This window comes from Blennius ocellaris (genome assembly GCF_963422515.1).
Source record: "Blennius ocellaris genome assembly, chromosome: 13".
In the NCBI taxonomy this organism is placed as follows: domain Eukaryota; kingdom Metazoa; phylum Chordata; class Actinopteri; order Blenniiformes; family Blenniidae; genus Blennius; species Blennius ocellaris.
In genome coordinates, this window is record NC_137662.1 from 25491047 (window position 1) to 25562026 (window position 70980).

General features: G+C 45.0%; 5 protein-coding genes across 6 annotated transcripts in view; 1 reads left to right on the forward strand and 4 right to left on the reverse strand.

Annotated features, from left to right (window-relative positions):
- Positions 1 to 7774, reverse strand: part of LOC308138672 (high-affinity choline transporter 1-like) — a 13373-nt gene extending 5599 nt beyond the window's left edge. The window contains exons 1-2 of the mRNA XM_080507886.1: positions 7588 to 7774; positions 1828 to 1944 (exon numbers count right to left, since the gene is read on the reverse strand). Of these exons, the coding sequence (XP_080364012.1) occupies positions 1828 to 1944; positions 7588 to 7771 (301 nt within the window). The 5' untranslated portion in view covers positions 7772 to 7774. The remainder of the gene's footprint in view (positions 1 to 1827; positions 1945 to 7587) is intronic.
- An 8166-nt stretch (positions 7775 to 15940) lies between these two features.
- LOC308138196 (high-affinity choline transporter 1-like) lies at positions 15941 to 22577 on the reverse strand. 2 transcript variants are annotated; one of them, XM_080507215.1, is made up of 8 exons: positions 22375 to 22577; positions 20330 to 20446; positions 19886 to 20041; positions 19419 to 19567; positions 18527 to 18670; positions 18219 to 18372; positions 16888 to 17105; positions 15941 to 16729 (listed from the first exon to the last, which is right to left on the reverse strand). In XM_080507215.1, the coding sequence occupies exons 1-8, from the start codon at positions 22556 to 22558 to the stop codon at positions 16178 to 16180; spliced, it is 1674 nt and encodes a 557-aa protein (XP_080363341.1). In that variant the 5' UTR covers positions 22559 to 22577; the 3' UTR covers positions 15941 to 16177. The 2 variants fall into 2 exon arrangements, with proteins under 2 accessions (XP_080363341.1, XP_080363342.1); XM_080507216.1 differs by lacking the exon at positions 19886 to 20041.
- Positions 22578 to 25971: 3394 nt separating this feature from the next.
- LOC308138199 (high-affinity choline transporter 1-like) lies at positions 25972 to 42013 on the reverse strand. Its single transcript, XM_080507218.1, has 8 exons — positions 41814 to 42013; positions 34117 to 34233; positions 33226 to 33381; positions 29491 to 29639; positions 28646 to 28789; positions 28340 to 28493; positions 27009 to 27226; positions 25972 to 26850 (listed from the first exon to the last, which is right to left on the reverse strand). The coding sequence occupies exons 1-8, from the start codon at positions 41995 to 41997 to the stop codon at positions 26299 to 26301; spliced, it is 1674 nt and encodes a 557-aa protein (XP_080363344.1). The 5' UTR covers positions 41998 to 42013; the 3' UTR covers positions 25972 to 26298.
- Positions 42014 to 49683: 7670 nt separating this feature from the next.
- Positions 49684 to 58260, reverse strand: LOC308138197 (high-affinity choline transporter 1-like). The gene is made up of 8 exons (XM_080507217.1): positions 58061 to 58260; positions 55677 to 55793; positions 53784 to 53939; positions 53153 to 53301; positions 52409 to 52552; positions 52101 to 52254; positions 50770 to 50987; positions 49684 to 50611 (listed from the first exon to the last, which is right to left on the reverse strand). Exons 1-8 carry the CDS (start codon positions 58242 to 58244, stop codon positions 50060 to 50062), a joined length of 1674 nt encoding a protein of 557 aa, XP_080363343.1. The 5' UTR covers positions 58245 to 58260; the 3' UTR covers positions 49684 to 50059.
- A 2982-nt stretch (positions 58261 to 61242) lies between these two features.
- The window catches only part of LOC308138673 (high-affinity choline transporter 1-like), a gene marked incomplete at its 5' end in the record, with an annotated part of 11664 nt that continues 1926 nt past the window's right edge, over positions 61243 to 70980 (forward strand). The window contains 6 exons of the mRNA XM_080507887.1: positions 61243 to 61426; positions 63514 to 63630; positions 65376 to 65531; positions 65832 to 65980; positions 70018 to 70161; positions 70315 to 70468. Of these exons, the coding sequence (XP_080364013.1) occupies positions 61243 to 61426; positions 63514 to 63630; positions 65376 to 65531; positions 65832 to 65980; positions 70018 to 70161; positions 70315 to 70468 (904 nt within the window). The remainder of the gene's footprint in view (positions 61427 to 63513; positions 63631 to 65375; positions 65532 to 65831; positions 65981 to 70017; positions 70162 to 70314; positions 70469 to 70980) is intronic.

Below are 70980 nucleotides of genomic sequence, written 5' to 3' on the forward strand. Positions count from 1 at the left end.
AGAGTGACTGAGCTCCTCCCCCTATCTCTAAGGGTGACTGAGCTCCTCCCCCTATCTCTAAGGGTGACTGAGCTCCTCACCCTATCTCTAAGGGTGACTGAGCTCCTCCCCCTATCTCTAAGGGTGACTGAGCTCCTCACCCTATCTCTAAGGGTGACTGAGCTCTTCCCCCTATCTCTAAGGGTGACTGAGCTCCTCCCCCTATCTCTAAGGGTACGCCCAGCCACCCTACGGAGGAAGCTCATTTCAGCCGTTTGTATCCAGGATCTGGTTCTTTCAGTCATGACCCATAGTTCATGACCATAGGTGAGGGGAGGAACGAAGATCGACCGGTAAATCCAGAGCTTTGCTTTTTGGCTCAGCTCCTTCTTCACCACGACGGACCAATACAACGTCCGCATAACTGCAGACGCTGCACCGATCCGCCTGACGGTCTCACGCTCCATCTTCCCCCCATTCCTCAACAATGGAACATTGTTCACGGCACATGGAACAAAAAAACATGCATCAGTGAATATAAGAATTAAAGTGTTCAAGATATAATTTTGATGTTAATAGATCATCTTCAGTAAACCTGTGATGTAGGGACGCCCCACAATTCAAAGGCAAGTGTCCCCTGAAGACAGGTGTCCTCTCTTTGGAGAGACGAGTCACGAGGACAAATTGTAGGACCAGTTATTGAACGAACCAAACATCAAATATGTTAGGATTATTTAATAGTACATGACTGAACCAATACAAGATGTATATAATATTAATACATATATACACATGTATATAAGATGTATTCAATATTAATAAATATATAAACATGTATATAAGATATATACAAGATAATGATTAAATAAGATTTAATGTACTTGAGGGACGACATACAGTCCAGTTTCATCCTGAGTGACCAGACTGGTAAAATACTAGTATAATAACCTTTAAATGTATACTTCAAAGGTTTTCTTTGTTGTGGTCACAGTGTATGGAATGAAACTGTTTATATTTTTACAAGATCAAACAATTAGTACTGAAAATGATGACTATCTCAACATAAAGTCAGTTTTAATGCAACATTCTGGTGCAGAAAACAATGAAATGTCAACATGAAACGAGTATAAATTCTCTATAAGCTCCTTGCTTGTGGGACCAGATGGAGCCTCTTGATGCTCTTTACTGGAAAGGGAAAGTCAAACTTAAGTATGCATGACGTCAAAATCGTCATCCAGGCTGTGCGCTAGGCTCCGCCCCTCTGCGGGGATTTTCTGGATCGTTACGTTACGTTATGGAACATTAAAGAAGAGAAGCAGGAGCACAGAATGGAGGCAAGCCTGTATCACCCATGACCTGAATATTCTAATAATCTGGTCCAGCCCAAGTACTTTGGTCATTTAAGTGTCGTTCAGCTTGAAATTTTCCAGGGAAACCAGGCCTTTGTCTGCGTTCGGCAGGTTGTCCTCATTAAGGTGTGTTAACAGTTAAATGTGTTGATGCTCAGTGAGGTGTGACCCAGTAAAGGGTGTTGCTCTTACCAGGTCGCTCCTCAGAGGTTCTACTCTATTGCCATATTGTGAAGATGCTGGTTTCTGGTGGATTTTTAACTGGTCTGATGCTCTTGAGATGCTAGCTCATGTCTGTCTGTGATGCTAACAGATAGTTTGATCATATTGACCGTTTCCATGAAGTTGCTTTCTTTGCAGAAACACAAACCAACATCTGAGCAGAAAATGTTCCTTGTTTTTCATGGTGTGTTTGGAAGAACTCTTCAATTCTCTTGTGTTTTGATTGTTTCTCAAATCCAGATTAGCAGTAGTCTGGCAGATATGACTAAACTCTTACCAACAATGAACCCCGTACTGAATGCAGTGAACATGATGAGTGTCCAGATCAGTCCCATTGACGGCGTGTACATCATCTCCACAGTGCCAACAATCAGAGCTCCTCCGACCCACGTGGCTGAGAGATGGATCACAAAACACAGAATCACTGGTAAATAACAGCCGAACTACTAAATTCTCACCAGCTTCCAATGTTCCTCTATCCAGGGTTGAGGATAAAAAGTATCAGGATTACAATTATTGGCAGGACAGTGGCCTATTCACAGTAACTGCTAACAAACAAACTGCTTTCATTATATTGGCGAAGTTCAAAAGGTACTGAAAACAATAGATAATGTCCTGTTACTTCAAAGGACCCATATTTGTCTATATTTCATGTTTCACAGTTGATCCTATGTTCATATGGGATAATAATGTAGGTGATCCAGTAGAAACACTCAAAACTTTTGAAATTGTAGTATTTCTTGGACTGAGCTGACGTCACCTCTCATGATGGTGGTTCTCAGCTCCTCCACCTCCTCCACCCTCACGGAGACTGCAGCCCAGCCCACAGCCGCCTCCTCCACCCCCTGGGTGACGTAGCCAGCAGCTCAGCTGGTCGTTGTAGTAATGTACTGACACATCTCGGCGCCTCGTTAGTCTTTTATTGTGGGAATAGCAGCAGGTTTCAAGAGGAGCTTCTGAGGAAGTCCAGTTTCAAAGTACCGTAGTTCTGGAAGCTTCTTTGGTGAAGAGTCGCTCACAAACAAACACATTCTTTGCAGAAAAGAAAAGAAAAAGTCCAACCACATTCGTCGCTGTGCTTCTTCCTTCAACAAGCCAAATAGTGTAGAACTACTTGTACCCAAAAACACATTTTCTCCAGTGGACATGAAGGTGAAAACACATTTTCTCCAGTGGACATGACGGTGAAAACACATTTTCTCCAGTGGACATGAAGGTGAAAACACATTTTCTCCAGTGGACATGACGGTGAAAACACATTTTCTCCAGTGGACATGACGGTGAAAACACATTTTCTCCAGTGGACATGAAGGTGAAAACACATTTTCTCCAGTGGACATGACGGTGAAAACACATTTTCTCCAGTGGACATGAAGGTGAAAACACATTTTCTCCAGTGGACATGACGGTGAAAACACATTTTCTCCAGTGGACATGACGGTGAAAACACATTTTCTCCAGTGGACATGAAGGTGAAAACACATTTTCTCCAGTGGACATGATGGTGAAAACACATTTTCTCCAGTGGACATGAAGGTGAAAACACATTTTCTCCAGTGGACATGAAGGTGAAAACACATTTTCTCCAGTGGACATGAAGGTGAAAACACATTTTCTCCAGTGGACGTGATGGTGAAAACACATTTTCTCCAGTGGACATGAAGGTGAAAACACATTTTCTCCAGTGGACATGAAGGTGAAAACACATTTTCTCCAGTGGACGTGATGGTGAAAACACATTTTCTCCAGTGGACATGACGGTGAAAACCGTTATCAGCAGCAACAAAAACAGCAGTTTAATGTGAAGCAGCATAGACGGAGATATGGGCGTGTTTTGTTTTGGTTTCTCCGCATGTCAATCTTCCTGGAGGCGGGGCTTCTCCAGCTCTGTGACATCATCAAATTGAATCAAGGTGTTGAGCTCCCCCACCAGTTAGAACAGCGAAAGATCACTATGAACTCAAACTGGAGGGAATCAATGAAAAAAACACTTTGGGGATGTTTATGAACCCCAAATAGCACTTTTATCATGTTTAAAGCACAGAAAAGTCGATTTAGTATAGTATGGGTCCTTTAATGTACTCTGACTTCAGCAAAAGCAGATTATAGAGCATCTTCCTCCTCAAACATCAGATTATAGAGCATCTTCCTCCTCGAACATCAGATTATGGAGCATCTTCCTCCTCTAACATCAGATTATAGAGCATCCTGTACAGAACACTTAATATTGTGGCGCCACTAGGACCCAGGCCTCTCACCCAGCAGGACTGTGGGAAGGGGGTGTGGTTTAAGTCTCCCACGGTTCGGATGTTCTGTGCTGTTCTGTCTTTAGTTTTTGGCAGTTGTGAAATAAAAGACTGATTCACCATCAGCTCCAGGGTATCCTTTATCCTGCCACCTTGGTGACCCCGTTTTGAACATGTTTGAGACTGTGGCGTTGATTCATCCGCGTCTCCTCAGCCTCAGCACCACGGCTTTGAGGCTTCCTGACTTTTGGCTTTGTGGTTCGAGCATGTCGAAGCGCTGTTCCAACTGTGCGGAATCACCGAGGATGAGACCAGGTATCACCTGATCGTCGCCGCCTTAGACCAGCAATCCACTCGTCGGGCCATGCAGCCGTTGCGTGCTCCCTCGCGTCTTGGGAAGTACGCCGCTCTCAAGCAGCTCCTGCTCCCTCCAGTTGGCCTGGACATGTCGGCCAGCTGGAGGGAGCAGGACCTCCGTTGAGCGCGGCCAAAGGTTCCCCCACCCCACCTTTTGGCCGTAGGTCATTAACTGTATGTTTCCACGGACGCCAGTTTGAGTGGGACTTTGTGATCACCTCCATTACTGTTCCCATTATCGGTGCTGACTTTCTGTTCACTCATGCCGCTGGTTTTTGCGTGCGCATGATGCTTAGACGCGGAGAAGCTAGCTAAAGCTAAAGGGGAATTTGCCAATATGGAGCATTTGGGCATCGTGAGGCGTTCTAACAGCCCGGGGGCCTCGCCGCTTCATATGGTGCCGAAGGCAGACGGGTCATGGCGGCCATGTGGAGATTTTCACCGCCTTAACAATGTCACTGTGTACGATCGCTATCCCGTTCACCATATTCAAGACTTTTCTGTGCGTTTGGCACGTCTGTGTTTTCTAAAGTGGACCTGGTGGCGGTTCTCACCAGGTTCCTGTGTGCAGATGATGTGCCTCAGACTGCAGTGATTACCCCGTTCGGGCTTTTTGAGTTCCTGCGCATGCCTTTTGGCCTTAAAGGGGCAGCACAGACTTTTCAGAGGTTGATGGACTCGGTGCTGTGCGACCTCGTTTTCCTGTTTGTTTACCTGGACGACATCTTGGTGGCGAGTTCTTCAGTTGAGGAGCATTTGTTGCATCTGAAGCAAGTTTTTCAGCGCCTTGAGGAACACGGCCTTATTGTCAACCCTGCCAAGTGCCAGTTTGGTCTGCCTGTGATTGACTGTTTGGGTCATGGTATTTCAGCTCAGGGTGCCATTCCGTTGCCTTCTAAGGTGCAGGCGGTGACAGATTTCCCTCGTCCAGCCTCGGTTAAGGCCCTGCAGGAGTTTTTGGGCATGATTGAGTTCTACAACCGTTTTCTTCCGCGTGCCGCCCACCTTCTGCAGCCGCTTTATGGGGCTTTGCGTGTGAAGAAAGGCTCTGATCCAGTTGACTGGACACCAGATCGTGTCCAGGCCTTTGAGAATACCAAGACTGCTCTTGCTGATGCAGCTCTTTTAGCCCATCCAGCACCTTCAGCACCCATCTCTTTAACGACTGACATGTCTGATATAGCGGTGGGGGCTGTGGTGGAACAGCAGGGGGCTGGAGTTTGGCAGCCTCTTGCATTTTTCAGCCGCAAGTTACGAGATAGCGAACGCAAGTCTAATGTTTTCGACCGTGAGTTGTTGGCGTTGTATCTGGCAACTCGTCATTTCTGTTTCCTTTTGGAGGGTCGCTCATTCACAGCTTATGTGGATCACAAACCGTTGACCTTTGCGATGTCTAAGGTGACGGAGCCGTGGTCTGCTCGCCAGCAGCGCCATTTCATATCCATCTCTGAGTTCACGACTGACATCCAGTATGTGGCTGGTAAAGCAAACCGTGTCGCTGATTGTCTGTCTCGCGTGCTTGTGTGTCTGGTGCATCTGGGGGTGGCTTTTTGTGCTATGGCTGCTGACCAACCCAATCACTCGGATATCCTGGCTCTCAGGTCTACAGGTACCGGCCTTAGGTTGGAAACGCAGTTTTGGATGAGGGTAGTCTTCCTCTCCTCTGTGATGTCTCCATGGGTCGACACATCCCGTAGTTCCAGTTTCATGGTGCCAGTGCATGTTTGACTCTATTCATTCCCTCTCTCACCCGTGTGTGTGGGCATTGGTGAAGTTGGTTGGGGCAAAGTTTGTCTGGCCTGGCCTTCGCCATGATGTCAAAGAGTGGGCAGCTTCAGACAGGGGCACCCAGTTTGTGTCAGAGCTGTGGTCTGTGGTGGCAGGGTCTCTGGGTGTGCTGGTGCACCGTACGACTGCATTCCACCCTCAGGCTAATGGCTTGTGTGAACGTTTTCACCGGTCCCTTGAGGCAGCGCTGCGTGCTGCACTGTCTGACAGTAACTGGGTGGACCGTTCGCCTTGGGTATTGCTGGGTTTGCGTTCGTCTCCTAAGGAGGACATAAATGCGTCGCCTGCCGAGCTTGTGCTTTGTCAGCCGCTCCGTGTTCCTGGGGAACTTTTATCCTGAAAGTTCTGCTCTGTAACCCCGGTCAGAATTCTGTCCTCTGGCGGTGTTTTGGCTCCGGGCCAAAACGAATCATATTCACGAATCATATTCACATCAACTCATTTTATAATGGGCTTTTTAACAGAGACACACAGGAAGCAGTCGTTTGTCTCACTGCTATGACTCTTTGGGTGTGTCCAAAATGCTCCACCTTTCCCTGTGGACTCCATAGGGTGAAGCAAAGGTATTACAAGCTGTATGCCATTGCATAAACTGAACTGAATTCGAAAGTGTGTTATAAATAGACACAAGCAGGTTCAGCTTGCTACATTCCAAAAAACACCATGACTCACATCATACATCAAGAAAATTTATGAGTGGGTTCACAAATTCTCAAGTATGTAGCAACAAGCCTGATCACAAACAGTGGAAAACTTTCAGAAGTAATAGATTACACCCTGGACATGAGCCAGTTAGCATTAACTCCACCCAGTAAGGCCACAGGCTCTTATGTAGATGTAGGAGGCAGTTTAAAGTCATGAAAGTAGATATTTGTTCTCACAATCATAGTGGAAGGAAAGATTAAAGTACAGATATCTAAAATACTTTCATATTATTGGCTCTAGAAATACTTCATTAATGGTCACTTCTGTTTAAAACTGAAAAATACACAGACATTCTACTGAAGCTTGTAATATAGTTTTATACTGAAGAACTGAAGCACCAATTCTTTATTCCTTATTGGACACTTGATGTACTTGTTTACTATTTCAGATGATCTTTACCGTTTCAATACTTTAGTGTACGTTGTACATTTCAGGCACTTTACAAGGAGGATAGAAAGTTCTCTTGCTTGTTAACATCACTTCACTGAGCAGTTTCTATTTGACCTGCAGAGTTTACATCTATTATTTAGACTGGAGAAGCTCCAACCCTTAAAACCAACCAAAACTCTGAGAATTGTTAAAGTGTGTAAAGGAGTCGTGCAACACGTCCCTTGTCTCATTGTTATGTATTTGATCAACTTGGTGGAAAACTGCATGTTGTATCTGTAATCTAATGTATATTTAACTCATACAATGTGTCTCACCTTTAATTCAGGGCATCTTTTGAAATCTGAATTTTTTGAATTTGAATTTTTTGAATTAATTTTGGCAGTCTTCAGAAAACTAAACAGAACAAATAACACTCAATTGTCCAACTGATCAGCCGGAAGGGTGGAGGTCCAAATGTTCTTGTCATTACCTTGAGTGATGTCTGACTACACTGTAGTCTTCTCAATCTCATCCAGATACTCTGATTACTCAGTGGGTAATGAAATCCTCACCTGTCATGGTGAAGATCCCCACCAGCCAGCCGATGCCTCGGTTCCCCAGCAGGGCCATCTCCATCCCAGTGGCTGCACTCTTCTTCTGCTCCCGTCTGGACTTGAAGGAGGCCCAGACGCCGGTCCCGAGGACCAGCAGGTAGAAGACCGCCATCACCACGGCACCGGGGACGTTGACGGCCATGATGGACCACCGCAGACTGTCTGAGGTGTGACTGACTGAACGGGTGACTGCTGATGGTAAATGTTTAAGTTATCAGGGAACAAATCCTCCCTCGTCGGATCTAATCAGTCTGGTCAAACCGGTTTTGTGTCGTGTAGAGATAAAAACCACATTTCTCAATGCAGTAGTGCTTAGAGATATGTGGAGAGAAAATCATACTTGCTTATATAATGGTGACTAAATGCTTTATAGGGGGAAGCTGTACAATATAAACAAAGTAATAAATCTGTCATATTTGTCGGGACCTGTGTCAGAGTGATGATGTCGCTGCCTATGTCTGTGCTGTATTCATCTTTCTTTCTTTATTAGTATATTTCCAGGGGATCGTACACATTAATGGACACTCAGTAGTCACTTTGTGTAAATGCACCAGATATAGCCATGAGCTACTTTATATCCATAGTCCTCGTACATTCAAGACAACAATTATTATTTAAAAACAAACATGGACATAGAGTATATACCCTATTTACAACCACCCCTGTGATATAAACACATTTCCTAGTCTATAACATTTAATCAGGTTTTACAATTGATCCCAAGATTGATTAGCCTTTAACCAGAGTTTCAGCTCTCAGTACATCCTGGACCTTTTGAAGCCGTACTCCTCCGGCCGTACTCTTCGGTCGTCTGGCCAGAACCTGCTTGTGGTCCCTAAGACCCATTATAAGACCGGAGGGGAACCGTCTTTTCAGTCCGTTGCCCCTCGACTGTGGAACGCTCGGCCCCCGTCTCTGCGCCTGGCGGACTCTGTTGTCTCTTTTAAGAAGAATCTGAAAACATGTTTATTCAGGAGAGCTTTTGATTGATGGGATTTTTTTTTTCCCTAGTGTCACTTAAATTTTACACATGTATATACATTTTATATTGTTGTTTTTACCTTTTCTCCTGTACAGCACTTTGTGATTTTTATCTGTGAAAAGCGCTTTATAAATACATTTTACTTACTTACTTACTTACTCTTTTTTCAAATGCAGTAAAAGTAGAAGATTCTCTAATGGTAGTTGGAAGACTATTCCTGCTATTGTTAATGAAGTTTATTGTGATCCGCCATTTTGCTTGTAGTTCCATCATTCATCTCATACACTCCCTCCACCTATCTCTCTCTAGCCATTGCCAGGGTTGGGTAGTAACAGACTACTTGTAACGGTGTTATGTAATTAGGACACAAAAAAATAGTTGACTCAGTCGTGGGTCCAGTGTTGGAATTCGTAGCTGTGTTCCCCTGAATTCCTGCGTGTTTGTTTGATCCGGGAGAGGCAGAAACAGCGTTAACTTCTTCAATAGTGAATTTAATAATCACACAAACAACAGATTACAAAAATGCATGTCAGATTACATAATGCTACAAAATTCCATATATCAGAGATTGCATAATACGAGCTCGGACCGTTCTTCCTTGCAGACCCAAATGTGCAGCCTGGGTTTACAGTGAAGAAGGGCCCACCTGCAACACGGGGTTCATATTTATACATTTCAATTATTATCAATCAGTGATTCATGCTGCGAGATACAACCTCTCAAACCTATCAAACATTTAGATTTAGTCCGGAAAAGAAACAACATTTTTGTAACGTTACATAATTGTAATGGATTACAATATTCAAGTAACCTTCCCAACCCTGTCCATTGCACACACACGCACACGCACGCACACACACGCACGCACGCACGCACACACGCACACACGCACACACACACACACACCAGTCTTTATATGGGTAGTTAGAATCTGTGTTATATTTGTTGCTTACTTGCTGTTTTATTAATGAGCACAAAAGTGAAGGAAATGTCGACGTCTTCTGTGTGACGAACTCCTGAAGAAATATAAGAAATCCTTCAAGCTTCACTGTTAATTGTGGCAATTGTCCTTAATTTAACTATTCATTACAAATTCCTAATTAATTGTTCAGTGTATCTTATGAGACTGATATCAGTGAACGTACTATCACGTCCTGTTAAACAGGTTGTGCTCCGAGGTATCTGATACAGATCAGATTACATTTTCAATACAATTATATTGACTATCTTTGATCATCATAAATCATTATCGATAGCCAAAAGGCCAAAACTCTACATAAATGGTCCCTAGTGATCCTTGTGAGGGAAGAGATCTCTACATAAATGGTCCCTAGTGATCCTTGTGAGGGAAGAGATCTCTACATAAATGGTGCCCCTGTGAGGATCCACACCTCGCTCCAGCACCGGACCCGTCCTGATTGACGCTCCTGCAGGCAATCAAGTAATTGATTGCTCCAAGCTCTTAAACCCTGCAGTGAGGAGGGTCCGGGGCCAGAGGCTTGTTGGTCTGTTCTCGACTGCTGTCTGTTGCGAGTCTGTGTTTGTCCTCCCCGGGGCGGGTGCCCGTTCCAAGAAGCCCGAGAGGAGAGCCCCCGGGCTCACGTTCCAAGAAGCCCGAGAGGAGAGTCCCCGGGCCCCCGTTCCAAGAAGCCCGAGAGGAGAGCCCCCGGGCCCCCGTTCCAAGAAGCCCGAGAGGAGAGTCCCCGGGCCCCCGTTCCAAGAAGCCCAAGAGGAGAGTCCCCGGGCCCCCGTTCCAAGAAGCCCGAGAGGAGAGTCCCCGGGCCCCCGTTCCAAGAAGCCTGAGAGTCCCCGGGTCCCCGTTCCAAGAAGTGTGTTGTGTGTCTTCCCTGTGGTGTGGTGAGTCCTTCACGGGTGTGTAGTGTTTTCCCTGGGGTGTGGTGCCCGTTGTGTGTCTCTTGTCTGTGCAGGACTCCCGGCGGCGTTCCCCGTGCGCCGTCCGCACCCCCCCACGGGGTGCAGCGCACCTCCCTGCTGCGGGGGTCCTGCCGGCGCAGCGCTTCTGTTTGGGTGCAGGGCACCTTCCCGCTCCCCTTGTTTATGGCTGCGAAATAAAGAACTGTGACAATTGCACCTATTCTGCTTGAAGTCTGCTTCTGGGTTCAGAACACTCCACGCACCGGCCCGCCAGCCGTGACAGCCCCGTGTGAGGCTGAGCAACGCCGACCTTCATTCATGTTTGTGCATCATTCATATCAGCATCATTTTGGTACAAACCAATAAATCTCTGATTCTGGTGGGAAACTTCCTAAAGTTTCACATTTACCATTGTCTTCCTATTACAGTAGACATTCAGCTGTACTTACAAAAGTACACTGTGGAAAAAAAAATATTTATTCACAACTAAAACAAAATCAAGGCACTGCAGGTAATCAAACTTTACGTCCCACAGTTGTAAGCTTTAGTTGTTGCTGCAGCTTCTTTTCAAGTTTAACTAACTGAAACAAACTGTGTCACCATGAATATTCGAATGACACCATTCAATTGGCCTAGAAGCAGAGTTGTTGATTCTATTGTCTTGATGAACGTGTCACATTTGGGGAGTGTTTGAGCATTTTAGGGTGTCAAATTTGAGCTGGTTGACTCCCTCTCTCTTTCTTTCTTTCTTTCTTTCTTTACTTGCATGTCAACCAACTCAGGAGGAGTGTATGGCTAATATTTGAAATAGGTGATAAGGTAACTAATTTTAGTTCTTTAGGATCGATGTAGTAATGTTTTTTTAAATGTTGTACTGTCTGGTAATGTGGTATATTTCAGCGTACGTCATGTCATATATGTATTGTTATGTGGTGTGTTTTCATGTGTGCATTAATTTCCAGACGTTGTATAGTACCTATGTATATTTGTGTTTGGTGGTATGGATCTACCTCGTGGGACTGAAGATGGAAATGAGCTCTGAGCTAAATCTGGTATATTTACAGCACTGTCTGTTCATCAATATGCACTGTCCCTTTAAATTAAGTAATAAATGAAAATACAATGTGAATTGTTTGTTTAAAAGTCTAAAGTGTAAATAGACAGAAACAGGTTGTTTGCTGCGTTCCAAATATCACCATGACTAACATCTGCTGTAAGCAGAATTACTAATTAATGAGTGGGTTCACAAATTCTCAAGTATGTTGCAACAAGTCTGATCACAAACAGTGGAAAACTTTCAGAAGTAATAGATTACACCCTGGACATGAGCCAGTTAGCATTAACTCCACCCAGTAAGGCCCCAGGCTCTTATGTAGATGTAGGAGGCTGTTTAAAGTCATGAAAGTAGATATTTGTTCTCACAATCCTAGTGGAAGGAAAGATTAAAGTACAGATATCAGAATCAGAAGAATCAGAATTGTCTTTATTGTCATTGTAACAAGTACCACAAAATTACATAGAAAATATGGGGGAAAGAAAGACAAGAGGTGAGGAGAGGAGGGAAAAAAAGACGGATTACAGACTGTACTCTATGGAGCACAGTCTGTAATTGAGAAGCAAAATCCACCTCAGGCACATCTAAGCATCAACAGACAGATTACAACATATTCGGGGGGGGGGGGGGAGTAAAAGGTACTGTTTGCTTGTTCTGGAGCTAGTCCAGTTCTGATGTTGTGAGAAGGCCTTCAGTCCTGAACAGAGCAGCTTCCAGAAGGCCAGGTGTGAGTTGTTTATTAGGGACGAAGGGGAGGAAGGGCGGGCAGAGCCTTAGTTCCACACTCACATCCAGGAGAGTTGAAGACCAAACACCAGCCTTGACGACTGGGTGTCTGGAATCTGAAATGCAGATTAGATTTGTTTTCGTTCAGGTGATTCAGCTTCATCTGTCGACCTCGAACGTCTCTGGTCTCCATGCTGCTCCAAAATTGTGGCCCCTAAAATTTGTTTTGCATTTCCAGCCGAGTTTTTAAACTTCTACCTTTAAAGATGGTTCCAATTTTGTGTAAACGCTCAAGAGTCGTGACTTGCGTACTCTTGAGTTGGTTTATCACATGAGTCTGAGCGTTCAAAGCTCGGTACAGTCCCTCAGTGACGACAGGCAGCCTTCCCAATGCAGCTGCTAGCGTCTTCTCAACTTTGCGATAGATCAGAAATCCGCCAGCCCCAATCAGCAGCAGCATACCTGCTATCATGAATCCCAATATGTAGAGGTCCTCCACATCCTCCATGGAAAGAATGGCCAAACACAGGAACCTCAGGAACCCCAGGAATCCAGCATGTATCGGGCTGCAAACGTCCCATCGGGACATGCAGGCTCTCCTTTGCCCGATCGTCGTGTGGAAAAAATGTGGTTGATCGCATTGAGAGCAGTTGGTCAATTCCACGGTCACAGTTAAATTCGGATGGGGTGTGAAGAGAGGCTCTTGCTAGATCTCACATGAGACGGTACAGGACGGGAGCAGCAAGCAGGGAAGACGAGGGGGAGGAGAGAAGAGAGAAGCGCCTGCCTTCGCCGAGTCGGATGAAAAAAAAAAGTCTAAAGCACTTTAACATTGCTGAGGATTGAAGAGCAACCTGCTCTCCCACGTAAAGCCATCATCACCCCGACACACGTTAGCATGCAGTTCTGAAGGCATCACTCATCTCCTGCAGTTAAAACCAAACCAACATGGCGCCTCAGACACAAATCTTCTCTTTTATTAGTGAAACAGTTCAGAAAAATGTGTTTCTGAAAACATTTGAAGTGAGAACTGTTCAGTTGAAAAGTTAAATTGCAGGTGAGGGGGCGTGGCCTTAGAGTTTGACAGCTTCTTCTCAGGTCATGAACTCTCCTGCCTACAAGAATTATTGATGGCAGCTGGCCAACTGTCCTTCTTATGGGAGTATGTATGCAGGGGCCTTTAGCTTGCTTTGTTTACTACCCAAAATGCACTGCGCTCTCCATGGCGTCCTCCGGCTCCATCTGCTGGAAAGTCCACTGATAGTGTGTGTGTGTGTGTGTGTGTGTGTGTGTGTGTGTGTGTGTGTGTGTCTTTTTATCACTGATATCCTATTTGAAGAGGAGCTGCCATACACAAACATGGAGGGACAAAGAGCAACAACAGACAAAACAAATGAGTGTAAAAATGTAAGCAAAGATGAGCTCATGACCTTCATTAGATGGAGCATTCTTGTAGGAAGTGAGAATAACTTGGATGTTCCAATCTGTGGGCTCTTTAAGAGCCTTTAGCTGCATGTGGGACTGTCCCTGGTCACCTGCCGGCAGAAATTCCTGCCCAGTGATTGTGTCACAGTGGATAAACAACTTGTGCCCTTCACAGGCTGGACCCAGTTTCTGCAGTGTACGCCGAGCAAGTCCGCCAATTATGGCATAATGATCTACACAATGTTAGAAAAAGTGATAAATGAGCATGTCAACAATCATATCGATTCTTTGTTCACTAAAGCATCATTAAAAATCTTTACGCAAGATTAAAGAAATATCATGTTTTGCAAAAACACATCTTTTCTAATTGGGGTCATTTTCACCCCACTCGTAGACGAGTGTAGGTATTGGTAGGTCATGCATCCCAGGGTTGAACTCAAGGCCAAACATCACATGGTGTCAGAAGTAAAACGGTGAGAATGGCTCCCTTCAAACCACCACCCAGTCTCAGCCTTCAAGGAAATCTGTCAGAGAACTGAATGAAGCCAAAGATTGAGTTTGGGGACCAGAGAGACTCGCTGATGTGGGACAGGATCCTCTGTGGTTCAAGCAGTGATGAACTGACATCAATCACATTGTTTGTTTGAATTATAGTAGAACAATGCTTCATTATTCAATTCCCAGTACTTTACGGTACCTATCACTTTGAAAGTATCAGCATTTTGAGCTTTTCATAGCCCAAAACGACTCATCACAGACGGTTCTACAGGAGTGGTTTCAGCACCACAGACGGTTCTACAGGAGTGGTTTCAGCACCACAGACGGTTCTACAGGAGTGGTTTCAGCACCACAGACGGTTCTACAGGAGTGGTTTCAGCACCACAGACGGTTCTACAGGAGTGGTTTCAGCACCACAGACCGTTCTACAGGAGTGGTTTCAGGAGTGGTTTCAGCACCACAGACGGTTCTACAGGAGTGGTTTCAGGAGTGGTTTCAGCACCACAGACGGTTCTACAGGAGTGGTTTCAGGAGTGGTTTCAGCACCACAGACGGTTCTGCTGTGAGAGTTTTAATTTTCTACATTTTTCAGTGTTTCCAAGATAAACAGCTGGGCTGCCAGGTCATGAGATTTATCTTGTTGGGAGAGTCTGGGGACTGTTATTGGATCATTGCTTAAGTTTCTTTAATTGTTTTTTCCCAACTTGAATTTTTTAGATTAAGACTGAAACATATTGCAGCTTCATGGAGCTGATCGATACAAAACATTGTGGGAGTTGAGTTGGCAGTGTTTCAAATGTCTTTATTATTGGTTCTGTAAGGTTTGTAGAGTTGGTAATGATTGTGTTGTGTTGATATTTTGTTGCTCAGTTCGTGTATTTCGTTAGTTGATCTGGTTTAGTTTAATTTAGTTTAATATTTGGAAGTAGGCAACCAGGAGATAAGATGATTTTGTGTCACATCATTCTGCCTTGCTATTACAGTTTAATGTTTCAAAATAAAAGCTTCCCTTGTGTGCAGGTGATGTCAATGAAATAATGCACTCTTAATTGTTAATATCCACGTGTACTAAGCACATCATGTAACTGTCCTTGGTGTCACCATGAATGGCCTTGTCATACAATGCCCTCCCTACCAAGCCTGATGCTCACTGCACATTACTGGGTGTAAGGCAGGACCAAGGAAGAGCTGCTTTGCTCAGGGAGGCAGAGCTTATGTTGCTGTGCCACAACCCGGATGAGGACATGAGGACGTTTGACTGATCGACCTGATCTGGGATGGTACGGGTGTTGGAACTGACTGGGTCAGCAGAAGGAGTTCTGCTCCAGTCCACTTCTCTATCCACATTCCTCTCAGCAGAACAAGTTTTGTTGCAGCTCACGTCCACATCCAGATTGCAGTCAGGTGTGGAAAGTGGAAACACTGGCTCAGCACGTGTTTAGATGCCTTCTGCTACGTCTGAGCATGCTTCCTTCAGCACTTCAGACCAACGTGGTTGATTATTCCTTTTCAGAACCACTGCTGGTTTCCATTTGTGAAAAGTTCCCAGAAAGTCCCTGAAATGATCTCTGGCCCAGATAAATTCACACAGGCTTTCTACGTCTCGTTACTCACAATATGTTTCAGTCACACACAAGAGGTGACGAGGTACAACCTTTGAAGTGAACCACTCAGTGTGCTGCTTTTTGAAAGGCCCCTCAGGAATAGAAAAACAAAACAAAAAAAAAACACAAGAATGTTGGTGCTGTTTGTTTCCATTTGACTGGAAATTTCTCAGATTTAATTAAATGAAACATTGAAAAAAAGATACCATGTTTAAAAAGGGCTTCTTCTAATTGTATCGCATTGCACCTCACGACCCTGAATTGGATAAGCAGAATACAAGATGGAAGGATGGACGAGGAGCATGAAGCAATGGATCTTATGAGCCTAGATTGTAGTTACCCCCTTCATTCATTACATGAGTAAATAAACACCAGACAGGAATGTTAACATGTGCTCATCATTGGTTCTGTTATGTCAGAAGGAGGGAGGTTTCCATTCCGCTTCTCATTCTCCTTCAGCTCTGTGGCGCCACCTGCTGGTGTTTGTGGCAGCTGCCGGTGTTTCACTTTGAACACGTCCCACCTCTCAGACAGCAGGTTTCTATTGAAGAGCTCAGACGTCAGGTAGGAGAAGAGCAAGATGGAGACCAGACCAGACACCATGGAGATGGTCTTAACCGGAGAGTACTGGACGTAGACGCCGTCCTCCAGAGTGCATCCTGGGAAATGGAGGATGACGGGCAGTCCCAGAGATGTGTGTCCACTGAGGAGTCGTACCCCCAGTCCCACCAGAAAGCCTATAAGAGCCCCGTAAGCATTGGACACTTTAGAAAAGAGGACACAGACGAGTTGAGGGAAGATGAGGACGTATGCCACTTCGGCTCCAAGAAACCAGAAGAGCACGATGCTGTTTTTCAGGCTGGTCAGAGATGTTCCAGCCACACCCACCACAACCACAGCAGCACGGATCACCCACAGGGTCTCCCTGTCTGATGCCTGGGGAGAAAACAATGAATTATAAACCAGATGTTCATTCATTCATTCTGTCAAATCATCCTTATTGGCTCCTCTCCATACAGTACAACCATTGAATGGGGAGTTGGGTACTGTAGTCGTAAGAAGAAGCAGTTTAGTGGGATTCTAGATCAGCTCACCTTTGGTCTCAGGAGGTTCTTGTAGATGTTGTTGGTGAAAACTGAAGCAGCAGAAAGCAAAGCAGAGTCAACTGACGACATGACGGCTGCAGCCACACATCCGATACCGATGATGGAGACGAAGGTCGGGGTGAGGTGCTGCAGGGCGATGGGCAGGACCAGAGCTGCTTCCCCACGGTCGTATGGAGACGGAGAACCATAGGAGGTCATGTTCCAGTCTGAAGGACAGAAACAGGAGAATGAAAGAGTTGGACTGATAGACCTAAAATGCTTAATTCATTCATCTTCTATCCAACTTGGCCTGCATACGGTCCCAGTGGCAGTATGGAGAGACAATCAGCCCGGACACCCCTGTCTTCCCCCAACACTTCTGAAGGACATCAAGCTTCTGGAAGACCATCCAAGAGATGTCATTTCTCCTGGTAGTTTGGACCGGGCTGAGGGGCTGAGTCGGATGTCCTTGGTTCACTTAGAGGACACCAGTGGATCTCTTAGCCGTTGTCCTGAACCACTTTAGCTGTCTCCTTTCACTGTGGAGGACCAATGGCTCCACCACGAGTCCTGACACTTGTATCCACAATCTCATTGTTTCAGTCTTGGTGGAACACGGCGGCACTGAGTAGGTGGAGCAGGATCAGTAGGCTGGGGGAGCCAGAGTCTTCTGCTCTCAGGAGCTTATTCAAAACTCTGTCAGAGCAGTCTTTGTGCTGTCGGAGGGTCTCAAACCTGATTGAAACGTCTGAGGACGTTGTTGGGATCGGAGATGTCCTTGAAGCTGCAGGGTGACGACCTTTTCCAGAATCTTTGTCAGAAAGGGAGAGTTTGAGAGAGGGTGGTGGTTTGAGAGGAGCTCTGGATCCAGGTTGTACTTCTTTAATATGGATCTGATAGCTGCAGTTTGAGGGAGGGCGGTACTTCACCAGTTGACATTCAGCACTAATACAATAGAAAAGGAATATTGTGACTCAGATCAGGGATCCACTACCAGATGTGTGCTGTTTGATATGAGGGGCCGTCACATGGGAGACTTTATTCACTTGCACAGAGAAGGATTTGTAAACGAGTCTCTATGCAGACATCATCATTATATAAGTGTATGAATTCATTACTGATGAGTTGTAGATGGCTGCTTGATGGAAACTGCTGATCCAGTTGAAAACCTTCTCATTCATCTTCTACACCCCTATGATAAAACCAGGAAACACTTTGATCCTCTTCCTCAGCAGGAGCCTCCAGAGGGACAATTTTTCACAATGACATTAGATTTTACTTGACCATAACACAGACACCATTTTTCACAATTGACTGCAGGAAGCAAAGCTGTTGATTACCTGTAGACGACACGGCCGCCCCGAGCAGTACGAGAGGAATCATAAATAGAAGCAGGATGAAAGCAGCAACAAAGCATGTGAGCTTGGCCGTCACAGCAGAAGAAGACGACAAGATTCTCTGGTGGATGATCTGATGTCCCAGACTGCCCAGTGCCTTCAAAACAAAATGCAGTAAATAAAATAATTAAATCTGCTGATTTTCGTCCACAAATGTAGTTTTGAAGTGTCAGAAACACAGATGACATGAGCTGTCCTAGTGCAGTGTGATTGTAGGAGATATATTACTTGATGTTGTTGCCTCATCTTACCAAGAAGCAGAACTCATCAATCAGTAACCATGTCTTTCTAACATCTGGTGTGCCAATCCATGGAGAGTGTAAAGAGTTGTTCAGCAGAGTCTGGCTGATGTTCACGGTGTGAGGGTTCATCATGACGAAGGGAACACAGACAACCTGTAGGAAAAAGACAAGGAACAATAAATACACAGAGCCTGGGAGGTTTTCTTTCTGACCCTCCTTGAACCGTATCAGATTATATAGAAATATACTTTAGGTGTCAGGGTTAAGGTTTGGGTAACCCTAACCCTAACCCTGACCCTGACCCTGACCCTTCCACCAGCCTTGCCAGGGGGCAAGGATCCTGAATGATTTGTCGTTTCTCTCTTTCCTCCTCTCCTTCCTAAATAAAGCCACATTTGACCTCTTCACCATGTTCCCTCCATCTCGATGATGTCACGGTAACTGCACCTTGGGAGAACATTGTTCTGCAATTCACAGTATTGAGACACGAGATTTCAATTCAACTTTGGCCAGTTAACCTGCATGTCCTTGCTTTCAAAATAAAAGCTCCAAAGTCCTTCAAATGAATAGCCCTCATTTAGTAAAACCTTCCAAATGGATATTACGTGGTTAGCTAGGCTAGGACCTTTCATAATAAAATTCTAAACTCCTTCAAAAAAAACTTTTTGAAAGGACATCATTTAGAAAACGATGGATCTTCCTACAAAAATAACAGAAACACTGAACAAGATGTAGTTTGTATATTTAGCCAGTAGTAGGTGCTGTAATGACACCACACACACACACACACACACACACACACACACACACACACACACACACACACACACACACACACACACACACACACACACACACACACACACACACACACACACACACACACTCCAGCAGCCTTTACCAAGCTGATGAAGATGAGGACGAGCTGTATGACATCAGTGTAGGCCACGGAGTAGAGGCCTCCCAGCAGGGTGTAGACCACGGCCACGGCAGCAGAGATCCAGATGCAGACGGAGAAGGACACATCCAGGACCACACTCATGGTTCCTCCTGTCAGACACCGTCAGGATTGGTCCACAGCACAGCAACACAACGCCACAATAAAGCCTCGTTTACACCACGACGTTTCAAGTGAAAACTCAGTGTTTTGGTTTCACAAAGGTTTCACGTTTACACAGCAACATTCTAAAAACACTGTTTGTTTCCATGGAAACGGCAGAAACGTGATGCAGAAATTATGTCGTTTTCATGGTGGGCTCTAAACATGAACACTGGGAGAACATTCTAGTGGACAGACCACCAAGTTTGATTGTTATCAAGGCGACTGTCAAAATAAAACTACCAAGTCCCAGGAGAATGTATTTTTACCGAGTGCAATCAGTGTTGATGGTACCCAGGTCACATCCACCATAACTGAAAGCAGACTCAGTCCAGCTGCAGTGATTTTTCCATATTTCAAGTGAAACGGATCCATCATGGTGACACATTTCATGTCTCTCATCGGCTTCGCAAAGAACAAACCACCTGAGGAGAAAAGTGCAACAGAAGGAGACAAAAAGTATATAGTGTTTCTGAAGACTAGAGATCAAGCACTGATCTCTATATCTCTATTCTCTCTATTCATAATAACTTGTCAGTCATTGATCCATTCCATCAATCTGCATTCTTTGCAGAAACACAAACCAACATCTGAGCAGAAAATGTTCCTTGTTTTTCATGGTGTGTTTGGAAGAACTCTTCAGTTCTCTTGTGTTTTGATTGTTTCTCAAATCCAGATTAGCAGTAGTCTGGCAGATATGACTAAACTCTTACCAACAATGAACCCCGTACTGAATGCAGGGAACATGATGAGTGTCCAGATCAGTCCCATTGACGGCGTGTACATCATCTCCACAGTGCCAACAATCACAGCTCCTCCGATCCACGTGGCTGAGAGATGGATCACAAAACACAGAATCACTGAATAAATAACAGTCAAACTAGTAAATACTCACCAGCTTCCAATGTTCCTATATCCTAGTCCGAGTCCCCCCATAAAACGTGCACTGAGGTTAAACATTAAGTTCCACAGGGTTCTGTCTTTGGTCCTATACACTTTACTTTTTACATTCTTCCTGTCGGGAATATTATTAAAAAAACACCCCATTAACTTCCATAGTTATGCAGATAAACCACAAATCTATTTATCTACCAACTTTCTAAACGAGAAGCATGTCTGGAAGACAAAGAGGCTTGGTTGATCCATAATTTCCTGCTCATGAACTCAGATAAAAATGAAATTATAATATTTGGGCAACAACATCTGAGAAAAAAAATATCTAAAGATGTAGTCACACTGGATTGTATTACTTTGACCTCCAGTACCACTGTGAGGAACCTGGAAGTTATTTTTGACCAGGACTTATCCTTTAACTCTCATTAAACAAATCTGCAGGACTGCCTTTTTTCACCAAAGTAATATTTCCAAAACTAGAAGCATGCTGACTCAGCGAGATGCTGAAAAACTAATCCATCATTTGTTACTTGGAGAGTAGACTATTGTAAATCTGAATTATCAGGGTGTCCAAATACCTGCTTAAAAGGTCTTCAGTTGATTCAAAATGCTGCAGTGAGAGTCCTGACAAGGACCAGCATAAGAGATCACATCACTTCAATACTCAATTCAATGGCTCCCAATTCAATCTAGAATAGAATTTAAAATCCTTTTTCTAACTTATAAAGAACTTAAAAACCAGGCCCCATCATATCTTAAAGAACTCTTAGTCCTGTATCTTCCCAGAACACGTGTTAAACTCCGGTCCTGGAGGGCTGCAGCCCTGCACGTTTTCCACGTCTCCCTGCTTCCACACAGCTGAGTGCAATGAGCAGCTGGTTCTCTGGCTTTGTGCTGAACGTGGTGATGAACCATCAGGACATTCAGTGGAGAGACACGTGGAAAACATGCAGAACTTCGGCCCTCGAGGAACTGAGTTTGACACCCCTGCGCTTGGTGCTCCTCCAAAGGAGGAGGTTTGGTGAGAGGTAACACACGGACTGGATCTGAGCGGAGCAGAGTCGAGTTGAGCAGCTGCACCCAATCCAGGGAATTACCCAGCCGGCTCTCTCCTCTCTGACACAGCCGCCTGACACGCCCATCTGGAACATGCGGAGGAGAGGGAAACACATCCTGCAGCACTAGAACCCTGCAGAGGCTGCAGAGGAGCAGGCCATGACAAGTTGGCTGAGTTCCAAACAACACCATGACGAACATCAGGGGAACACGATTGTGCAAAGTAAGATTTTGCAAGTTCATTCACACTTTCTCTAGCATGTAGCAACAAGTCTGATCACAAACAGTGGAAAACTTTCAGAAGTAATAGATTACACCCTGCACATGAGCCAGTTAGCATTAACTCCACCCAGTAAGGCCACAGGCTCTTATGTAGATGTAGGAGGCAGTTTAAAGTCGTGAAAGTAGATATTTGTTCTCACAATCATAGTGGAAGGAAAGATTAAAGTACAGATATCTAAAATACTTTCATATTATTGGCTGTAAAAATACTTCATTAATTGCCACCTCTGTTCAAAAAGGAAAAATACACAGGAATTCTACTGAAAATGTTCTTGTCATTACCCTGAGTGATATCTGACTACGCTGCAGGAGAGTCACAGAGACAAGAGTTCGATTCCACTGCGTGTCTCAAGTTGTTTAACTTTGAATTTGTCTTTTTGAACTTCCTTTCATGTTGAATATGAGGAAGGACCTGGAGGTGAAATGTGTGTCACCTTGCAGTCCTTCTGTTTCTCTGCAGCAGTTTGATTTTCTTCTCAATCTCATCCAGATACTCTGATTACTCAGTGGGTAATGAAATCCTCACCTGTCATGGTGAAGATCCCCACCAGCCAGCCGATGCCTCGGTTCCCCAGCAGGGCCATCTCCATCCCAGTGGCTGCACTCTTCTTCTGCTCCCGTCTGGACTTGAAGGAGGCCCAGACGCCGGTCCCGAGGACCAGCAGGTAGAAGACCACCATCACCACGGCACCGGGGACGTTGACGGCCATGATGGACCACCGCAGACTGTCTGAGGTGTGACTGACTGAACGGGTGACTGCTGGTGGTGAATATTTAAATGATCAAAGAACAAATCCTCCCTCGTCTGATATAATCCCTCTGGTCAAACCGGTTTTGTGTCGTGTAGAGATAAAAGCTATATTGCTCAATGCAGTAGTGCTTCGAGGTATGGAGAGAGAAAATCATACTTGCTTATATAATGGTGCCTAAATGCTTTAGTACCCAGAATCTATACAATATAAACAAAGAAATAAAATTATCTAATCATTTGGGCACTTGTGACGGCATAGCTGCTTATGTATGTGCTGAATTAATGGTTATATTTTGTAATAGCTGCTTTTGTTTTGTATTGTAACCATGGTAAATTTTTCTTTGAAGCGATGACGTTTTCAACAGAACAATGATTGGGAAAGTTAATCATGAGGATGTAACACATGGAATCGAATCGTGAGACCTCGTCAGCAGCATCTGTTCTAAAATGAAGTGAAAGAAAAAAAACCTTCCAATTTGAAATGAATTAAAGATTAAAAATTAATAGGAATAAACAGAATTGTATTTTCTCTCTCTCGCTCTCTCTCTCTCTCTCTCTCTCTCTCTCTCTCTCTCTCTCTCTCTCTCTCTCTCTCTCGCTCTCTCTCTCTCTTCTTCTCAGGTTATGAACTCTCCTGCCAAGAAGAATTATTGATGGCAGCTGGCCAACTGCCCTTCTTCTTATGGGAGTGTGTATGCAGGGGCCTTTATCTTTGTTTGTTTACTACCCAAAATGCACTGCGCTCTCCATGGCGTCCTCCGGCTCCATCTGCTGGAAAGTCCCCTGATAGTCCCTGACATTGGCCGTGAAGCAAACCTCAGTTCGGTTGCATTTGAGTTCAGGGGAGCATTCATGCCTGGACCAGAGAAGTGGCCTGTAGTGTATTGCTGCTTTGTTCATGTCATCATTTTATTGTGAAAGTCCACAGGTGGTGTGGGATTTAACTCCCTGTGTCACAGCATGTGCACCAGAAGTGATGGAAATAAAGTTTGGTGTACTGCTGCTCTGATGCTGGGTCGTCCTGTCAACTTCTTGAACCTTTAGATGTATCGGTGGGGTGGAACGTGACCCCAATGCTTGTGTTTCTTCAAAATCTTTGAACTTCAAAGTTTTTATATTTTTATATTCCAGGTATTCCGTAAGAAACATGTTCATGACATGACTCCATTTGAATTATTTCAAACATTCCTCATACATTTTAAGAAACTGCAGTTTTCAAACAAAAATGACCCCAAGCATTATTTATGGAATATCAAGGGTTTACCTTGATATTCTTATCAGCTGCAACTGCAAATGTTTCAAAATAAAAGCTTCTCTTGTGTGCAGGTGATGTCAATGAAATAATGCACTCTTAATTGTTAGTATCCACGTGTACTAAGCACATCATGTAACTGTCCTTGGTGTCAACATGAATGGCCTTGTCATACAATGCCCTCCCTACCAAGCCTGATGCTCACTGCACATTACTGGGTGTAAGGCAGGACCAAGGAAGAGCTGCTTTGCTCAGGGAGGCAGAGCTTATGTTGCTGTGCCACAACCCGGATGAGGACATGAGGACGTTTGACTGATCGACCTGATCTGGGATGGTAAGGGTGTTGGAACTGACTGGGTCAGCAGAAGGAGTTCTGCTCCAGTCCACTTCTCTATCCACATTCCTCTCAGCAGAACAAGTTTTGTTGCAGCTCACGTCCACATCCACTCAGCACGTGTTTAGATGCCTTCTGCTGCGTCTGAGCATGCTTCCTTCAGCACTTCATACCAACGTGGCTGATGAATCCTCTGCTGTTAGCATGGTCATCCTTGCACTGGTTGTTTTCTTTTTTTTAATAATTTTTTCTGCTCAACTTTCTTGCTGGTCATCAAAGTGTGGATGTGAGGCGGGGGAGACCGGGGCTTGGGACGTTGCATTGAGTTGGAGCTTTCTGTTTGCAGCATTGCATCCGTGCGCCGCACCGGTGTGCCGTGCTTGGTCTGTCTTTGCATCGCGTCTGAAGCTTCTGTTCAAACGCGATGCAGCGGTGGTCAGCATTCAGTTCAACCGCGGTCAGTGCCGCCGCATCACGTTTGAACTGAAAGCATCATGTCGACGCTGCAATTCGGGATGCATTGTGTCCGCGCTGCCGATATTCAGGCAGAAGGTGCAGTGTGGGGACGTACCACAGGTGCAATGCAAAGAGACGCTCAGCGCTTCCAGCGTGGAGCTGCTGGAGTTGCTGGTCCAGCGTTTGAGCAGAAAGCTAGCCAGATGCTGGCGCAGCGGACTGGCACTGCTCCGTCCTGTGATCAGCCGGGCAAGTAACCCGACCGTTCGCTCTTCAGGACCAACACAGAAGTTGCAGAAGCAGCTCTGTCTGTGGCTGCAAAGAATAAAAGTTAACAAAACAACTAGTGCAAAGTGGAGGATGTAAACAACAACAACAGAAGATTCATAAGGTCCACATCTTCCGTCTGGCTGAGACAACTGTTGTAACGTCACATATCTGGGAAGCTCAAAGAGCCGCCTACTTTGAACCTACTTTCTGCAGTGGAGACCAGCAGAGGATTTGGCTCCGGTCATGCTTTGCCATACCGCTCTGTAGTGCTCCGTTCGGTCCCCGCTCTTTTTGTGTGGTGGAAACACAGCTTAAATCTTGTTACTCACAATATGTTTCAGTCACACACAAGAGGTGATGAGGTACAACCTTTGAAATGAACCACTCAGTGTGCTGCTTTTTGAAAGGCCCCTCAGGAGTAAATCATTTGACTTGACTTGACTTGTCCGGCGCCCCACTTGAACTAGTCTGACTTCATGCCAAAGTACAGAGACACAGAGCCTGCAGCAGTGGTTCTGGAACTCTCTCAGCACTTCCCACAATGCATCTCTGGACACGGTTGTCGACCATCCGCAACGCTTTGAAACACATCTGTACACTGGATTGGTGAATCCCCATGCCCCCTTGATAATCTGTGAGAGGGTGAATCTGGTCTGTGGTTCCACGGCCAGGACTGAATCGGAGGTTTGACCAAATTTCTGCTTCTGCCACCAGTCAGGGTGTTTTAAGTACACAAAAGACAGACTTGTTTTCTTTTAGACCGAACAGCAAACATGATCCAGCACAGAAATTGATTGTGTCTGATTTACAGTTACAAAAGGCACAACAAAAACTACTCTTCTCAAAAGTAAGCACTCCTCCAGTAGATATCCTATGCCTCCACATGCCAGAACCCTAACCCTGTATCATTATTTGTGAAAAGCCAACACTGTGACACAATCTGATTCATCCAAATATGATGAGACAATTGTATGATTATATTCAAAATGTATTTTGTCGTGAGGAACAACAGGATTGTACATAAAACAAAACACAAGGATGTTGGTTCTGTTTCTTCCATTTCAATGGAAACTTCTTAGATTTAATTAAATGAAACATTTTTTTTAAAGGTACCATGTTTAAAAAGAGCTTCTTCTAATTGCATCACATTTCATGTATATTGGACTGACGAGCGTGACACTGTGACAGACCAGCAACCTGTCCAGGGTGGATCCTGGCCTCGCCCACAGTAGCTGGGATCGGCTCCAGAACCCCCGACCCTGAATTGGATAAGCAGAATACAAGATGGAAGGATGGACGAGGAGCATGAAGCAATGGATCTTATGAGCCTAGATTGTAGTTACCCCCTTCATTCATTACATGAGTAAATAAACACCAGACAGGAATGCTAACATGTGCTCATCATTGGTTCTGTTATGTCAGAAGGAGGGAGGCTTCCATTCCGCTTCTCATTCTCCTTCAGCTCTGTGGCGCCACCTGCTGGTGTTTGTGGCAGCTGCCGGTGTTTCACTTTGAACACGTCCCACCTCTCAGACAGCAGGTTTCTATTGAAGAGCTCAGACGTCAGGTAGGAGAAGAGCAAGATGGAGACCAGACCAGACACCATGGAGATGGTCTTAACCGGAGAGTACTGGACGTAGACGCCATCCTCCAGAGTGCATCCTGGGAAATGGAGGATGACGGGCAGTCCCAGAGATGTGTGTCCACTGAGGAGTCGTACCCCCAGTCCCACCAGAAGGCCTATAAGAGCCCCGTAAGCATTGGACACTTTAGAAAAGAGGACACAGACGAGTTGAGGGAAGATGAGGACGTATGCCACTTCAGCTCCAAGAAACCAGAAGAGCACGATGCTGTTTTTCAGGCTGGTCAGAGATGTTCCAGCCACACCCACCACAACCACAGCAGCACGGATCACCCACAGGGTCTCCCTGTCTGATGCCTGGGGAGAAAACAATGAATTATAAACCAGATGTTCATTCATTCATTCTGTCAAATCATCCTTATTGGCTCCTCCCCATACAGTAAAACCATTGAATGGGGAGTTGGGTACTGTAGTCGTAAGAAGAAGCAGTTTAGTTGGATTCTAGATCAGCTCACCTTTGGTCTCAGGAGGTTCTTGTAGATGTTGTTGGTGAAAACTGAAGCAGCAGAAAGCAAAGCAGAGTCAACTGACGACATGACGGCTGCAGCCACACATCCGATACCGATGATGGAGACGAAGGTCGGGGTGAGGTGCTGCAGGGCGATGGGCAGGACCAGAGCTGCTTCCCCACGGTCGTATGGAGACGGAGAACCATAGGAGGTCATGTTCCAGTCTGAAGGACAGAAACAGGAGAATGAAAGAGTTGGACTGATAGACCTAAAATGCTTAATTCATTCATCTTCTATCCAACTTGGCCTGCATACGGTCCCAGTGGCCGTATGGAGAGACAATCAGCCCGGACACCCCTGTCTTCCCCCAACACTTCTGAAGGACATCAAGCTTCTGGAAGACCATCCAAGAGATGTCATTTCTCCTGGTAGTTTGGACCGGGCTGAGGGGCTGAGTCGGATGTCCTTGGTTCACTTAGAGGACACCAGTGGATCTCTTAGCCGTTGTCCTGAACCACTTTAGCTGTCTCCTTTCACTGTGGAGGACCAATGGCTCCACCACGAGTCCTGACACTTGTATCCACAATCTCATTGTTTCAGTCTTGGTGGAACCCGGCGGCACTGAGTAGGTGGAGCAGGATCAGTAGGCTGGGGGAGCCAGAGTCTTCTGCTCTCAGGAGCTTATTTAAAACTCTGTCAGAGCAGTCTTTGTGCTGTCGGAGGGTCTCAAACCTGATTGAAACGTCTGAGGACGTTGTTGGGATCGGAGATGTCCTTGAAGCTGCAGGGTGACGACCTTTTCCAGAATCTTTGTCAGAAAGGGAGAGTTTGAGAGAGGGTGGTGGTTTGAGAGGAGCTCTGGATCCAGGTTGTGCTTCTTTAATATGGATCTGATAGCTGCAGTTTGAGGGAGGGCGGTACTTCACCAGTTGACATTCAGCACTAATACAATAGAAAAGGAATATTGTGACTCAGATCAGGGATCCACTACCAGATGTGTGCTGTTTGATATTAGGGACCGTAACATGGGAGACTTTATTCACTTGCACAGAGAAGGATTTGTAAACGAGTCTCTATGCAGACATCATCATTATATAAGTGTATGAATTCATTACTGATGAGTTGTAGATGGCTGCTTGATGGAAACTGCTGATCCAGTTGAAAACCTTCTCATTCATCTTCTACACCCCTATGAAGAAACCAGGAAACACTTTGATCCTCTTCCTCAGCAGGAGCCTCCAGAGGGACAATTTTTCACAATGACATTAGATTTTCCTTGACCATAACACAGACACCATTTTTCACAATTGACTGCAGGAAGCAAAGCTGTTGATTACCTGTAGACGACACGGCCGCCCCGAGCAGTACGAGAGGAATCATAAATACAAGCAGGATGAAAGCAGCAACAAAGCATGTGAGCTTGGCCGTCGCAGTAGAAGAAGACGACAAGATTCTCTGCTGGATGGACTGACATGCCAGACTGCCCAGTGCCTTCAAAACAAAATGCAGTAAATAAAAACTAAATCTGCTGATTTTCTTCCTCAAATTTAGTTTTGAAGTGTCAGAAACACAAATGACATGAGCTGTCCTAGTGCAGTGTGATTGTAGGAGATATATTACTTGATGTTGTTGCCTCATCTTACCAAGTAGCAGAACTCATCAATCATTAACCATGTCTTTCTAACATCTGGTGTGCCAATCCATGGAGAGTGTAAAGAGTTGTTCAGCAGAGTCTGGCTGATGTTCACGGTGTGAGGGTTCATCATGACGAAGGGAACACAGACAACCTGTAGGAAAAAGACAAGGAACAATAAATACACAGAGCCTGGGAGGTTTTCTTTCTGACCCTCCTTGAACCGTATCAGATTATATAGAAATATACTTTAGGTGTCAGGGTTAGTGTTTGGATAACCCTAACCCTAACCCTAGCCCTAACCCTTCCACCAGCCTTGCCAGAGGGCAAGGATCCTGAATGATTTGTAGTTTCTCTCTTTCCTCCTCCTCTTCTTCCTAAATAAAGCCCCATTTGACCTCTTCACCATGTTCCCTCCATCTCGATGATGTCACGGTAACTGCACCTTGGGAGAACATTGTTCTGCAATTCACAGTATTGAGACACGAGATTTCAATTCAACTTTGGCCAGTTAACCTGCATGTGCTTGCTTTCAAAATAAAAGCTCCAAAGTCCTTCAAATGAATAGCCCTCATTTAGTAAAACCTTCCAAATGAATATTACGTGGTTAGCTAGGCTAGGGCCTTTCATAATAAAATTCTAAACTCCTTCAAAAAAACCTTTTTGAAAGGCCATCATTTAGAAAACGATGGATCTTCCTATAAAAATAACAGAAACACTGAACAAGATGTAGTTTGTATATTTAGCCAGTAGTAGGTGCTGTAATGACACCACACACACACACACACACACACACACACACACACACACACACACACACACACACACACACACACACACTCCAGCAGCCTTTACCAAGCTGATGAAGATGAGGGTGAGCTGTATGACATCAGTGTAGGCCACGGAGTAGAGGCCTCCCAGCAGGGTGTAGACCACGGCCACGGCAGCAGAGATCCAGATGCAGACGGAGAAGGACACATCCAGGACCACACTCATGGTTCCTCCTGTCAGACACCGTCAGGATTGGTCCACAGCACAGCAGCCAATGAGCATCACAGTAACGCCACAATAAAGCCTCGTTTACACCACCACGTTTCAAGTGAAAACTCAGTGTTTTGGTTTCACAAAGGTTTCACGTTTACACAGCAACATTCTAAAAACACTGTTTGTTTCAATGGAAACGGCAGAAACGTGATGCAGAAATTATGTCGTTTTCATGGTGGGCTCTAAACATGAAGACTGGGAGAACATTCTAGTGGACAGACCACCAAGTTTGATTGTTATCAAGGTGTCTCCACCCATCCATTGTCTGTCGCTTATCCAGGCCGGGTCGTGGAGGCAGCAGTCTGAGCACAGTTGCCCAGACTTCCCTCGCCCCAGACTCTTCCTCCAGCTCTTCTGGTGGCACCCCAAGGTGTTCCCAGGCCATAGAGAGACATAGTCCCTCCAGCGTGTCCTGGGTCTGCCCCGAGGCCTCCTGCCGGAGGGACATGATGGAACACCTCCCTGGGGAGGCTCCAGCATCTGAAACAGGTGCCTGAACCACCTCAGCTGCTCCTCTGGATGTGGAGGAGCAGCGGCTCTACTCCGAGCTCCTCCCTGGTGACTGAGCTCCTCCCCCTATCTCTAAGGGTGACTGAGCTCCTCCCCCTATCTCTAAGGGTGACTGAGCTCCTCCCCTATCTCTAAGGGTGACTGAGCTCCTCACTCTATCTCTGAGGGTGACTGAGCTCCTCCCCCTATCTCTAAGGGTGACTGAGCTCCTCACTCTATCTCTAAGGGTGACTGAGCTCCTCCCCCTATCTCTAAGGGTGACTGAGCTCCTCACCCTATCTCTAAGGGTGACTGAGCTCCTCACCCTATCTCTAAGGGTGACTGAGCTCCTCCCCCTATCTCTAAGGGTGACTGAGCTCCTCACCCTATCTCTAAGGGTGACTGAGCTCCTCCCCCTATCTCTAAGGGGGACTGAGCTCCTCCCCCTATCTCTAAGGGTGACGCCCAGCCACCCTACGGAGGAAGCTCATTTCAGCCGCTTGTATCCGGGATCTCGTTCTTTCGGTCATGACCCATAGTTCATGACCATAGGTGAGGGGAGGAACGAAGATCGACCGGTAAATCGAGAGCTTCGTCTTTTGGCTCAGCTCCATCTTCACCACGACGGACCGATACAACGTCTACATAACTGCAGACGCTGCACCGATCCGCCTGTCGATTTCACGCTCCATCTTCCCCCACTCGTGAACAAGACCCCAAGATACTTGAACTCCTCCACCTGTGACAAGGGCACTCCACTGACCTGGAGGGGGCAAGACACCTTTTTCCAGTCGAGAACCATGGCCTCAGATTTAGAGGTGCTGATCTTCATCCCAGCTGCTTCACACTCGGCTGTGAACCGCGTCAGTGCTGAAGGTCCAGGCTTGATGGAGCCAACAGAACCACATCATCTGCAAATAGCAGAGATGAGATCCTGTGGTCCCCAAACTGGACCCACTCCGGCCCCCAGCTGTGCCTAGAAATTCTGTCCATATCTATGAGGAACAGAATTGGTGATAAAGGACACCCCTGCCTCCAGCCAACGTGCACTGGGAACAGGTCCGACCTACTGCCGGCAATGTGAACCAAACTCCTGCTCCGGGAATACAAGGACCGACCAGCCCTTAGCCCCGGACTCCATACTCCCGGAGCACCCCCCACAGGACATCTCGAGGGACACGATCGAACACCTTCTCCAGATCCACAAAACACATGTGGACTGGTTGGCCGAACTCCCATGAACCCTCAAGCACCTGGTGGAGGGTCTAGAGCTGGTCCAGTGTTCCACCATCAGGACGAAAACCGCATTGTTCCCCTTGGATCCGAGGTTCGACTAACGGCCGGACCCTCCTCTCCAGTACCCTGGAATAGACTTTCCCGGGGAGGCTGAGGAGTGTGATCCCTCTGTAGTTGGAACACACCCTCCGATCCCCCTTCTTGAGGCTCGCTTGGCCTGCCGGTACCTGTCGATGGCCTTGGGAGTCCTATGAGCAAACAGTGCCCGATAGGACTCCTTCTTCAGCTTGACGACATCCCTTACTTCTGGTTTCCACCACCGGGTTCGGGGATTGCCGCCATGACAGGCGCCTGTAGTTGCTTCAACAATGGAAGTGGAGAACATGGTCCACTCAGACTCAATGTCTCCAGCCTCCCTGGGGACCCGTGAGAAGCTCTCCTGGAAGTAGGAGTTGAAAACTGCGCGGACGGAGGGCTCGGCCAGATGTTCCCAACAGACCCTCACAACACGTTTGGGCCTGCCGAGTCTATCCGGCCTCCTCCCGGTCCAGCACATCCAACTCACCACCAGGTGGTGATCAGTTGACAGCTCTGCCCTTCTCTTTATCCGAGTGTCCAAGACACGCGGCCGGAGATCAGATGACACGACCACAAAGTCTATCATTGACCTCCGGCCTAGGGTGTCCTGGTGCCACGTGCACTTATGGACACCCCTGTGCTCCAACATGGTGTTCGTTATGGACAAGCTGTGACTGGCACAGAAGTCCAATAACAGAAAACCACTCGGGTTCAGATCGGGGAGGCCGTTCCTCCCAATCACCCCCTTCCAAGTCTCACTGTCATTGCCCATGTGGGCGTTGAAGTCCCCCAGGAGAACAATGGAGTCCCCAGTTGGGGCACTATCCAGCACCCCTCCCAGGGACTCCAAGTGGGTTGGGTACTCTGAACTGCTGTTCGGTGCATAGGCCGAGACAACAGTCAGAGACCTGTCCCCTACTTGAAGGTGTAGGGACGCAACCCTCTCGTTCACCGGGGTGAACTCCAACACATGGCGGCTGAGCTGTGGGGCAATAAGCAAGCCCACTCCAGCCCGCCGCCTTACACCGCGGGCAACTCCAGAGAAGTGGAGTATCCAGCCCCTGTCGAGGAGCTGGGTTCCAGAGTCCAAGCTGTGAGTGGAGGTTGGCCCGACTATATCTAGACGGTATCTCTCAGCCTCCCCCACAAGCTCGGGCTCCTTCCCCCCCAGCGAGGTCACATTCCATGTCCTGAACACCAGATTCTGTGTCCGGGGATCGGGTCGTCGAGGCCCCTGCCGTCGACTGCCACCCAATCCACATTGCACCCGACCCCTACGGCAGCCTCTGTAGGTGGTGGGCCCACAGGAGGATGAGGAGGAGGGGCCCGCGTCGTCCCTTCGGGCTGAGCCCGGGCGAGTCCCACGGGCAAGAGCCCTCCACCAGGCGCTCGCATGCGAGCCTCCACCCCGGGCCTGGCTCCAGGGTGAGGCCCCGGCTGCGCCAAACCGGGTGACGGCACTTCTCTCCTCTGGTGTATGTTCAGAGGGGGTCTTCTGAACTGCTTTTGGTCTGACCCGTCGCCTAGGACCTGTTTGCCTTGGGAGACCCTACTGGGGGGCCATAAAGCCCCCCGACAACGTAGCTCCGAGGGTCATTCGGGTGCTCAAACTCTCCCACCACGGTAAGGTAGCAGTTCAAGGGGGAGATCAAGGTGACTGTCAAGATAAAATTACCAAGTTTGATTGTGATCAAGATGACTCTGAAAATAAAACTACCAAGTCCCAGGAGAATGTATTTTTACCGAGTCCAGTCAGTGTTGATGGTACCCAGAACAAATCCACCACAAGTGAAAGCAGACTCAGTCCAGCTGCAGCGATTTTTCCATATTTCAAGTGAAACGGATCCATCATGGTGACACATTTCATGTCTCTCATCGGCTTCGCAAAGAACAAACCAGCTGAGGAGAAAAGTGCAACAGAAGGAGACAAAAGGTTAAAATTGTGTGAACAATTACAGAATAACTTGTCAGCCATTTTTTTGAATGTGTTTTTAATAAACTGAAGGTTTGGTTTCCAATGTTTACTCTGATCAAATAACATTTCAACATTGAGTACTCTGATTCCAATACACATCATAGACATCCACAACACTCTATTCATTTATGTTTCTGAGTTTTATGCATTAGACAGATTATGGTAGGGCTGTAGTACTCGAGTCCGTACTCGAGACGTTTTATTGTCGTCTTGGACTCCTTGGTATTTGACGGGACTTGTCTCAGACTCGGCCACTGGATTTGCAAAATATTTTAATCATCTCCACCGAGTCCAACTGTTTGTAAACCTGAGTTAAAGCTATAATCTTTGTAAAATAGTTTTTTTGCAAATCCACAACCACTGCAATTCTCCACCGTCACAACGATCCTCTGATGCCAGGGGGTTTCTGGTGGATTTTTAACTGGTCTGATGCTCTTGAGATGCTAGCTCATGTCTGTCTGTGATGCTAACAGATAGTTTGATCATATTGACCGTTTCCATGAAGTTGCTTTCTTTGCAGAAACACAAACCAACATCTGAGCAGAAAATGTTCCTTGTTTTTCATGGTGTGTTTGGAAGAACTCTTCAGTTCTCTTGTGTTTTGACTGTTTCTCAAATCCAGATTAGCAGTAGTCTGGCAGATATGACTAAACTCTTACCAACAATGAACCCCGTACTGAATGCAGTGAACATGATGAGTGTCCAGATCAGTCCCATTGACGGCGTGTACATCATCTCCACAGTGCCAACAATCACAGCTCCTCCGATCCACGTGGCTGAGAGATGGATCACAAAACACAGAATCACTGGTAAATAACAGCCGAACTACTAAATTCTCACCAGCTTCCAATGTTCCTCTATCCAGCATCTTCCTCCTCTAACATCAGATTATAGAGCATCTTCCTCCTCTGACATCAGATTATAGAGCATCTTCCTCCTCTGACATCAGATTATAGAGCATCTTCCTCCTCTGACATCAGATTATAGAGCATCTTCCTCCTCTGACATCAGATTATAGAGCATCTTCCTCCTCTGACATCAGATTATAGAGCATCTTCCTCCTCTGACATCAGATTATAGAGCATCCTGTACAGAACACTTAATATTTTTAATTAAAAGAAAGACACAAGTCCTCAAATGTTGCACAACTTTGTCTAGATTTGACAACATGTATCATTTCTTGAGAGGAAGATGTATTGCCTTTCAGTCTCTGTGGGTTTCAAAGCAGTCAGTCTTCAGACACTCGTTGTCACGCCCCACTCCTCAGAGGCCTCTTAGGGGCGTGGTTGGGTTTTTTCCGTCTTCTGTCTCTCCTCCCCTTTTGCTTCAGGCTGTGTGTGAGGAAGTGGAGTTGCTGGGGGAATCATTACCTGATTCAGTTCAGCTGCGACGACCGGGTGGAGCTCGTCTCCTCCTGATCATCTGCACCTCTTAAACGGTGCTCGACTCTGCGCTGGATCAGAACACTTCCTGCGTTAGTAGACTTGTGTGTGTTGTCTCCCAGATTTTGTGTTGGACTAACGCCGCTTCCTTCGGTTTCCCTTTGAAGACTCGCCTGCCTCAGCTTCCCCTGTTTCCTGACCCACCGTGACCAGACCCGACTCAAACCCCAGTAGCTCCCGCTTCCGCAACTCAGCCTCGAACTCCTTCCTCTGGAGCCCGCAGAACCTTGTATTCACGCTCTTGTTGAAAATAAACTCAAGTGTACTCGTCTGTCTCCCGCTGGTGTATCTGCCTCCGAAGTCACACTGTAACACTCGTGGCCTCAGAGGAACGATTTTCCTCTGGTAGGACCCCATTATAGTTCACACTAAACATTTCTGGAAGAGAGCAGATGGCAGCTTTGGTCTCTTGCTGAAAAGGCCATGTTTTATTGAATTATAGTGTTTAATGGTCTGGTTTGGCTCACATCTCTCCGAAGGATGATTTTGTTGTTTGATGTTTTGCAGAGCTTATTGGGACAGGATAGCTCGGAGCCACTCTTATGTTGCCATCCTTGACATTTCCTTTCCCATCTTGGTCGACTCCAACCACTCTTCCCAGTTTGTACTGGTTTCTCAGTGCATTTTGGTCAGCCACCCAAACTATGTCTGCGACGTTGCCACTCGTTGGGCCAAATGTATTCATAAGGAATATCCTCATGAATAAATGCGGGGGTGCCCGCTGCGGCGCCGGGGGTGGGTCCTCCCTCCACCTCCCTCCCCCCGCTGGGGCAGGGATGGCCCCGGCTGCCGTGCTCCGGTTCCGGCTCACCCCTGGATCGGGGGGAGACGGGGAGCAGTGGGGCTCCCGGCTTGGATGGACAGCTGACTTTTTTTTTTTTTTTTTGTCTGTTTGTTTTCTTCCTTTCTTTTTTTTTTGTTGTGTCCTTTGTTTTGTGTCCTTTTGTTTTTGTCTTTGCTATCATTGTTGTGATTATTTAGTTTTTTGCTCTGTTGTTGCTCAGGCTGGTTTAATCTCATGGCAGTTGGAACATATTTGGATCACTGTGATTATTGTATTATAATGGCAAAAAATGTATGTCGCACTAACAAGGGTATTGTATGTATTCCCCCACCAAGTCTTTCTCTGTCTTTCCTCTCCTCTCCTCCATCCTTTCACCCCAACCAGTCCGCAGAATTCCTCCACCTCTGACTCTGGTTTCTACAAAGTTTCTCCTGTTGGGGGAGTTTTTCCTTTCCACAGTCGCAAACACCTGCTTGCTCATGTGGATATGTTGGGCTTTTCTATTTTCTCTATAAAAGAACATTGGAATGACTGTCATGTATTTAAACATTTCTTTTTTTTTAATTAAGAAAAAAAGAAGATAAGGAACATCCTGTGAATACATTTAGCCCCGCGAGCTGGCACCAATGATTCCAGAACGTATTGACTTCTGTTTGTTTGGCTGGCAGTCTTTTGCGGGGGTAGCCTTTGAAGTCAAAGTTTGCAAAGTCACCCTTGGGGTTGGCTCGTACAAGCAGGAGACTGTTTGGGCTGAGGTTGCAAATACAATCTTCTCTGCTTTGCACTTTAGCGTCTATTGGTCTTTCATTCACGAGGTTGGACGCTGTGAACAAAATCGTTTGGAATTCACTCCAGGTAGAAACCCCATCAACTGCCAGATTTTTAAGCACCAGGATTTGAGAAAGAAACCACCAGCCTTTAGGGTCTCCTCCACTCCTTGAGTGATCTTGACAAGAGTTCCCAGACTGTTGTGGGAAGTAAGTATGTCGTCGACATAACTGTCTTCATCAAAGACTGTGCGCTCCTCTACCAGGTGACTAAAAGCTGCTAGCTTGGCTGTCTCTCTCATTGCCACCTGTGTGATGCACCCTGCTGGTCTGTCACCAATATTTACTCTGGTTATGGCATACTCCTCAATGTCATCGACAGGATTGTGCCTCCAGAGAAATCAGTGCAGGTGCATGTCACGGTCCGCCAACCATACCGAGTTGTACATCTTCTGGATGTCTCCTAAGGCAGCATGCACACCCTGCCTGAATCACAGCAGAACAGCTCTGATAGGGTTGAGCACATTTGGTCCCTTTATCAGTATGTCATTCATGCTTATCCCTTTGAACTTTTGGCTGCTATTCCATACTAGTCGGACTGGAGTAGTGACAGAGTGGGGATTCGGGGCCACTAGGTGACTCACATACCAGACAGGGCCTTTCCAGTCGTTCTTCATCTCTTCAATAAGCTTTATCACTGCACGTCGGTCTACCATCTCATCTACTTGTACAGAACATGCTGCTTTCCACTCTGGCTCTCTCTCCAGCTGCTTTTCTGTTCTTAGGAAAGTAGCTCAAACAGCGCCAATGTTGTTCGGAACAGAGCAGGGATCTTGTGTCCACGGATGCTTTGCGTCCCAATGTGGATTGTCTGCGTGAGCATCTGCCTTGACGTATGTTAGTCCCTCTTATTTCCAGCTCCTTTTCCTCTGCCAGTGTAATTTCTTTGCCCCCTGGCTGGCAATTACCACATCGACAACCCCCACATTTTGGCTCACAGGCTGCGCCAAGGCTCTCCCATCTCCACCAATCAATAAAGTCTCTGGTAGAGCCACCTGTCACATCAACTTGTAGCGGGTCACCGTTGCTTCTTACCTCCTTATATTCAACAGCAGCTGTGTGCATTGATCGAGCGAAGTGTGTTTCTGACTGATGTGCAGCAATCTCAATGTCTTCAAATAAAGCAGGGTGAACACCACATACCGTCTTGCCCAGGGGGCCTGTCCCACAAGACGAGGTCCCTAACAACTTTACTCTTTGGGAGGCATGTCTTCCTTCACGGTGACTGATCAAAAGTTCAACCTCCCTCGGGCATTTCAGGTCTTCCAGATTGACTTCGGGGAAGAATCTCTGAAGTTTTATGGGTTCGATTTCTTTTTGGGTACTTTTGCAATTTCGTCCAGTCCATAGCAAACAAGTTCATGTGACCTTTGCTCACCTGAGGCAGTGTGAACGCGTACTCTGAGTAGATAGCGTTTTGTTTTTACCGTCAAAGTCATTCCACCAACACCGCCCAGGACTAAAGTCACTCCCTCACTTTGAGGCCTGAGATGGCCAGCAGCCTTGTGCGTGATATAGTTCGTGTCTGAAGCGAGGTCAATGAGCATTCCAACCTTCTCCCCTGCATTCGCAATTACTTCCATGAGCAGTAATATGACAGGAGGTTCAGACAGTCCATTTGTCTGCAGAAGTTGTGACGATGGAGTTCCCACCCGAGTGTTTTCATTGGTGAATGCCTTCTGGCATCTTTGGGCCAGTTCTGGTGACAATCCACCCAGGAACATTTCCTGTTCCAAAGTAAAGTTGTTTCGAGCAGCATTGCTTTTCCTCCTGATATCGCAATATTTCTGTGATAGCACTTCACTTTCTTTTAGACAAAGGAAGTAATGGTGATCTAGAGGACACCCCTTTCTGTATTCTTGATCCCTGCAAAGGCAAGTGTCCTTGCAGTCCTCATTCTTTGTATGCCAACCAAGACACATCTCGCATGCCCCGAGTCATTTTAGTGTGACTCTCTTCTCTGGGACACTGAGATTTGTAAATTTTCTGCAATCGAAGAGTTTGTTGTAGTGCCTTTCATCGCCACACACTCCACATGTATTTGCAAGTTCTTTCTTTGTGCTCTTGGTTGAGGCAAACTTTTTCTCTGGTCTTTTATGTGGAAAGTGGTCAGATCTGTCTGTCACTTTTAACTGCTCCAACCTTTCGAGTACGCCCTCCTGCTTTTTAAGGAATTTCACAAGCATATTGAAATGGTTGTTGTTCATCACTCCATTGCTTGGCTCCATCATGTGAACAGGCCAGTCTCGTTTCACAAATGCAGGGAGTTTACTTTCAATGATTTGTTTGGCTAGTGGATTCTTTATTGCACTGGTGCTGTTAAGTTCTGTGAGATCAGCTACGGCCTTCTCAACTGCCTGGACGAGATCAATGACCTTCCTCGAATAGGAGGTAGTCTCTCCAAGTCTTTGAGTATTTCAAGTGTATTGCAGACTTGTTTCCGTATTTGTTTCCAAGAACTCTGAACATCTCTTCAGCAGAGGAGTATGTCGACAGGCTCAGGTCTTTGACTACCTTGTCTTCAATGCTATCCACAAGTTGTATCTTTTTAACTTCAACAGACCCGGTGGGTTCACCTTATTCTTGCAAGTTTTCCCAGTCCTTTTTCCATCTGTAGTAATCCCTACTGTTGCCACTGAAGATAGGAAGCGCAGTTGGTTCTATTTTGACAGTTGGGTTAATTGGTGCTGGGACCAGCAGTGCCTCGTTTCCACCATTGCTGGTACCCGAAGTTTCATCTGCGATTCATCTCTCAGTACGGAACTCCGCCTCTCTCAGCTCCATCTTGTATTTCAAAGCTTTTGTTCCTCTGATTCTGTTATTGAGAGCTCTTCTCTCCTCACCAGGAATCCAATTTTCCCAAGCATGCTTGGGAAAATTGACTTCTTTGAGCCTTTTCCCCAATAAATCCATATGAACACTATAACTTTCAAAATTAGTGCTCGTCACAACTTCTTCCTCTCCATAATTTCTCCACAAAGTATCTTGCAGCATATTCTTCACAAGTTTGAATCTTTCCTCAGCTTCTTTGGCCATTTCCTGGATTTCCTTCTGATGCTCGAGAACTTGCTGTTCTTCCTCCTCTTTTACATGTCTGACAGTATGTCTGCCAAGTAATTCTCGTTTGTTTGGAGGAGTTCATTGAATCGGTCAGACAATTTTTTGAAGTCATCCAATAATTCTTGTTGAGCCATGAAATCTGCCTCTTGTGAGAGATGATTGGCTTGACGAGTAAAAAGGCTCTTGGAGGTTGTTTGCTCCTTCTTGCGTTGTTTAATTGACTTCTCTTCAGCCATTGCCATCGCGTCCACAATTGGAATTTAAAAGCCTTTTAATCCTTTAATCTTCCTGGTACACGAGTGGTTTTCAACTGTCAAGCTTATTTCCTCTTTGATGCTAATCCAGCTTGATGGGACATGGATGGAGCTCAAGTACAACGACGCGATGCCAACTCAGTTTTTAAAACGTTTATTTCTAGCCTTTTATAACAGGTTGAAAACCTTAAAGAAAAGGGTAAAAAAGAGACAAAGGAAGAAATAAGCTCTGTTCAAATGTTTCCAATGAATTAACACCCTGAGCTTTTTCTCATTTTTATTCATTAATTTATTAACTGAATTATCTGCTATGTACCACAATGTTTCAACCTAAAATGTTTTCCATTTGTAAAATTAAATCATGTACCTTGCCGTACTCATTTTAACCATTTTAATCAAAGTCTAACTTTATAGAACGTATTTGATCCATAACTTATTTATTCATTTTAGTCTTTACGTAAATATATTTATCTAACTCAACCAAAACTCATTACTCTTAACATTTTAGTGATTTTATCCTTCATTGTTTTAACATAAATTCCACTATGAAATCACACTATGTACATGTATCTCAAGTGGACCAGGCAGCACCCAGTAACAAGGAATTTTGCCTAAATTATGCCTCTGCAAACAAATTGGTCAGGCCAACCACTATGGTCGTAGAGTTTATGCTTAGATTTGGGTCAAATGACAAACAAATCAAAACAGTTCAACAAGTCTGAAGCCACTCACAAAACAACGTCTCTGAGCTCCTCCACTGCATTCTCTGAGTGTCTGATCAATTTTAAATCAGGGTAGGAGTCGCACAAGAGGAGCTTAGAGCTCAGTCCCACCCCTTATGTTGGGCTCCATCTTCTGTCTATATGTGGTACTACCCTACACCTGACCCAAGCTGAACTGGAAAGAACAGGTTAGACTTGAGGTGTTTTCTTCACTGTTTCCCTTCTTCATGTTTGGCGAACCATAGACACAAGCAGGTTCAGTTTGCTGCGTTCCAAAGAACACTATGACTAACATCAAACATCAACACAATTCATGAGTGGGTTCACAAATTCTCAAGTATGTAGCAACAAGTCTGATCACAAACAGTGGCAAACTTTCAGAAGTAATAGATTACACCCTGCACATGAGCCAGTTAGCATTAACTCCACCCAGTAAGGCCACAGGCTCTTATGTAGATGTAGGAGGCTGTTTAAAGTCATGAAAGTAGATATTTGTTCTCACAATCATAGTGGAAGGAAAGATTAAAGTACAGATATCTAAAATACTTTCATATTATTGGCTCTAGAAATACTTCATTAATTGTCACCTCTGTTCAAAACTGAAAAATACACAGACATTCTACTGAAGCTTGTAATATAGTTTTATACTGAAGAACTGAAGCACCAATTCTTTATTCCTTATTGGACACTTGATGTACTTGTTTACTATTTCAGATGATCTTTACTGTTTCAATACTTTAGTGTACGTTGTACATTTCAGGCACTTTACAAGGAGGATAGAAAGTTCTCTTGCTTGTTAACATCACTTCACTGAGCAGTTTCTATTTGACCTGCAGAGTTTACATCTATTATTTAGACTGGAGAAGCTCCAACCCTTAAAACCAACCAAAACTCTGAGAATTGTTAAAGTGTGTAAAGGAGTCGTGCAACACATCCCTTGTCTCATTGTTATGTATTTGATCAACTTGGTGGAAAACTGCATGTTGTATCTGTAATCTACTGTATATTTAACTCATACAATGTGTCTCACCTTTAATTCAGGGCATCTTTTGAAATCTGAATTTTTTGAATTTGAATTGTTTGAATTTATTTTGGCAGTCTTCAGAAAACTAAACAGAACAAATAACACTCAATTGTCCAACTGATCAGCCGAAAGGCTGGAGGTCCAAATGTTCTTGTCATTACCTTGAGTGATGTCTGACTACACTGTAGTCTTCTCAATCTCATCCAGATACTCTGATTACTCAGTGGGTAATGAAATCCTCACCTGTCATGGTGAAGATCCCCACCAGCCAGCCGATGCCTCGGTTCCCCAGCAGGGCCATCTCCATCCCAGTGGCTGCACTCTTCTTCTGCTCCCGTCTGGACTTGAAGGAGGCCCAGACGCCGGTCCCGAGGACCAGCAGGTAGAAGACCGCCATCACCACGGCACCGGGGACGTTGACGGCCATGATGGACCACCGCAGACTGTCTGAGGTTTGACTGACTGAACGGGTGACTGCTGGTGGTGAATATTTGAGTTATCAAAGAGCAAATCCTCCCTCATCTGATCTTATCCCTCTGGTCAAACTGGTTGTTTTGTGTCGTGTCGAGATAAAAACCACATTTCTCAATGCAGTAGTGCTTAGAGATATGTGGAGAGAAAATCATACTTGCTTATATAATGGTGACTAAATGCTTTATAGGGGGAAGCTGTACAATATAAACAAAGTAATAAATCTGTCATATTTGTTGGGACCTGTGTCAGAGTGATGATGTCGCTGCCTATGTCTGTGCTGTATTCATCTTTCTTTCTTTATTAGTATATTTCCAGGGGATCGTATACACTAATGGACACTCAGTAGTCACTTTGTGTAAATGCACCAGATATAGCCATGAGCTACTTTATATCCATAGTCCTCGTACATTCAAGACAACAACAATTATTTAAAAACAAACGTGGACATAGAGTATATACCCTATTTACAACCACCCCTGTGATATAAACAAATGTCCCAGTCTATAACATTTAATCAGGTTTTACAATTGATCACAAGATTGATTAGCCTTTAACCAGAGTTTCAGCTCTTTTTCAAATGCAGTAAAAGTAGAAGATTCTCTAATGGTAGTTGGAAGACTATTCCAGCTTGTTAACCCTTTCAATGAAATGGTGTTTTGTCCAGGTGTTGTATCCATGGCAATGTTTGTTTTTTTTTAAAGGGATGCTCTGCCAACGGTTCTAGTCGTGTCATAAGCAGGGCCAAGTAAGCTTCAGTGACCCTCAGAGGAATACGACACCATTAAATGACCCAAACAACACAGACACAGGGCCTGCATGCTAATCTTTTATTTACTAACTTGTTTCTAACAACCTACACATTTCACATCAAAGACAACATCACACATGGAACTGAACACCATCTCATGGCAAAGCGAATCACATTCACATCTACTCATTTTATAATGGGCTTTCAACAGAGACACAAGAAGCAGTCGTTCTTCTAATGGTGTTACATAATTAGGATACGGAAAAAAAAAGTTGACTCAGTAGCTGGTCCAGCGTGTTTTTCAATTATTATCAATCAATGATTCATGCTGCGAGATACAACCTCTCAAACCTATCAAACATTTATATTTAGTCCGGAAAAACAACAACATGAAAACCAACAAGGAAACTGGACAAAAGAGAGAGAGAGAGAGAGACAGAGAGAGAGACAGACAGACAGACAGACAGACAGACAGACAGACAGACAGACAGACAGAGAGAGAGAGAGACAGAGAGAGAGAGAGAGAGAGAGAGAGTTTTGGAAAAAGATGGGCACTGTCATGATCCTGCCTTCTCTCCTCCCCTCCTGTGTTCCCCTTAGCTCCGCCCCTGTGTTCCCCTTAGCTCCGCCCCTGTGCTCTCCTGCTTCCTCCTCCCTCATCACAGCTGTTTGTCGTTGTCATTAGTGTGTATTTAGTTTCTTCTCTTCCAGCTTCTGTTGCCAGTTCGTCTGAGTTTCTACACCATTCGTACCCGCCTTTTTCCCTCGTGTTGCCTTTGTGTGTTTTGACCTTCTGCCTGCCTTCCCGACTTCGCCTCCTGGATTTCCTCCTCTATTGCTGCTCTAGTTTTTGATCTTGGACTGCCTGAGGTTAAAAGTGACCGAAGCCAGCCTGGCCTGGCTTGTCATGAATATCTAAAGATAAGCCTCGGGGAGTGAAAGGCCGCTGACATGCAATGGGGGTTGAATGCGACTCTTTGTTTGTGTGAAGCTCACCGGTAAGACAACAGCCCCCTCAAACAGCCCCCCCTCAAACAGCCCCATCAAACAGCCCCCCCTCAAGCAGCCCCCCTCTGAGTTTTACCCACTGAGAGGAGAGACAATATAGCAGCTTGCGGGACGGAAGTCTCGCACTCTCACTCTCTCTCTGACTCTCTCTCTCTCTCCCGCTCTCTGCGGACGTGGTTCTGAGCAAGATCCATTCGTGTTGAACTGCTCCAGAACCCGGGAATATTCTTGTACAGGCCGGTATTTCTTCCATCTTATGTAATAAACTCCTGTGTTAATCCATTCTCAAGGTTTGTAGGTTTCTAACTCACTGCATATCCTTTTCCCTCTTCTCGGGGAGAAAGATTGTCGCTCCCTGTCTGTGCGGACTCGAAGGAGACAACAGGACAAATGGCGCCACGAACAGTAACTTCATCATAAGGAAGATTGGACGAATTGGTCCAGTGAGTAACGGTCTTCGACCCACCGTCTTGCAGAGCCAACCCGGGTACAATTGAAATAAGGTAAGCAGTTCCCTGTTTCATCGAAAACTGCACATTGGAGACTCTAAATTGGCTCTGTGGTACGTGAAGTTAAAGCCGTCAGATAGTCGCTAAATTTTACAGAATAAACGTTAAAAATATTAAAGTTGAATAAATTGAGAGTGGAATAACGGAGTTTTATACCGGGTGTCAGGGGCTCGCCGAAGAAGTGTGGTTCTAAGAACCCTCTTGAGAATCAAAAGTTCTGGGAACTATAAAAAAGGGTCTGGGACCCACTAAGTTTGGAGTTTAAATACTAGCAAACTTAGTTCGCGTCTGGGACGCAGTAGATTAGAAAAGCGCTGAATGGAGAAAACTGCAGTCTACTAACATTTTATTAACATAAAGGGATTGTGTGGGTGGTTCGTGTGTATTTGTGCATTTGCATCAGGCTCATGTTTTGAAAATACACATTTGTGTGGGTAATATTGTGGGTTGATATAGTTCTGTTGTTGTTTTATCAAAAGTGGAAAAAGTAGTTTTCAATCCGAGAAAAACACGATCAAAGAATAATCGGGTGAGTGAATGCTGAAATTCAGTAAATGACTGTGTGAATGAAAAGTGACTGAATCGAAACACTGGATGACTGGTAAACTTTACGGTGACAATTGAGGTCATTCCAGTGGAGTAAATACAGCCTTTTATTGAGGATCTTTAGGCAGTTTTGAAGTGAGATCTAAAACGGTCCTTACTCCTTTGATAGAACACCAAGTGAAAGACCGGAGCGAACAATAGGTTTGCCCTAGAAGCTTGTCTTTCAAAGAGGAAGCGACTGGTCTGTGAGACATTTCTCATCTTTGAATCTGTAACAGTGGCATTTATAAAAACAAAAGAAAATAGAAAATTGTTGCGGTAAAACTACTGAAGTGAAAGGAGATGCAAAGCTAAATATGAAACTAAAACACCCAGATTCAGTTAAATATTTAAAATCGGGGAAAAAGAAATATGAATTCAATGGGAAACTGCATGTTGAAACATGTACTCAATTGGCTAACAAACTTAAAGTAAAAGAAAAACAGAAACAGTTCATGGCTTAGTAACAAAGGGTTTTAAAACAACATCACAGGGCAGAAACAGACAGGGACTTGGAGATAATGAACAGGATCAGAGGAGGATGAAGGACAGGCGGGGGAGTAGTTGAGCAGACACACACGTCCTTATGTAAACAGTGGTTTAAGAATTTACCCCTTCCACTGTCTATTATTGCCCTACATGAACAATCAGAGAGTTTGAGACCAAACACTAGATTTACAAAACCTCTTAAACAAAATTTGAATAAAACAGGTGGATTACTTAGCCCAGAGAAACCAACTGTATCAAAAATGCTCTGTTGAATGGATTTAGACCAGAAGTGCAAAGTAGGGTAAGAGAGCACTGTGTTGACCTTCCAACTGCAAACACATGCAAAGAAGGTTACCAGAGATAAGAAGAAGGACAAGAAATAGAAAGGTGATTTATTTATTTTGAAGGAGAAGAGGAAGTGTGTTTTGAAGGAAAAGTATGTTACTTTGCTGGCCATGATGGAAAGAAAAAGAAGAGGCAGAAGACAAGGGAGAGGACAAGGAAGAAGTTGTGACAGGAACAAGGCAGGTAGAAAAGTTAGGTCAGCAAATGAGAGAAATGAGTGTTGGAACTGTGGAAAGATTGGACATTTTGCATGAGAATGTAGGAAAAAGGGAAGAAAGCGTCAGTGATAAGCATGATGACAGAGGACAGAATAGTCGATCAGAAAGAGATAAAGCTATTCTCAGAGAATATGATGAAATAGACAGACAAATGGAGCAAACAGGTGACAGACCCATAACAATGTACCCAAGTGAAGAATTTGACATGGATTTGAGGGACATTCTAGCAGCATTTGAAGGATTTCGCTGGAAACCAGAAATAACAGTTAGTGGACAGACAACCAGTTGTTTTCCTAAGTGACTTAGGAGCCTGCAGAATAGTTTTGCGACGTTAACCCAGGGATTGAAATTGTCACACAACAAGGTTTAGATAAGATCAGCAGACCAACAGACACAGATGTTGTCAACCTCACATCCTCTACCTTCAAAGGACTGATGGCAGCCACATGAGGATTTGGAGTTTTTATGGCCAGTACATCAAATTGGGGCAATACAATCTAGGTGGGGTTGCAAACACAACACCCGCTATCCACAAGACAAAAGAGAGCACATGTGAATGGTGAAACATTCTGCTCACAGCAGGAGAGGAAGAACACTTAAAGAGTCTTCCCCCATCTCTGTGGACACAAGAGCCCACAGATGTGGGACTGCTGAAGGATTGTGAACCAAATACAAATCAGACCTAAAACTGAATATGGATCCTGTGTGAAAAAATATCTTCTCAAACTAGATGTTAAAGAAGGAATTAGACTGGTGATGTAATAATTGTTGCAAGTGGGAGTACTCAGAGAATGTTATGATTTAACTTCCAATATTTCCTGTAAAAAAAAAAAAGGCAGCCCCATCGATGGGATGGTGAATGGTGCAAGATCTACAAGCTGGAAACTTTGCAGTTATACAGCGTACAATCAGGGTGCTAGATCTTCACACTCTGTTAAATAGTCTGGATCCAGGAGAAAAAATATTCTCAGTAATTGATCAAAGTGATGAATTTTGTTACATTTTTTTTCAATTGTTGTACATCCATACAGCCAATATGGGTTGAATTTATATATGAATGGTAGATGTATTCTCAGGCTGGATGAGCAACACCCCACAAGCAGGACGAGGTGGTTTGACCCCGTTTCAGCTACACACAGGGCGTGGCTATAGTCTACCGGCCGGAGACGTACCACAGCCCGACGCGCATGCTTCCCTACCAGTGTTTAGTCCCGAATGGGGACTAAACTGGACTGTACTAACAGACTCTGTACAGTTTTGTGCTGCTTGCAGGAATCCAGGTCCGCTACCCAAAGGTGCTGATACCAGAGATCTCGACTGGGTGTGGGTGAAAAGGTTCAGACGCCACTGGCTGAATCCAAGGTGGGACGGTCCATTCCGGGTGATGGAGAAAACCTCACACGCCGTGAGAGTCGAAGGACATCGAGCGTGGTTCCATCTTCATCACTGTGCCGAGGCGGCTCCACCTGACAGAGAGATCATCGTTCCTGACAACAACTGGGAGTCCGACGACCAGGAGGAGCCCAGTGACAACGAAGGAGCATCCTGCACAGATCCAGCACCAGGAGAAGATCATCCAGAGGACACCAGCGACAAAGGATCTTCAGGGGGGCACACCTCACCACCCCTGAGGATTGAAGAAAAACACTGTTTGGTGGTCCCAGCCAAGGCCGAGGCCAGAAATAGTTTAATTTTGACCCAGAAGATGAAACTGATCCGTTCCCTTTCAATGATTATATGTGATGTGAGATGGCTCACATCAAGAGAGGGACTGTTAAAATTCCCTCTTTTCCCTGGACACGGTGAAAGACCGACCCAGTGGTACCAAAATTAAATCCTGTTTGAGACAAATAAAGGTTGTTTGTGATGTGATTAAGTCACACCAAGAGAGGGACCTACAAAAACACCTTAATGCCAAAGATATGATGTTTTGATTAGAAGATTGCACTACTTAAGAGATTTCCACTGTACATATACTCCGCAAGTGTTGATTGTTTTTACTCATTAGAATTTCAAAGTGTTATGATGTTTACAAGACCTCCAAACTGTGACATTTTCTGCATTACCTACAAAAACTGTTAAAAGTGACCGAAGCCAGCCTGGCCTGGCTTGTCATGAATATCTAAAGATAAGCCTCGGGGAGTGAAAGGCCGCTGACATGCAATGGGGATTGAATGCGACTCTTTGTTTGTGTGAAGCTCACCGGTAAGGCAACAGCCCCCTCAAACAGCCCCATCAAACAGCCCCCCCCTCAAACAGCCCCATCAAACAGCCCCCCCTCAAACAGCCCCATCAAACAGTCCCATCAAACAGCCCCCCTCTGAGATTTACCCACTGAGAGGAGAGACAATGTAGCAGCTTGTGGGATGGAAGTCTCGCACTCTCACTCTCTCTCTGACTCTCTCTCTCTCTCTCTCTCTCTCTCGCTCTCTCTCTCTCTCCCGCTCTCTGCGGACGTGGTTCTGAGCAAGATCCATTCGTGTTGAACTGCTCCAGAACCCGGGAATATTCTTGTAAAGGCCGGTATTTCTTCTATCTTATGTAATAAACTCCTGTGTTAATCCATTCTCAAGGTTTGTAGGTTTCTAACTCACTGCATATCCTTTTCAATCTTCTCGGGGAGAAAGATTGTCGCTCCCCGTCTGTGCGGACTCGAAGGAGACAACAGGACACTGACTTTGCTTCTGCTGTGTTTTTGAAAATAAAACACTTTTGAACTGAGCTTCTTGTCTGCTGTGCAATTGAGTTCACAAACCCTGACAGGCACATTTCCTTGACTAGAAATTGTTTTGAGGACTAACACTTGAAAGCTTTATTTGTATTGTGGTTTTGATTCTTTAAAAAAAAAATAGTATTGAGTTTTTATCGTTCAAACCTTGTTCTGTTAAGTGCAATTTGTATCTTCAGTTTATAAGATGTATCAATACACTGAGCAGACGACACATTCTATTCTTTCTTGTCTTTATTGTTGTATATGTGCTATATAAATAAACTTCAATTGAGTTGAATTTATTCTTTTACGTTTGCTGGTGAAGTAAAACAAAAGTAACTAAAAGTACTCTGACGTTACTTTTTTATTTTAGGACTCAAAGTAGGTTACTGATTCCATTTTTTGACAGGTACATTGTAATTGTAACGGATTACAATATTTAAGTAACCTTCCCAACCCTGTCCATTGCAGGCGCGCACACACACACACACACACACGCACGCACGCACGCACGCACGCACACACACACACACACACACACCAATCTTTATATGGGTAGTTAGAATCTGTGTTATATTTGTTGCTTACTTGCTGTTTTATTAATGAGCACAAAAGTGAAGGAAATGTTGACCTCTTCTGTGTGAAGAACCCCTCAAGAAATATAAGAAATCCTTCAAGCTTCACTGTTAATTGTGGTAGTTGTCCTTAATTTAACTATTCATTTCAAATTCCTAATTAATTGTTCAGTATATCTTATGAGACTGATATCAGTGAACTTACTATCACGTCCTGTTAAACAGGTGGTGCTCCGAGGTATCTGATACAGATCAGATTAAATTTTCAATACAATTATATTGACTAGCTTTGATCATCATAAATCATTACTGATAGCCAAACTGCCAAAACACTACATAAATGGTCCCTAGTGATCCTTGTGAGGGAAGAGATCTCTACATAAATGGTGCCCCGTGTGAGGTATCAATACACATATCCTCAGACAATTGTATGATTGTATTGTATCAAAATACTGAAAAATGCAAAACAAAACACCAGGATGTTGGTTCTGTTTCTTCCATTTCAATGGAAACTTCTTAGATTTAATTAAATGAAACATTTTTTTTAAAGGTACCATGTTTAAAAAGAGCTTCTTCTAATTGCATCACATTTCATGTATATTGGACTGACGAGCGTGACACTGTGACGGACCAGCAACCTGTCCAGGGTGGATCCTGGCCTCGCCCACAGTAGCTGGGATCGGCTCCAGAACCCCCGACCCTGAATTGGATAAGCAGAATACAAGATGGAAGGATGGACGAGGAGCATGAAGCAATGGATCTTATGAGCCTAGATTGTAGTTACCCCCTTCATTCATTACATGAGTAAATAAACACCAGACAGGAATGTTAACATGTGCTCATCATTGGTTCTGTTATGTCAGAAGGAGGGAGGCTTCCATTCCGCTTCTCATTCTCCTTCAGCTCTGTGGCGCCACCTGCTGGTGTTTGTGGCAGCTGCCGGTGTTTCACTTTGAACACGTCCCACCTCTCAGACAGCAGGTTTCTATTGAAGAGCTCAGACGTCAGGTAGGAGAAGAGCAAGATGGAGACCAGACCAGACACCATGGAGATGGTCTTAACCGGAGAGTACTGGACGTAGACGCCGTCCTCCAGAGTGCATCCTGGGAAATGGAGGATGACGGGCAGTCCCAGAGATGTGTGTCCACTGAGGAGTCGTACCCCCAGTCCCACCAGAAGGCCTATAAGAGCCCCGTAAGCATTGGACACTTTAGAAAAGAGGACACAGACGAGTTGAGGGAAGATGAGGACGTATGCCACTTCGGCTCCAAGAAACCAGAAGAGCACGATGCTGTTTTTCAGGCTGGTCAGAGATGTTCCAGCCACACCCACCACAACCACAGCAGCACGGATCACCCACAGGGTCTCCCTGTCTGATGCCTGGGGAGAAAACAATGAATTATAAACAAGATGTTCATTCATTCATTCTGTCAAATCATCCTTATTGGCTCCTCCCCATACAGTACAACCATTGAATGGGGAGTTGGGTACTGTAGTCGTAAGAAGAAGCAGTTTAGTTGGATTCTAGATCAGCTCACCTTTGGCCTCAGGAGGTTCTTGTAGATGTTGTTGGTGAAAACTGAAGCAGCAGAAAGCAAAGCAGAGTCAGCTGATGACATGACGGCTGCAGCCACACATCCGATACCGATGATGGAGACGAAGGTCGGGGTGAGGTGCTGCAGGGCGATGGGCAGGACCAGAGCTGCTTCACCACGGTCGTATGGAGACGGAGAACCATAGGAGGTCATGTTCCAGTCTGAAGGACAGAAACAGGAGAATGAAAGAGTTGGACTGATAGACCTAAAATGCTTAATTCATTCATCTTCTATCCAACTTGGCCTGCATACGGTCCCAGTGGCAGTATGGAGAGACAATCAGCCCGGACACCCCTTTCTTCCCCCAACACTTCTGAAGGACATCAAGCTTCTGGAAGAACATCCAAGAGATGTCATTTCTCCTGGTAGTTTGGACCGGGCTGAGGGGCTGAGTCGGATGTCCTTGGTTCACTTAGAGGACACCAGTGGATCTCTTAGCCGTTGTCCTGAACCACTTTAGCTGCCTCCTTTCACTGTGGAGGACCAATGGCTCCACCACGAGTCCTGACACTTGTATCCACAATCTCATTGTTTCAGTCTTGGTGGAACACGGCGGCACTGAGTAGGTGGAGCAGGATCAGTAGGCTGGGGGAGCCAGAGTCTTCTGCTCTCAGGAGCTTATTCAAAACTCTGTCAGAGCAGTCTTTGTGCTGTCGGAGGGTCTCAAACCTGATTGAAACGTCCGAGGACGTTGTTGGGATCGGAGATGTCCTTGAAGCTGCAGGGTGACGACCTTTTCCAGAATCTTTGTCAGAAAGGGAGAGTTTGTGAGAGGGTGGTGGTTTGAGAGGAGCTCTGGATCCAGGTTGTGCTTCTTTAATATGGATCTGATAGCTGCAGTTTGAGGGAGGGCGGTACTTCACCAGTTGACATTCAGCACTAAGACAATAGAAAAGGAATATTGTGACTCAGATCAGGGTTCCACTACCAGATGTGTGCTGTTTGATATTAGGGGCCGTAACATGGGAGACTTTATTCACTTGTACAGAGAAGGATTTGTAAACGAGTCTCTATGCAGACATCATCATTATATAAGTGTATGAATTCATTACTGATGAGTTGTAGATGGCTGCTTGATGGAAACTGCTGATCCAGTTGAAAACCTTCTCATTCATCTTCTACACCCCTATGAAGAAACCAGGAAACACTTTGATCCTCTTCCTCAGCAGGAGCCTCCAGAGGGACAATTTTTCACAATGACATTAGATTTTCCTTGACCATAACACAGACACCATTTTTCACAATTGACTGCAGGAAGCAAAGCTGTTGATTACCTGTAGACGACACGGCCGCCCCGAGCAGTACGAGAGGAATCATAAATAGAAACAGGATGAAAGCAGCAACAAAGCATGTGAACTTGGCCGTCGCAGTAGAAGAAGACGACAAGATTCTCTGGTGGATGATCTGATATCCCAGACAGCCCAGTGCCTTCAAAACAAAATGCAGTAAATAAAATAATTAAATCTGCTGATTTTCGTCCACAAATGTAGTTTTGAAGTGTCAGAAACACAGATGACATGAGCTGTCCTAGTGCAGTGTGATTGTAGGAGATATATTACTTGATGTTGTTGCCTCATCTTACCAAGAAGCAGAACTCATCAATCAGTAACCATGTCTTTCTAACATCTGGTGTGCCAATCCATGGAGAGTGTAAAGAGTTGTTCAGCAGAGTCTGGCTGATGTTCACGGTGTGAGGGTTCATCATGACGAAGGGAACACAGACAACCTGTAGGAAAAAGACAAGGAACAATAAATACACAGAGCCTGGGAGGTTTTCTTTCTGACCCTCCTTGAACCGTATCAGATTATATAGAAATATACTTTAGGTGTCAGGGTTAGTGTTTGGATAACCCTAACCCTAACCCTAACCCTAACCCTGACCCTTCCACCAGCCTTGCCAGGGGGCAAGGCTCCTGAATGATTTGTAGTTTCTCTCTTTCCTCCTCTTCTTCTCCTTCTGCCCAAATAATTTCAATTCAACTTTGGCCAGTTAACCTGCATGTCCTTGCTTTCAAAATAAAAGCTCCAAAGTCCTTCAAATGAATAGCCCTCATTTAGTAAAACCTTCCAAATGGATACTACGTGGTTAGCTAGGCTAGGACCTTTCATAATAAAAGCCATAAACTCCTTCAAAAAAAACTTTAGAAAACGATGGATCTTCCTACAAAAATAACAGAAACACTGAACAAGATGTAGTTTATATGTTTTGCCACTCGTGGGTGCTGTAATGACACCACACACACACACACACACACACACACACACACACACACACACACACACACACACACACACACACACACACACACACTCCAGCAGCCTTTACCAAGCTGATGAAGATGAGGACGAGCTGTATGACATCAGTGTAGGCCACGGAGTAGAGGCCTCCCAGCAGGGTGTAGACCACGGCCACGGCAGCAGAGATCCAGATGCAGACGGAGAAGGACACATCCAGGACCACACTCATGGTTCCTCCTGTCAGACACCGTCAGGATTGGTCCACAGCACAGCAGCCAATGAGCATCACAGTAACGCCACAATAAAGCCTTGTTTACACCACCACGTTTCAAGTGAAAACTCAGTGTTTTGGTTTCACAAAGGTTTCACGTTTACACAGCAACATTCTAAAAACACTGTTTGTTTCCATGGAAACAGTTAAAACATGATGCAGAAATGATGTCGTTTTCATGGTGGGCCACTGGTTGGTGCTGTTTTTTGTTTTAGTAAAGCAACACACACACACACACACACACACACACACACACACACACACACACACACACACACACACACACACACACACACACACACACACACACACACACACACACAGCAGAGAACAATGAGCTCTAAACATTAACACTGGAAGAACACAGCCTTTCTAGTGGACAGACCAGATTGTTATTACAGCAACTGTCAAAATAAAACTACCAAGTCCCAGGAGAATGTATTTTTACCGAGTCCAGTCAGTGTTGATGGTACCCAGAACAAATCCATCACAAGTGAAATCAGACTCAGTCCAGCTGCAGTGATTTTTCCATATTTCAAGTGAAACGGATCCATCATGGTGACACATTTCATGTCTCTCATCGGCTTCGCAAAGAACAAACCACCTGAGGAGAAAAGTGCAACAGAAGGTTTTTGAAGGCGTAGAGATCAAACACTGATGAACAATTACATAGTAACTTGTTCACCATTTTTTTGAATGTGTTTTTAATAAACTGAAGGTTTGGTTTCCAATGTTTACTCTGATCAAATAACATTTCAACATTGAGTACTCTGATTCCAATACACATCATAGACATCCACAACACTCTATTCATTTATGTTTCTGAGTTTTATGCATTAGACAGATTATGGTAGGGCTGTAGTACTCGAGTCCGTACTCGAGACGTTTTATTGTCGTCTTGGACTCCTTGGTATTTGACGGGACTTGTCTCAGACTCGGCCACTGGATTTGCAAAATATTTTAATCATCTCCACCGAGTCCAACTGTTTGTAAACCTGAGTTAAAGCTATAATCTTTTTAAAATACATTTTTAATTGATGCAAATCCACAACCACTGCAATTCTCCACCGTCACAACGATCCTCTGATGCCGGGGGTGGGGGGGGGGGATCAGTGAAACGGATCAGCAGCTTCATTTCACTGGACAATTTAATGCAGCGAGCCATATAGACGTCATTTGGACGGTCAATCTTAGAAAAAGACGGCCAAAATAACGTTGCCCACCTTGCTGAAATCCACTAACTTGTGTGTGCAGTAGAACCTCGGACTAGGGACCCGGTAAGACCAGATCAATAGTCCAGCACAGAGAGGTTTTAACTGTTAACCTAAACAATGGTCACAATTGGCTGTACTTGCAAGTCCGTGCTGTCGACTTGCAAAAACGTGGCCAAATTGGGGGATCCGTACGAGGCGAGTACAGCCTCCATACAGATTTGGAGCACACAGACATGCTGGGAGTAGCAGCGGTTTTTTTATGTAGCTGCAGCTGAAGGAGAAACGTGGCTTGGATTGTTTTCATCATCAGAATGTCGTGATGGTCAAATGAAGCTTCCATGAAGATTCATCAACCACTTTCTATATTTTTGAAGCCACTAGGCGGCGCTGTCTGTTAAATAAATGTTTGAAACCACACTTCATCGACAGTCTTTCAGCCTCTATCTTTAAACCAAGAGCGCCACCTGGTGGAGTCAGAGAATGTTGAAAGTGGCTCATGAATCTTCATTTGGCTGTTACTATCATAATGGTATTGATTCTGGTGACACTCGTAAATGTCTGTGATGCAATGGCTCTTTATGGGGCATTTCTGCTGGATCACATGGTTTTGTAGCCAAAGCTACGTTATTGAGGGGTGGATTGAGTCAGACAGTAGTAGTGAAGGCCTGGGGCTGAAATGCCGGCCACCACTGTGTGTTCACAATATGAGAAAAATGTCCTGGTAGGTTGATGTAACAGAATAAATTGGTGCAACCAAGAAACAGTAGAAACTCATAGCAAAAGCAAAAATGTACCAGTGAATACAAGAATTTAAGCGTCCAAGATATAATTTTGATGTTAATGTATATTGCCATATTGTGAAGATGCTGGTTTCTGGTGGATTTTTAACTGGTCTGATGCTCTTGAGATGCTAGCTCATGTCTGTCTGTGATGCTAACAGATAGTTTGATCACATTGACCGTTTCCATGAAATTGCTTTTTTTTCAGAAACACAAACCAACATCTGAGCAGAAAATGTTCCTTGTTTTTCATGGTGTGTTTGGAAGAACTCTTCAATTCTCTTCTGTTTTGATTGTTTCTCAAATCCAGATTAGCAGTAGTCTGGCAGATATGACTGTAACTCTTACCAACAATGAACCCCGTACTGTATGCAGTGAACAAGATGAGTGTCCAGATCAGTCCCATTGACGGCGTGTACATAATCTCCACAGTGCCAACAATCACAGCTCCTCCGATCCACGTGGCTGAGAGATGGATCACAAAACACAGAATCACTGGTAAATAACAGTCGAACTACTAAATTCTCACCAGCTTCCAATATTCCTCTATCCAGCATCTTCCTCCTCTAACATCAGATTATAGAGCATCTTCCTCCTCTGACATCAGATTATAGAGCATCTTCCTCCTCTAACATCAGATTATAGAGCATCCTGTACAGAACACTTAATATTTTTAATAAAAAGAAAGACACAATTCCAATAATAAGAACTCCAAAATCCTTCAAACGTTGCTGTTAATTGTGGTAATTGTCATTAATTGAACTATTATTTCAAGTTCCTAATGAATTATTCAGTATATCTTATGAGAGTGATATAAGGGAAATTGCAATCACGACCTGTTAAACAGGTAAGATTGTAAATTTTACCTGTTTTATACAATAAAATTATTATTGACTATCTTTGATCATCATAGTCATTATCAATAGCCAAATTTCCAAGACACTACATAAATGGTCCCTAGTGATCCTTGTGAGGGAAGAAACCCCGACATAAATGGTGCCCCGTGTGAGGCGTAGCAACACCGACCATTCATATCAGCATCATTTTGGTACAAACCAATAAATCTCTGATTCTGGTGGGAAACTTCCTAAAGTTTCACATTTACCATTGTCTTCCTATTACAGTAGACATTCAGCTGTACTTACAAAAGTACACTGTGGAAAAAAAATATTTATTCACAACTAAAACAAAATTAAGGCACTGCAAGTAATCAAACTTTATGTCCCACAGTTGTAAGCTTTAGTTGTTGCTGCAGCTTCTTTTCAAGTTTAACTAACTGAAACAAACTGTGTCACCATGAATATTTGAATGACACCATTCAATTGGCCTAGAAGCAGAGTTGTTGATTCTATTGTCTTGATAAGCGTGTCACATTTGTTTGTTTTTTTTAGCATTTTAGGGTTTCAAATTTAAGTTGGTTGACTCCCTTTTTCTTTCTTTCTTTCTTTCTTTCTTTCTTTCTTTCTTTCTTTCTTTCTTTACATGTCAACCAACTCAGGAGGGGTGTATGGCTAATTTTTTAAATATATGATAAGGCAACTAAGTCTGTTCATCAATATGCACTGTCCCATTCAAATTAATTAATAAATGAAAATATAATGTGAATTGTTGGTTTTTCTTTCCAGATCGTGTTGAAATGACTGAGTTATATTTGGAGCTGTAGAAATACCATTGTATAAAACTGAACTGAATTCTAAAGTGTAAATAGACACAAACAGGTTCCAAATATCACCATGACTAACATCAGCTGTAAACATAATTATACAAATGAAGGTTTAGTGAGTGGACTCACACATTCTCAAGTATGTAGCAACAAGTCTGATCACAAACAGTGGAAAACTTTCAGAAGTAATAGATTACACCCTGGACATGAGTCAGTTAGCATTGACTCCACCCAGTAAGGCCCCAGGCTCTTATGTAGATGTAGGAGGCTGTTTAAAGTCATGAAAGTAGATATTTGTTCTCACAATCATAGTGGAAGGAAAGATTAAAGTACAGATATCTAATATACTTTCATATTATTGGCTGTAGAAATACTTCATTAATGGTCACCTCTGTTCAAAACTGAAAAATACACAGACATTCTACTGAAGCTTGTAATATAGTTTTATACTGAAGAACTGAAGCATCAAGTCTTTATTCCTTATTGGACACTTGATGTACTTGTTTACTATTTCAGATGATCTTTACCGTTTCAATACTTTAGTGTACGTTGTACATTTCAGGCACTTTACAAGGAGGATAGAAAGTTCTCTTGCTTGTTAACATCACTTCACTGAGCAGTTTCTATTTGACCTGCAGAGTTTACATCTATTATTTAGACTGGAGAAGCTCCAACCCTTAAAACCAACCAAAACTCTGAGAATTGTTAAAGTGTGTAAAGGAGTCGTGCAACACATCCCTTGTCTCATTGTTATGTATTTGATCAACTTGGTGGAAAACTGCATGTTGTATCTGCAATCTAATGTATATTTAACTCATACAATGTGTCTCACCTTTAATTCAGGGCATCTTTTGAAATCGACATTTCTTGAATTTGAATTGTTTGAATTAATTTTGGCAGTCTTCAGAAAACTAAACAGAACAAATAACACTCAATTGTCCAACTGATCAGCCGAAAGGCTGGAGGTCCAAATGTTCTTGTCATTACCTTGAGTGATGTCTGACTACACTGTAGTCTTCTCAATCTCATCCAGATACTCTGATTACTCAGTGGGTAATGAAATCCTCACCTGTCATGGTGAAGATCCCCACCAGCCAGCCGATGCCTCGGTTCCCCAGCAGGGCCATCTCCATCCCAGTGGCTGCACTCTTCTTCTGCTCCCGTCTGGACTTGAAGGAGGCCCAGACGCCGGTCCCGAGGACCAGCAGGTAGAAGACCGCCATCACCACGGCACCGGGGACGTTGACGGCCATGATGGACCACCGCAGACTGTCTGAGGTTTGACTGACTGAACGGGTGACTGCTGATGGTGAACATTGAAGTTATCAAAGAACAAATCCTCCCTCATCTGATATAATCCCTCTGGTCAAACCTGTTTTGTGCCGTGTCGAGATAAAAACTATATTGCGCAATGCAGTAGTGCTACGAGGTATGGAGAGAGAAAATCATACTTGCTTATATAATGGTGCCTAAATGCTTTACAGGGGGAAGCTGTACAATATAAACAAAGTAATACATTTTTCAAATCTGTCCTATCTGTTGGTATCTGTGTCAGAGTGATGATGTCGCTGCCTATGTCTGTGCTGTATTTATCTTTCTTTCTTTATTAGTAATTTTCCAGAGGATCGTACACAAAAGACCCTGAGGAAACCGTAGCTTGTGGATGTGAAACACAGATGGATTCCACATTTCAGGCTTTGGGATGTTGGTGTCTCTTTGCGTCGCTCTTTGTTTTCAGCCATGACAGTGAACTGTGGCATCAGGAGTACCTCAGGGACCTGAATAGGTGTTGCAGGTCTTTTTCTCCTGTCTTCATATCCTCGGGTGATTGGCGGAGGAAAACCTCTCTGAGCTCCATGTTCTTTCCACTTGTACACACTTCTCCTGATGTTCGACTTGAACGTGTGAAGCTTCATATTGTCTTGTTCCATTGTCATTCCAATCTCTCCTGTACAACAACCAGGTGTCAACGTGGGCGGAATCTCGCCTGTTAGGCCCGAGGTTCAAGGTTCAAGGTTCAAGGTTCAAGGTTCAAGGTGTTTTATTTGTCATTTCAACAGTAAAAGCCAGGTTTCAGAGTGTAATGAAATTCTTCCTTTGCATACATAAATAAATAAGTATATACACAAGAAAATATAATAAAAATAACATTTAAAATAAAATAAAATAACAGAGCAGTGCAAAATATTAGTCAGAAAGTGAGATGTGCATTGTGTGCAATTGTACAGATTAAATGTAAACATGTTCAGAAGCTGTTCAGAAGTCTGATGACAACGGGGAAGAAAGAGTTTCAAGCTTCTGAACCTCCGGCCTGAGGGCAGAAGGTGAACAGTCTGTGTTGTGGATGGGGGGGGGGGGCAGCTCTACTGTGGACCCTGTGCTGGTAGAGGCTCTGCAGAGAGGGCAGTGGTGTTCTGCTGATCCTCTCTGCAGGCCACTGCGCTCCGCCACAGTAGTGTTGCCGTATCAGGTGTGATGTACCAGGTGTGATGCAGCTGGTTAAGGCGTCTCAACCACACAGCTGTACAAGTTCCTGAGTATCCTGGGAGACATGCCCAATGTCTTCAGCCTCCTCAGGAAGTACAGCCGTTGTTGGGCCCTCTTGACCACCTGTGTGGTGTTGAGTGTCCAGGTGAGGTCCTCCTGTGTGGTGTTGAGTGTCCAGGTGAGGTCCTCCTGTGTGGTGTTGAGTGTCCAGGTGAGGTCCTCTTTTTTTTTATTTTTTTTTATTTTTTTTTTATTATTTTTAAATACTTTACAGTCATTCCAATTTGCTGTTATAGAGAAAATAGAAAAGCCCAACATATCCACATGAGCAAGCAGGTGTGTTTGCGACTGTGGAAAGGAAAAACTCCCTCAACAAGGAGAAACCTTTGTTCAAAGTTAAGGTACCAAGTCCAGGAGTGTGCTGATAAAAACTGACTTCCCACAGCCTCCCAGGCAAGACTAAAGTTTTTCAACACTGCAAAGTCCAGCGCCTTGCCTTTTGGCAGTTATTTCTTCCAGGTCCAAGGTTGGACCTGTAACCTCTATGTTACAGCTGACTATAAAAGGTTTGTTATGTGTTTTATGATATTCCCACTTTTGTGATCACAACAGCAAGGTGTAGTAGTAAGAAGTCAACACAGTTTATGTTTGCATTCTTGGTGATCTTTATCGCTTAGGAATTGTCTGAACATACTTGGCACAGCCACAACATCTCCTTTCTGCATTTTCCACATGTGAACTTGTTCCAGTAAACACAAGGCTTAGTGGCATGGTTTAGCTTGCAGCAACACTTCACCTGGCACATTGCTCTTTTCCCTTTTTCAGGTGTAGGTGGTTGTTGCTGGAGGTTTTCCTTGTGCACCTCGTGTGCAAATTAGCCTAGCTAAGCCATTTGTTCAGCATTGTAGGTATACCAAAAGGCTGGACTTTGCAGTATTAAAATCTACTTTGAGCAGCTCCGGCTGGAGCCGAGTGGTGTCGTTGGTGTTGACGTGGACGATCACCCGGTGAATGGATGCTGGTGCGGAGCGCAGCAGCTCAGGTAGTTTCCCCAGAATAGTGCTGACGGTGGCTCCAGGAAAGCATCCTGCGTCCTGCAGCAGTCTCCGTCTCACGGTGGAGGTGGTCGAAGCCGAGGTGGAACTAGGAGCTGGCTCGGTGAATCTGGGGCCAGAGTTCGTGAGTTCTTCCTGGGAGAGGGCCTCGTACCGGTTGGAGAGGTCGAGCAGGGGTGGACGGACACGATCACCTGGGGGTTTTCGTTTTCCCCGGATCACAACCTCCGACCAGGTGGACTCGCTGCCCGGTGTTGAATTGCTGCCCGGCCGCAGGAGAGATGTGGGGTCCCACTTTATTGTGTCCTGGAGAGCCGATTGAGTGTCCATTAGTGTATACGATCCCCTGGAAATATACTAATAAAGAAAGAAAGATGAATACAGCACAGACATAGGCAGCGACATCATCACTCTGACACAGGTCCCGACATATATGACAGATTTATTACTTTGTTTATATTGTACAGCTTCCCCCTATAAAGCATTTTAGTCACCATTATATAAGCAAGTATGATTTTCTCTCCACATATCTCTAACCACTACTGCATTGAGAAATGTGGTTTTTATCTCGGCACGACACAAAACAACCGGTTTGACCAGAGCGATAAGATCAGACAAGGGAGGATTTGCTCTTTGATAACTTCAATGTTCACCACCAGCAGTCACCCGTTCAGCCAGTCACACCTCAGACAGTCTGCGGTGGTCCATCATGGCCGTCAACGTCCCCGGTGCCGTGGTGATGGCGGTCTTCTACCTGCTGGTCCTCGGGACCGGCGTCTGGGCCTCCTTCAAGTCCAGACGGGAGCAGAAGAAGAGTGCAGCCACTGGGATGGAGATGGCCCTGCTGGGGAACCGAGGCATCGGCTGGCTGGTGGGGATCTTCACCATGACAGGTGAGGATTTCATTACCCACTGAGTAATCAGAGTATCTGGATGAGATTGAGAAGACTACAGTGTAGTCAGACATCACTCAAGGTAATGACAAGAACATTTGGACCTCCAGCCTTTCGGCTGATCAGTTGGACAATTGAGTGTTATTTGTTCTGTTTAGTTTTCTGAAGACTGCCAAAATAAATTCAAACAATTCTAATTCAAGAAATGTCGATTTCAAAAGATGCCCTGAATTAAAGGTGAGACACATTGTATGAGTTAAATATACAGTAGATTACAGATACAACATGCAGTTTTCCACCAAGTTGATCAAATACATAACAATGAGACAAGGGACGTGTTGCACGACTCCTTTACACACTTTAACAATTCTCAGAGTTTTGGTTGGTTTTAAGGGTTGGAGCTTCTCCAGTCTAAATAATAGATGTAAACTCTGCAGGTCAAATAGAAACTGCTCAGTGAAGTGATGTTAACAAGCAAGAGAACTTTCTATCCTCCTTGTAAAGTGCCTGAAATGTACAACGTACACTAAAGTATTGAAACGGTAAAGATCATCTGAAATAGTAAACAAGTACATCAAGTGTCCAATAAGGAATAAAGAATTGGTGCTTCAGTTCTTCAGTATAAAACTATATTACAAGCTTCAGCAGAATGTCTGTGTATTTTTCAGTTTTGAACAGAGGTGACCATTACTGAAGTATTTCTAGAGCCAATAATATGAGAGTATTTTAGATATCTGTACTTTAATCTTTCCTTCCACTATGATTGTGAGAACAAATATCTACTTTCATGACTTTAAACAGCCTCCTACATCTACATAAGAGCCTGTGGCCTTACTGGGTGGAGTCAATGCTAACTGACTCATGTCCAGGGTGTAGTCTATTACTTCTTAAAGTTTTCCACTGTTTGTGATCAGACTTGTTGCTACATGCTTGAGAAGGTGTGAGTCCACTCAGTAAACCTTCATTTGTATAATTGTGTTTACAGCTGATGTTAGTCATGGTGATATTTGGAACCTGTTTGTGTCTATTTACACTTTAGAATTCAGTTCAGTTTTATACAATGGTATTTCTACCGCTCCAAATATAACTCAGTCATTTCAACACGATCTGGAAAGGAAAACCAACAATTCACATTATATTTTCATTTATTCATTAAATTTAAAGGGACAGTGCATATTGATAAACAGACAGTTTTGTAAATACACCAGATTTAGCTCAGAGCTCATTTCCATCTTCAGTCCCACGAGGTAGAACCATTCCACCAAACACAAATATATATTGGTACTATAGAATGTGTGGAAAATAACGCACACTATAAAACATACCACATTACAATACATGTATTTATGTATGTAATGTTAATTTTGTTTTAGTTGTGAATAATTTGTTCCCCACAGTGTACTTTTGTAAGTACAGCTGAATGTCTACTGTAATAGGAAGACAATGGTAAATGTGAAACTTTAGGAAGTTTCCCACCAGAATCAGAGATTTATTGGTTTGTACCAAAATGATGCTGATATGAATGGTCGGTGTTGCTACGCCTCACACGGGGCACCATTTATGTCGGGGTTTCTTCTCTCACAAGGATCACTAGGGACCATTTATGTAGTGTCTTGGAAATTTGGCTATTGATAATGACTATGATGATCAAAGATAGTCAATAATAATTTTATTGTATAAAACAGGTAAAATTTACAATCTTACATGTTTAGCAGGTCGTGATTGCAATTTCCCTTATATCACTCTCATAAGATATACTGAATAATTCATTAGGAATTTGAAATAATAGTTCAATTAATGACAATTACCACAATTAACAGCAAAGTTTGAAGGATTTTGGAGTTCTTATTATTGGAATTGTGTCTTTCTTTTAATTAAAAATATTAAGTGTTCTGTACAGGATGCTCTATAATCTGATGTTAGAGGAGGAAGATGCTCTATAATCTGATGTCAGAGGAGGAAGATGCTCTATAATCTGATGTCAGAGGAGGAAGATGCTGGATATAGGAACATTGGAAGCTGGTGAGAATTTAGTAATTCGGCTGTTATTTATTCAGTGATTCTGTGTTTTGTGATCCATCTCTCAGCCACGTGGGTCGGAGGAGCTCTGATTGTTGGCACTGTGGAGATTATGTACACGCCGTCAATGGGACTGATCTGGACACTCATCATGTTCACTGCATTCAGTACGGGGTTCATTGTTGGTAAGAGTTACAGTCATATCTGCCAGACTACTGCTAATCTGGATTTGAGAAACAATCAAAACAGAAGAGAATTGAAGAGTTCTTCCAAACACACCATGAAAAACAAGGAACATTTTCTGCTCAGATGTTGGTTTGTGTTTCTGCAAAGAAAGCAATTTCATGGAAACGGTCAATGTGATCAAACTATCTGTTAGCATCACAGACAGACATGAGCTAGCATCTCAAGAGCATCAGACCAGTTAAAAATCCACCAGAAACCAGCATCTTCACAATATGGCAATATACATTAACATCAAAATTATATCTTGGACGCTTAAATTCTTGTATTCACTGGTACATTTTTGCTTTTGCTATGAGTTTCTACTGTTTCTTGGTTGCACCAATTTATTCTGTTACATCAACCTACCAGGACATTTTTCTCATATTGTGAACACACAGTGGTGGCCGGCATTTCAGCCCCAGGCCTTCACTACTACTGTCTGACTCAATCCACCCCTCAATAACGTAGCTTTGGCTACAAAACCATGTGATCCAGCAGAAATGCCCCATAAAGAGCCATTGCATCACAGACATTTACGAGTGTCACCAGAATCAATACCATTATGATAGTAACAGCCAAATGAAGATTCATGAGCCACTTTCAACATTCTCTGACTCCACCAGGTGGCGCTCTTGGTTTAAAGATAGAGGCTGAAAGACTGTCGATGAAGTGTGGTTTCAAACATTTATTGAACAGACAGCGCCGCCTAGTGGCTTCAAAAATATAGAAAGTGGTTGATGAATCTTCATGGAAGCTTCATTTGACCATCACGACATTCTGATGATGAAAACAATCCAAGCCCACGTTTCTCCTTCAGCTGCAGCTACATAAAAAAACCGCTGCTACTCCCAGCATGTCTGTGTGCTCCAAATCTGTATGGAGGCTGTACTCGCCTCGTACGGATCCCCCAATTTGGCCACGTTTTTGCAAGTCGACAGCACGGACTTGCAAGTACAGCCAATTGTGACCATTGTTTAGGTTAACAGTTAAAACCTCTCTGTGCTGGACTATTGATCTGGTCTTACCGGGTCCCTAGTCCGAGGTTCTACTGCACACACAAGTTAGTGGATTTCAGCAAGGTGGGCAACGTTATTTTGGCCGTCTTTTTCTAAGATTGACCGTCCAAATGACGTCTATATGGCTCGCTGCATTAAATTGTCCAGTGAAATGGAGCTGCTGATCCGTTTCACTGATCCCCCCCCCCCCCCCCCCCCCACCCCACCCCCGGCATCAGAGGATCGTTGTGACGGTGGAGAATTGCAGTGGTTGTGGATTTGCATCAATTAAAAATGTATTTTAAAAAGATTATAGCTTTAACTCAGGTTTACAAACAGTTGGACTCGGTGGAGATGATTAAAATATTTTGCAAATCCAGTGGCCGAGTCTGAGACAAGTCCCGTCAAATACCAAGGAGTCCAAGACGACAATAAAACGTCTCGAGTACGGACTCGAGTGCTACAGCCCTACCATAATCTGTCCAATACATAAAACTCAGAAACATAAATGAATAGAGTGTTGTGGATGTCTATGATGTGTATTGGAATCAGAGTATTCAATGTTGAAATGTTATTTGATCAGAGTAAACATTGGAAACCAAACCTTCAGTTTATTAAAAACACATTCAAAAAAATGGCTGACAAGTTATTCTGTAATTGTTCACACAATTTTAACCTTTTGTCTCCTTCTGTTGCACTTTTCTCCTCAGGTGGTTTGTTCTTTGCGAAGCCGATGAGAGACATGAAATGTGTCACCATGATGGATCCGTTTCACTTGAAATATGGAAAAATCGCTGCAGCTGGACTGAGTCTGCTTTCACTTGTGGTGGATTTGTTCTGGGTACCAACAACACTGATTGGACTCGGTAAAAATACATTCTCCTGGGACTTAGTGTGTGTGTGTGTGTTTGCTTTACTAAAACAAAAAAACAGCACCAACTAGTGGCCCACCATGAAAACGACATAATTTCTGCATCACGTTTCTGCCGTTTCCATGGAAACAAACAGTGTTTTTAGAATGTTGCTGTGTAAACGTGAAACCTTTGTGAAACCAAAACACTGAGTTTTCACTTGAAACGTCGTGGTGTAAACGAGGCTTTATTGTGGCGTTACTGTGATGCTCATTGGCTGCTGTGCTGTGGACCAATCCTGACGGTGTCTGACAGGAGGAACCATGAGTGTGGTCCTGGATGTGTCCTTCTCCGTCTGCATCTGGATCTCTGCTGCCGTGGCCGTGGTCTACACCCTGCTGGGAGGCCTCTACTCCGTGGCCTACACTGATGTCATACAGCTCGTCCTCATCTTCATCAGCTTGGTAAAGGCTGCTGGAGTGTGTGTGTGTGTGTGTGTGTGTGTGTGTGTGTGTGTGTGTGTGTGTGTGTGTGTGTGTGGTGTCATTACAGCACCTACTACTGGCTAAATATACAAACTACATCTTGTTCAGTGTTTCTGTTATTTTTATAGGAAGATCCATTGTTTTCTAAATGACGTCCTTTCGAAAAGTTTTTTTTGAAGGAGTTTATGGCTTTTATTATGAAAGGTCCTAGCCTAGCTAACCACGTAATATCCATTTGGAAGGTTTTACTAAAGGAGGGCTATTCATTTGAAGGACTTTGGAGCTTTTATTTTGAAAGCAAGGACATGCAGGTTAACTGGCCAAAGTTGAATTGAAATCTCGTGTCTCAATACTGTGAATTGCAGAACAATGTTCTCCCAAGGTGCAGTTACAGTGACATCATCGAGACGGAGGGAACATGGTGAAGAGGTCAAATGGGGCTTTATTTAGGAAGAAGAAGGAGAGGAGGAAAGAGAGGAACGACAAATCATTTAGGATCCTTGCCCCCTGGCAAGGCTGGTGGTGTGGCAGGACGAAGGATGAGGCAGAGCTGAATCTTGGAACACGTCTTTATTTCAGCGAACACAGAACTGGACTGGAACAGCCCACAAAAGCCCCAGCGCGGGAGAGCTGAAACCCCTCCCCTTTACCCATAGTTCCTTTGGGTGAGAGGCCTGGATCCTAGCAACCGCCACACAGCCCCCCCCCCCCGAACACCCAGAAGGCACATCTGGGAAACCAGTCAATACCTCACAGGCTTTAACGGTCGGCCATAACGGCTGCGTTGTCCCTCATGCGAAACCTCAGATGAAACTCGGCGATCAGGGCGTCCATGAGGAGGAGAAAACACAGGGGGTCTTGAAGGAGGGCGACCACGACGGGGAACCTGGGCCGGACACATAACCTCGTCAGCCATCATATTGGGGTTGGAAGGGCGAGCGGTGAGCGTCATGTCGCACGACACAAGGCGGGCCGAATTGAGCTCCGCCTGAACAAACAACCGTGGAAAACCGTGGTGAACGGGGCCCGGAGCCGAAAAAACACTGGAGGAAAATGGACCGGCATCTGACCGGGGTCGCGGCGCAGAACTCACAGGCAAAAATTCCCCCAGATGCACACAAGCACTCGAGACAAACAGGAACACAATCCGCCTTACCAGCCACATGTCGAATATCGGTCGTAAACTCGGAGATGGCTATCAAATGGCGCTGCTGGCGAGCAGACCACGGCTCCGTCACCTTAGACATCGCAAAGGTCAACGGTTTGTGATCCACATAAGCTGTGAACGAACGACCCTCCAAAAGGAAACGGAAATGACGAGTTGCCAGATATAACGCCAACAACTCACGGTCGATAACACTATACTTGCGTTCGCTGTCTCGTAACTTGCGGCTGAAAAATGCAAGAGGCTGCCAAACTCCAGCCCCCTGCTATTCCACCACAGCCCCCACCGCTATATCAGACATGTCAGTCGTTAAAGAGACGGGTGCTGAAGGTGCTGGATGGGCTAAAAGAGCTGCATCAGCAAGAGCAGCCTTGGTATTCTCAAAGGCCTGGACACGATCTGGTGTCCAGTCAACTGGATCAGAGCCTTTCTTCACACGCAAAGCCCCATAAAGTGGCTGCAGAAGGTGGGCGGCACGCGGAAGAAAACGGTTGTAGAACTCAATCATGCCCAAAAACTCCTGCAGGTCCTTAACAGAGGCTGGACGAGGGAAATCTGTCACCGCCTGCACCTTAGAAGGCAACGGAATGGCACCCTGAGCTGAAATACCATGACCCAAACAGTCAATCACAGGCAGACCAAACTGGCACTTGGCAGGGTTGACAATAAGGCCGTGTTCCTCAAGGAAAAAAACTTGCTTCAGATGCAACAAATGCTCCTCAACTGAAGAACTCGCCACCAAGATGTCGTCCAGGTAAACAAACAGGAAAACGAGGTCGCACAGCACCGAGTCCATCAACCTCTGAAAAGTCTGTGCTGCCCCTTTAAGGCCAAAAGGCATGCGCAGGAACTCAAAAAGCCCGAACGGGGTAATCACTGCAGTCTGAGGCACATCATCTGCACACAGGAACCTGGTGATAACCGCCACCAGGTCCACTTTAGAAAACACAGACGTGCCAAACGCACAGAAAAGTCTTGAATATGGTGAACGGGATAGCGATCGTACACCGTGATATTGTTAAGGCGGTGAAAATCTCCACATGGCCGCCATGACCCGTCTGCCTTCGGCACCGTGTGAAGCGGCGAGGCCCACGGGCTGTTAGAACGCCTCACGATGCCCAAATGCTCCATATTGGCAAACTCCCCTTTAGCTATAGCTAGCTTCTCCGGGTCTAAGCGACGTGTGCGCGCAAAAACCGGCGGGCCCGTGGTCGCAATGAAATGCTCAACACCATGCCTCATCACCATAGTGGAAAATACAGGCTTGGTCAGAGACGGATACTCCCCCAACAAACGCTGAAACACATTCTCTGATGCTAAAAAACTAGCGCGGGCTAACGGCCCAGGTCCCCCGGTCTCACACGGAAAGGTAGCAAATGACACTGCATCGATCCACCGGCGGTTCTCGACTTCAACCAGCAAATCATGAGCAAAGAGAAAATCATCAGCAATAATGGGAACAGTAATGGAGGCGATCACAAAGTCCCACTTAAACTGGCGTCCGTGGAAACATACAGTCGCTGACCTACTGCCAAAAGATGAGATGGGGGAACCGCTGGCCGTGCTCAACGGAGGTCCTGTGTCCCGGGCCGGCTGGAGGGAGGAGGCTCAGCTGGAGGGAGGAGGCTCAGCTGGAGGGAGGAGGCTCAGCTCCGAGCCGGAGTCACCAGAAAACGCTTCCCTGACACCGAGTCTTTGACGAAAAGCAGCTCACATCGTCCACCAGCACCCACAGCTGCTACTGAGTGCTGGCCCTGTTGTTTCCCGGCGCCTCGAACGTGCAAGGAGGGACGCAGCGTCGTGCCTTGGCGCCAAAACGCTGATGAAAAAAACACATGCTGGTCCCGCGTCGTCTCCGGGCGGCGACTCCAGCCACCGCCCCAGGGTCTGCGTCCTCCGTCACCAGCTGGGGGGGCTCCGCTTTCACACCTTGCACCGCAAATCTCCTTGTCGCCAGCAGAACTCGATCCGCCTCCCCGGCAAAACCACGGAAGTCGCCTTTGGCCAAGCAGCGGGAGTTAGCCAAAGCTGCGCACGCTGGAGGTGGGAGTTGGCGCAGGAACAAGTGGGGGAAAAGGAATCCGCCCTCGTCCTCGCCCAACAGCGACAGCATGTCGTCCATCAAGTCCACGGCCGAGCTGTCCCCTAACCCGGGCAGGGAGAGGAGTTTATCCGCCCTCTCGGGGGCAGAGAGGCAGAACCTCCGCAGCAGGAGCTGCTTCAGCGCTGTGAATTTCCCGAGCCGCGGGGGAGCGCCAGGAGCTGGATTACTCGCCTGGTGGACTGCTGGTCCAAGGCGGTGATGGTCAAGTAGTACCTCTGCTCATCCTCTGTGATTCCTCGCAGTGGAAGAGCGCCTCGTCATGCACAAACCATGAAGCCGGGTCATTTTGCCAGAAGTCGGGAAGCCTCAGAGCCGCGGCAAAAACCGCCGTCCGGCGTGGCTGAGGAGACGAGGACGAATCAACGTCGCAGTCTTCTACTTCCTCGAACATGTCCATAACGGGGTCACCAATGTGGCAGGACGAAGGATGTGGGAGAGCTGAACCTTGGAACACGTCTTTATTTCAGCGAACACAGAACTGGACTGGAACAGCCCACAAAAGCCCCAGCGCGGGAGAGCTCAAACCCCGCCCCTTTACCCATAGTTCCTTTGGGTGAGAGGCCTGGATCCTAGCAACCGCCACAGTGGAAGGGTTAGGGTTTGGGTTAGGGTTAGGGTTAGGGTTATCCAAACACTAACCCTGACACCTAAAGTATATTTCTATATAATCTGATACGGTTCAAGGAGGGTCAGAAAGAAAACCTCCCAGGCTCTGTGTATTTATTGTTCCTTGTCTTTTCCCTACAGGTTGTCTGTGTTCCCTTTGTCATGATGAACCCTCACACCGTGAACATCAGCCAGACTCTGCTGAACAACTCTTTACACTCTCCATGGATTGGCACACCAGATGTTAGAAAGACATGGTTAATGATTGATGAGTTCTGCTTCTGGGTAAGATGAGGCAACAACATCAAGTAATATATCTCCTACAATCACACTGCACTAGGACAGCTCATGTCATCTGTGTTTCTGACACTTCAAAACTACATTTGTGGACGAAAATCAGCAGATTCAACTTTTAATTCACTGCATTTTGTTTTGAAGGCACTGGGCAGTCTGGGACATCAGGTCTTCCAGCAGAGAATCTTGTCGTCTTCTTCTACTGCGACGGCCAAGCTCACATGCTTTGTTGCTGCTTTCATCCTGTTTCTATTTATGATTCCTCTCGTACTGCTCGGGGCGGCCGTGTCGTCTACAGGTAATCAACAGCTTTGCTTCCTGAAGTCAATTGTGAAAAATGGTGTCTGTGTTATGGTCAAGGAAAATCTAATGTCATTTTGAAAAATTGTCCCTCTGGAGGCTCCTGCTGAGGAAGAGGATCAAAGTGTTTCCTGGTTTCTTCATAGGGGTGTAGAAGATGAATAAGAAGGTTTTCAACTGGATCAGCAGTTTCCATCAAGCAGCCATCTACAACTCATCAGTAATGAATTCATACACTTATATAATGATGATGTCTGCATAGAGACTCGTTTACAAATCCTTCTCTGTGCAAGTGAATAAAGTCTCCCATGTTACGGCCCCTAATATCAAACAGCACACATCTGGTAGTGGATCCCTGATCTGAGTCACAATATTCCTTTTCTATTGTCTTAGTGCTGAATGTCAACTGGTGAAGTACCGCCCTCCCTCAAACTGCAGCTATCAGATCCATATTAAAGAAGTACAACCTGGATCCAGAGCTCCTCTCAAACCACCACCCTCTCTCAAACT

Coding starts and splice junctions, on each gene's coding strand:
- LOC308138196 (XM_080507215.1), bottom strand. CDS start 22,558: ATGGCCGTCAACGTCCCCGGTGCCGTGGTGATGGTGGTCTTCTACCTG. Junction 20,042..20,329: donor CAGTACGGGGTTCATTGTTG/GTAAGAGTTTAG, acceptor TTTTCTCCTCAG/GTGGTTTGTTCTTTGCGAAG. Junction 18,671..19,418: donor TCCTCATCTTCATCAGCTTG/GTAAAGGCTGCT, acceptor TTTTTCCTACAG/GTTGTCTGTGTTCCCTTCGT.
- LOC308138199 (XM_080507218.1), bottom strand. CDS start 41,997: ATGGCCGTCAACGTCCCCGGTGCCGTGGTGATGGCGGTCTTCTACCTG. Junction 34,234..41,813: donor GGGGATCTTCACCATGACAG/GTGAGGATTTCA, acceptor TCCATCTCTCAG/CCACGTGGATCGGAGGAGCT. Junction 29,640..33,225: donor ATCAACACTGACTGGACTCG/GTAAAAATACAT, acceptor GGTGTCTGACAG/GAGGAACCATGAGTGTGGTC.
- LOC308138197 (XM_080507217.1), bottom strand. CDS start 58,244: ATGGCCGTCAACGTCCCCGGTGCCGTGGTGATGGCGGTCTTCTACCTG. Junction 53,302..53,783: donor ATCAACACTGACTGGACTCG/GTAAAAATACAT, acceptor GGTGTCTGACAG/GAGGAACCATGAGTGTGGTC. Junction 52,553..53,152: donor TCCTCATCTTCATCAGCTTG/GTAAAGGCTGCT, acceptor TTTTTCCTACAG/GTTGTCTGTGTTCCCTTCGT.